At 53.9% G+C, this 68,616-nt stretch overlaps 4 protein-coding genes across 4 annotated transcripts; 2 read left to right on the top strand and 2 right to left on the bottom strand.

The window, feature by feature from the left end:
• The first annotated feature begins 15,195 nt into the window (after nt 1-15,195).
• NKX2-2 (NK2 homeobox 2) lies at nt 15,196-22,362 on the top strand. Its single transcript, XM_033056621.1, has 3 exons — nt 15,196-15,310; nt 20,414-21,222; nt 21,599-22,362. The coding sequence occupies exons 2-3, from the start codon at nt 20,967-20,969 to the stop codon at nt 22,159-22,161; spliced, it is 819 nt and encodes a 272-aa protein (XP_032912512.1). The 5' UTR covers nt 15,196-15,310; nt 20,414-20,966; the 3' UTR covers nt 22,162-22,362.
• Nucleotides 22,363-26,739: 4,377 nt separating this feature from the next.
• On the bottom strand, nt 26,740-36,734 carry LOC116993350. The gene is made up of 3 exons (XM_033053750.1): nt 36,668-36,734; nt 30,317-30,506; nt 26,740-28,488 (listed from the first exon to the last, which is right to left on the bottom strand). The coding sequence occupies exons 2-3, from the start codon at nt 30,382-30,384 to the stop codon at nt 27,792-27,794; spliced, it is 765 nt and encodes a 254-aa protein (XP_032909641.1). The 5' UTR covers nt 30,385-30,506; nt 36,668-36,734; the 3' UTR covers nt 26,740-27,791.
• Nucleotides 36,735-36,917: 183 nt separating this feature from the next.
• NKX2-4 (NK2 homeobox 4) lies at nt 36,918-38,803 on the top strand. Its single transcript, XM_033055334.1, has 2 exons — nt 36,918-37,332; nt 37,462-38,803. The coding sequence occupies exons 1-2, from the start codon at nt 36,966-36,968 to the stop codon at nt 38,109-38,111; spliced, it is 1,017 nt and encodes a 338-aa protein (XP_032911225.1). The 5' UTR covers nt 36,918-36,965; the 3' UTR covers nt 38,112-38,803.
• A 642-nt stretch (nt 38,804-39,445) lies between these two features.
• On the bottom strand, nt 39,446-66,814 carry XRN2 (5'-3' exoribonuclease 2). Its single transcript, XM_033055333.1, has 30 exons — nt 66,679-66,814; nt 62,937-63,064; nt 62,730-62,841; nt 62,499-62,610; nt 61,748-61,806; nt 61,581-61,670; nt 60,568-60,640; nt 60,425-60,475; nt 60,121-60,278; nt 59,666-59,740; nt 59,445-59,578; nt 59,300-59,357; nt 59,102-59,209; nt 58,675-58,719; nt 58,268-58,390; nt 57,210-57,328; nt 55,077-55,212; nt 53,724-53,831; nt 53,527-53,616; nt 53,048-53,120; nt 52,215-52,298; nt 51,678-51,775; nt 51,522-51,601; nt 50,390-50,446; nt 49,803-49,871; nt 49,570-49,704; nt 48,656-48,783; nt 46,004-46,064; nt 42,829-42,967; nt 39,446-40,043 (listed from the first exon to the last, which is right to left on the bottom strand). Exons 1-30 carry the CDS (start codon nt 66,751-66,753, stop codon nt 39,981-39,983), a joined length of 2,841 nt encoding a protein of 946 aa, XP_032911224.1. The 5' UTR covers nt 66,754-66,814; the 3' UTR covers nt 39,446-39,980.
• Nucleotides 66,815-68,616: the final 1,802 nt, after the last annotated feature.

Here is a 68,616-nt window from a genome sequence, read left to right as displayed (position 1 = left end):
CCTCCACACTATCCCTAATTTTGGCTGTTTGAGCCCCAAATATCGTCTGGCAGAGCCTCCAAGGCCGTTTTCCAGCACGGATCTGCTCCCTGAGGGCCCTGGCCCTGCTCCATCCCGGGTGGATTTTGTGGAGATGGAGCCACCACATCCCTGCCTCCAACTCGTCCTGGAAAATCCCGGCGAGCTGGGGCCTGCCAGGCAGGAAAAGGCACCCTGAAGGGGATATCTTTCACCTCTTGGTGACTTCTTCCACAAATAGCCCGTCCTTCAACACCTTCTTGTTGACAGAATCTCTGTCAATAGCGCCTGAACTTCAAACTTGATCCCAATCTCCGTGCGGGGGGAACCGGTTGTGCCAGAGGTGGCTGGGTGGGAACCCGGCCCTTTCCGTGCAGAAATTCCTGCTGGATTCTCTGTGTGGAAGGGAATCTCGCTGCAAATTCCTGGCTGCAGGACTCCCGAGCTCCTCAGGGGCGGCAGGAGAGGTGGAGCTGCTCCCTAGAGGTGTTCCTGATGTAAAATGCGTTTAAATTCCCAAAACGCTTCTTGGATTCAGCAGGACATGGAGAATAATCCACAAAAAAAACCAGAATTTTTTGGGTGGGAAGGGATTTTAAAGCTCATCTCATTCCAAGGGCAGGGACAGCTTCCACGATCCCAGGCTGCTCCAAGTCCTGCTTTTCCAAGCAGGAAAAGTTGTTTATTACTTTAAAAGCCTCCCTGAAAAATCCTTGGGAAAAAAAACAAAAAAAAAACCCAACCAAAATTAAGTTACATTTAAACATCACTATGTATTTATATACAATATTTTTGATATAGATATCAATATTTGTACAGGTGTAAAAACGCAGATTTTTTACCTTAAAGTGTTTTTATAAAGTGTTACTGGATTTAAGGAAAAAATGGACCAGCAGAAGTGCAAGAGGCACCTTTATCCTGTCAGCTGTTATTACTGGAAATGTGAGGATCTGAAATTTGGGAATGAAGGTAAAGTCCACCAGGGTTTCTTAGGAAAAATTAGAAATATTTATGGATTGTCAGCACTACTCCCCAGCCGTGCATTTTCAGCAAAGAATTACATTTTTTAAATAAGAGGGGAAAGGAAATTTTCCTTTAGAAATGGTTTTGGAGGGGAAAAGAAGCTCAGGGCTTTTTTTGGGAAGAAGTTTCAGGATGGCTCCAATGGAAGGCAGGATGTGCCTCATGCACAGCTCCGGACCAGCCAGTTGTCAGAATCCTTGACAGGGAGGTTCCTGGAGTCGGAAAAAAACCGGGAAAAGAGGCAGGAATGAGCTGCCAGCCTGGAGGCTCCCTCTAGTGCCGCTTCCCAGAGCTGCTTAGGATAATCTGATCCCAGTAGGAAAAGTTCTGGAGGGGAGAGCAAGCAAAACTGACCCCAGGGGAGCAGCCATTCCTTATCTGTGATTCCTTATCCAGTGATTCCTTATCCGTGATTCCTTATCCGTGATTCCTTAGACAGTGATTCCTTACCCAGTGATTCCTTACCCAGTGATTCCTTACCCAGTGATTCCTTATCAGTGATTCCTTACCCAGTGATTATTATTCAGTGATTCCTTATCTGTGATTCCTTATCCAGCGATTCCTTAACCAGCCATTTCTTAGCCAGTAACTCCCTAGCCAACCATTCCTTACCCAGTGATTCCTTAGCCAGTGATTCCCTGTTCCATCTATTCCCTGTTCCATCCATTCCTTCCCCATCCATTCCTTCCCCATCCATTCCTTACCCACCCATTCCTCACCCACCTATTCCCTGTTCCATCCATTCCTTGCCCACCCATTCCTTCCCCATCCATTTTTCTGCCCCTTTTCCATCCTGTGCCCCCAAATCCCGGGGCAGGGACCCTCCCTGCCCAGATCCCAGCGTGGTAAATCCCAGGAAGCGCTGAGAGCTCTGGGAAGTGCCGTGTCCCAGTCCTGGGGACATTCCCGGCTCTGTCCCCGTGTCCCTGCCAGCTCACCCGCAGGGCAAACATTTGCCCGGCCCGAGCTTTGGGCAGTGCCCAAAGCCAGAGCTCGGCATTCCTGGATCCACCTGGAGGCTCAGCTCTGTCCCACACGCGTCCCCTTCTGTCCCATCCCTGTTCCCGAGGAGGGACTGGGACAGGGACAGCCGTGGGGACGGTCACTGTGGAGCAAGGAACAACCAGAGCATTTTCCAGCAGCTCAGGGACTGCCCCAAATTCCCAAAACCCCAAATCCCCAAATTCCTGTCCCATGAGGAGCAGTCTCATCCCGCCGTGCCCTGAAGGATGCTCCCACTCCCGGCTTTCCCAGATCCCCATTCCATGGAATCCTTGTCCCCACCCATCCCCATCTCCTCCCTCTCCCTGCTCAGCATCCCCCAGGACCGCAGCCGGTGGAGGGGAAAATAAACCCGGGAGAAGGGATTGGGTTTCCCGGAGCGCGGAGGTTGGGATGAGGCTGCTCCCATGGGATCAGGCCGCTCCCAGCAGCGCTGCAGCATCTGCAGGCGCCGGGAGATGGCAATCTCCATCTTCCCACGGCATTCCCGGCGCGGGGAAGGAGCCTGGTGGAGCTCCCAGCAGGGAATCCCTTCCCGAGGAGCGGGATTTCTTCCCGTGCTGGAGGCGGTGAGGGGTGTTTACCCTGAGCCGCTTTATCTGCCTCCCTCTTCCCGAATAAACCGGGGGAAATTGGAGCGTCCCCGTTATCTGTTTGCCATCTGCCCCGGGATTAGCGGCTCCCTGGACTAAGCTTTGGATCAACACGGGTTTATTGGTTCCTGTCAGCGCCGGGCTAAATGAGACATCAAACCTCCTTCCCTCCTTCCCTCCTTCCCTCCTTCCCTCCTTCCCTCCTTCCCTCCTTCCCTCCTTCCTCCCTTCCCTCCTTCCCTCCTTCCCTGCTTCCCTCCTTCCCTCCTCCCCCAGGCAGCTCTTTTTTGGGGGAAAGGGAGAGGAAAATGGGGATTTGGCTCCGATTTCCATCACTCCCTCCCTTCCATGGGAAAGGATGGAGGAGGAGATGGAGACAGCACGCTCCTTATTTAATCCCAATGCCGCTTCTAGGAGTGAAAATGGGATTGAACAGCAGCCTGGAGATCCAAAACCTGCTTTCCCGAGGTGTCCATCACTCCTCTCACCTCTGTGGGAGGGTGGGATCCCTGCAGGCACATCCACAAGGGATGGACTTGGCACCTCTGGAGCTCTCCTCATGGATGGGCAGGAAATCCTCCCCACCATGCCCAATGCTGAGCAAATTTGGGGTGGTTTAAAAAAAAAAAAAAAAGATGAAAGGGTCACCGCTGTGTGGTTTGTCACCACAAACCCAGTGGTGACAGCCACGTTTGGGTTCAATGACCCCAAAAAGGGAAGTGAGGGCTGAAATCCCGATTTTCCATCGTTATAAAGGGGAAAAAACCAAGTTTTTAAACAGGAAACAGCGTCTCTGTGGGAGATCCCACGTGGAACAGGTGAGCATCTCCCTTACCTGCCTGTGAGGTGGAAGGGGATGCTCATTCCCAAAAAAACACTTGGAAACACATCTATGGCGTGTGGAAACATATCCATGGCACGTGGGAACACATCTCCTCCTTCTCACTCCTTTTTTTCCCCTTTTTAACACATCCATGGCACATGGGAACACATTTCCTCCTTCCCACTCCTTTTTTCCCTTTTTAACACCTCCATGGCTCGTGGAATCACATCCATGGCAAGTGGAAACACATCTCCTCCTTCTCACTGCTTTTTTCCTCTTTTTAATGGGACAAACACCAAAAATTCACCCGAGGGGTGACAGCCAAACCCTGGGAGCTCGAGCCAGGCGAATTTCAACCTTAAAGAACCTCTGGATGTGCGAATCCAGGGGCTGAGGTGTCCTGGCAGGGTTTTCCTGCCCCTGCTATCGGCAGGATCTCGGCAGACAGGCGCGTTTACCCGAAGATCATGAAAAGAAGCAGTTTATAAAATCAGATTAGGGGGCTGGAAAAATTGCCTAATGATTATAATTCCGAATAATGATGCGTTCGAGGGCTGTCAGCGCGTGATGAAAGGGCCTCATATGAGAGGCTGCGGGTGAATTGCAGCGAGATACAATCCCGAGATAAGGGACAATGGGAGCCTCGAGAACACTTCAGAACGGAGCCAGAGCCGCAATAAAAACCCGTGGATTTTTTTTTTCTTTTAATAAAAATAAAAATTAAAAAAATTGAAAGTTTCCGAACGATTTCTGATAAAAGGTGGAAGAGGAAGGCGGGAGAATCCCGCACTGGGGAGCGGGAAATGCGCTCCAAAGGATGGATTGGAAAGGGAATGTTGTGGTTTTTCATTGGAAAATCTGTCCTGGAGGGCAAGTGGGGATGTGTGTTTGGCTGCTCCCAAGGGCAAAGGATGGATCCATGGCTTGGGTGGCTTGGGTACCTTCCAACTCCTTCCCAGGCCAGGAATCACTCAGCTCCAACCCGCCCCAAATCCCTGAATCCCAGCAGGGATCACAGAGTTCCCCAAGGCCTTTCCAGAAGCATCAGTTGGGCATGGAAAACCCCCCGGAGCAGCCCAGGGATGTGTCCCAGCAAGGTGGGAAAGCCGGGAGGATGGAATTGGAGCCACCTTCCCTCGGGAGGAAGGGAAGAGATGGATTTTCCAGGCTCTCCTGGGAAATGCAGATGTCTGCACCCACAGCAGCCGTGGCACCGGGAACGGCGATGATTTATGGGAAGCTGCACCAGCATTCATTATTCATGTGGGAAGCGATGGAGGGGCTCTGATAGGGATCGGGAAAAGCCTCCAATCCGTCGGGAAGATAATCTGGGATGGATGGAGCTCTGGGGCACATCCTGGCGTCCCCCAGGACAAGGTGGGCTCTAATCCCGCTTTAGTGGGGGCTGTATCCCAAAATCCCTGCTGGAATTGCTGCTCCGCGTGATGCCAAGGCTTTGTTTGCTGCCCACAAACCTTGCTCAGGGCGCATTTCCCTCTAAAATCCGCCCAGTTCAGCTCCAGATTCCATAAATCACCCTAAATTCCAGGATCTGGCATGAGTGATCCCTCTGGAATTGGCGGCTCCCAATTCTCTGTTAATTGCGCTCATTAACCTGCACAACTGCAGGAGAAGCAGCTCCAGGGCTGGCAGCCCTGGATTGTCCCGCTGGCATCCAGGACAATCCCAGGATTGCACTGGCGTCACCCCAGGATGGTCCCAGATCCCAAAAAGGCTGGAAGTGGATTTGGGGCCCATTAACATCAAAGCCTTTCCCATTGCTGATGCCCTCCGGATAAAAGCAGTTGTTTGTGGGATCAAACCCAGGCCTGCAACACCCAAAACTGGGCCGGGATCCTGAAAAATCCCAATCCCACAGGAAGCAGAGCCAGCGGCACATCCCAACCCAGCACATCTCCCCCCTCTCCCCTCCCAGCGCTGCCCTCGCTCAATTTTGGTTTGGCTGATCGGGTGTTTGTGTTTATTCCTCTGGCATTATTTCTATTTTTAGCTTCCCAAACAAAGCCCTTTAACTTTCCTGTGGGCTCTCCAAGTCTCGCAGCTCGTTCCAGGAGCCCCAGCACCTCTCAGCCCCTGCTGTGCTGCCAGGCCTGGAATTCGGCAGGAAGCAATCTTCGCCTCGTTCCCCCTGCTCCCGGTGGGAATTTGTCCTTCTGTCACCTCGTTACAGCTCCCGCTACCGAATCCCAGCTGGGCTGGAGGCAGAACACAGAGAGGGAACACCCCGCAGCTCTTCCAGCCCAAACCTTCTGCCCTTCCAGCCTTTCTCCACAGGGCTGCTCCAGAGGGACACTCCCAATCCCCAGGGCACAGCCCTGGGCACAGATTTCTGCTTCCCAACCCTACCACGTCTCCTGGAAACCCCGAATTCCCTGGAAAAGGAGCTTGCCCAGCTCTCCAGCCTTGCCAGGAGAGGTTCAGTCCCTTTCTCCATCGGAATATTCGTATTTTCCCATCTGCGCCTTATTTTAAAGCACTTTCTCTCCCGTGTTTATTTATTTATTTGTTTTAATTGTGCTGCTTTTGTTCCTGCTGTTTCTCTGGCCCTGATCCTGTGACCAGAAAAAAAAAAGAAAAAAAAAAATCCTCAGTGGGGGCAAAGCCTGCCCGGAGAGCACAGCCCCCATTCATGCCCCGCGCTCACCCCGTGACTCCGGAGGGACAAACTCGCAGAAAGTTGTTTGTTGTCCCTGCAATGGCTCCATTGTCCATTGTTGGGGCTCTTTCCTGAGCTCTGCATCTTCCCCTGGCTCTGCTCCGTGCCTGTCCCTGGCTAGGGGACATCGATCCTAAAATTCTACCCCTCCTGGGAATGCTGGGTGAGGATGTCCCTGCCTCCATCACTGGGGTTTGTGCTGCAGAAATGGGGAATAATCTCATTTATTATCACGAATAACATCATATATTATCAGGAATCATCTCATTTATTTTCAGGAATAATCTCATTTATTATCAGGAATAATCTCACTTATTATCAGGAATAATCTCATTTATTATCAGGAATAACCTCATTTATTTTCAGGAATAATCTCATTTTGCACTCTGGCCCTGCCTGTCTCAGCCCCCAGCCCCACCCACCCTCACCCCAAAGCTGCGGCTTTGTTCCCAGACAAATCCCTGAGTGCTTTGGGATGGAAAGATCCTTAAAGATGATCTGGTTCCACCCCTCTGCTGTGGGAGGGACACCTCCCACTGCCCCAGGGGGGTGCTCCAACCTGGCCTTGGGCACTGCCAGGGATCCACAGCTTCTCTGGGCACCCTGTGCCAGGCCCTCACCAACTTCCCTGTAAAAATCCCTTCTGATCTTTTTGAATTGTTTTACTTCAAACCAAGTCGAGTTTAAAACCACAATTAAAAAAAAAAAAAATTGGTTTAAACCACTGTGTTTTGAAAAGCCTGAATCCAGCTCCTTTGGAAGCACCTAAGTGCCCAAATCCAGCCAGTTTGGAAACACATAAATTCCCAAATCCAGCCCATCTAGAATCACCTAAATTCCCAAATCCAGCCCATCTAGAATCACCTAAATTCCCAAATCCAGCCAGTTTAGAATCACCTAAATTCCCAAATCCATCCCGTTTTGAGGGTGCAGGGATGCAGGCACGCGGCTGGCAGGGCAGCGGGGCCAGGTCCATGTCCTGCCCTGCCGCGGGAGGTGACATTTCTGGGGACATCCCGGCGCTGTCGGGACTGAGATGCGGGGAGCGGCCACACGGTGTCAGCGCAGATCGCGACATGCGCGGCCCCGCTCGGAACACGGAGCGCTCTCCCGGAGCCCCCCAAGGGACACAGCCCCTCTCCCTGTCCCCTCTGTGCCTTTCCCTTCCAGGGGGTTTTCAGGGGATGCTGCAGGTCCCTCCTTCCCTGCGCACCGGCATTCCCGAGGTTTGGAAAACGCCAAATCCACCGGTGTGGAGGAGCAGCAGAGCCTTCAGCTTGGCTTTGAGGAGCAGCACGTTCCATGAGGTTTGGATTGAAGAAAAAAAACCTCCAAAATTCCACGAAGACTTCCTTTGCTCTGCACTGAAGCTTTGGGGATCTGGCGTTGACCAAAACTCTGTTTTCCCTGCCGAAGGAAAATTCTGCCCACACTTCCTCAGCCTGGGAATTAATGGCACTTAGGCTCCCTCTGCCATTCCCTGCCCTGGAGAATTCCACCACGGAATTCCACTGCACATAGGGGCGTCCTCGGAGCAGAGGAACAATTCTGCTTCCACACCATCCCGTGTTTGGGCTGGAAAGTTCTGCCAGCAGGAAAATCCAGGGGGATTTCTCACCTGGGAACCTTCCTGCCCATCCTTTGGGATTCTCCTCTCCACTTCCCACCGCCCCCAGCCGAGAGATTTCCCATGTGCTGGCAGGGCAGGGGACAGGCCGGGGACTGTCCCTCTGCAGCATTCCAGGGAACGCGTCCCAGCCCATTCCAGAGGGATGCGGCTGCCGAGCCGGAGCGCTGCTGCCGGCATTAAATTCTGCTCCAGCTCTCCGCGTCACCTCCAATTTCTCTCTAAGCCGCCGTGTTTATTTAACCGAATCTGCCTCCCGTCACTCGGAGCAGCAGCACTCAACCTTTAAACAGCCCAAGAGCCACTTCAGCCCGCGGCGGATGCCGAGAGCTCCCGAGCCAGCCAGGCACAAAGGAGCCGCCGCTTTGTGCCAGCCCCGGCTCATTCATCCCGCCCGAGCTGGAGCTCATCCCGAGTTTTCCAGCCCTCCACGGCAGCTCCAGGCCGCCCTGTGCCAGTTCCCACCCGTGGGCAGCTCCTGTGGCCACCATTCCGTGCCCAGCGCCGGGGACAACGCTTCCCGCTGGATCATTGGGGAGCATCCTCGCCTTCGGAACAAATCTCCTCTTCCCGAGCCTCTCCAAGCACCCAGAGGATCCCAAGGGACGCCTTGGGCTGTCCCCAGCACCCAGCAGCTCCCTCGTCCCCCCGGCACTTCCCTCTCAGAGATCCCGCAGGATCTCAGCCTTTTGCCACTTCAGAGGCCCCGAAAGCCAGGAAGGCGCTTCCCAAAGCTTTGGGCGCCGGGATTCTTTGGCAGGGGCTGGGGAGGGGACAGGAAACCGAGCTGTGACAAATCCATCTGCACACTTGTCACCCTGGGAACAAGCCCAGCTTCCCAGTGCCATTCTGGGGAGCTCCGGGCTCGCCGCGAGGCGTTCAGGAGCCCGAACGCGATTTGTAGGGAGGGAAAACCTTGGCCGACCTCGCTGTTTACTCTCGGCGAGCATAATGAAAATGTTAAACCGCCGAGTCACTTGACACCTGCCACCCCCGGTAATGCACTTGCTTCACTTTTTTTTTTTTTTCCTTTTCTTTCTTTTTTTTTTTTTTTTTTTTTTTTGGTGCTCACGGGTGTTGGGGAATTTATTTCAATTCCCTGATGCTGAGGAGGGACTCGCTGCATATTCAGCGAGTGCTGGCACGCCTCACGCCTCTGCATTGATGGCGTTTATTCTTTTACAGGCAGCCCCCAGAACTGGTGAATGAAATTACCTCGGGTGTCCTTCAGGGAAAAAAAAATAATGCAGGGCTTCTGGAGCGAGTGCGGGAAGTTCAAGGCGAATGCACCAGGTGGCCGGCACGTGAAGAGCGAGTCACTGAACCTCTCTGGTGGAGCTGTCAGCTCCCCCTGGGGCGGGCAGAGCCGCGGGCTGGGCTGGGAGAGCCCCGCGATGCTGGATCCCACAGGGTGCCCCGCTAGGCTAAAACACCTCCTGGGCATCCCCGATCTCGGGTCAGCCCTAAATCCCAGGAAAAGCTAGATTCCGCAGTGGAAACGCCCAGCAGCTCCATCCTGCTGGGAGCTGGAAGAGCAGGAATCAAAGAGCCTGATTTTAGAAACCCCAACCCCTTTTGGTGCTTCCCCCATCTCCCCTTTTCCCCGAGACCCTCTGCTCTACCCCTGCAGCCTCGAGTTTCGCACAGCTCCCGAGCCCCGGGGTGCTCTCCGTTGTTCAACCTCTGGCTTTTGTGCGAAGCCGGGCCCGAGCAGCCCGGGAGAAAGTTGATCCCGGTGTTAATTTGGATTAGGGATGCACACACGCAGCAGAATAAAGCCGGGGCTGCGGGCTCCTCTCCCCGTGTAATTTGTTCTCCATTGTCAGCGCCGTGGTTGATCCCGAAATTACAGAGCCCGAGGAGTTATTCAACACGAGGTGTCGGACATGAAAAGGGAGAGGCGCTCGGGAAATGACCGCCAGGAGAACATTTAAATCGAGCCCGAGATTACAGAGCACAAAAGGAGCTCCAGGCTCCTTCGGTTTCCTTCCACCGGCTTGGAGTGTTACCTGAGAGGGGAAAAATCCCAAACGGGGCGAGGAACAGCCCAGCAATCTCCTGCTGCAGCTCAGCCCAGTAATTACCTCAGAGCAGCGCAGGTCAGGCGTTCAGCACCCAGCTAATCCCCGGGCAGGAGCTGCACGGGCTCACCTGCATCCCTGGGAAAGCCAGGACTGGGGAGCAGCTCATGGAACCATCCCTGAATGGCTTGGGTTGGAAAATCTCACCCAGTGCCCTTCAGGTTCCTGCCAACCCCATCCAGCCCAGCCTGGGACATCCCCAGGGATGGGAGTGCACCCCTTGTGCAGCTCACGGTGCTGCTCCCTCTCTTTTCCCTTCTTTTCCACTTGTTCTCCTCCTTTTTGAGGCCTCCCCGCTGCTCGGCTCTGCCTGCACAGCAGCTGGATGCCACTCCCAGTTTTCCCCCAAAATTCACAGCAAATCCCTGGGGGATGGAGGCAAGGCCCTCTCAGCAAAGCCAAGGCCCCAAAATTCCTGGAAAACCCCAAATCCAGTAAATTTCTCCTCTGTGTCTCTCTCAAATCGGGGTTTTGTGAGCCACCAGCCTGCCAGGGAGAAGGAAACCAGACCTTGCTGTTGCTGTGAATAATATTTGGTGATAAGGAAATAAAATATTTTTGCTTTACTTCCAATTATCTTTTTTTTTTTTTTTTTTTTTTTTTTTTTTTCCAAACAGCGAGCTTTATCTCAAAAAGAATCAACTTTTCTCCGCCTTTGAAGAGCAGAACCCTCCTGATATTCATTACACGACTCAGGTCCTTCCCTTTGATGGAAAACTTTGGATTAGAGGCAGCATTCGGCATCCTGATTAGTGCGAATGTGACCTACTATTGCAACAACCGGAGTGTGCAGGCAAGAGAGATGTAAATGCTAAATTTATTAAAGGAAAAAAAAACAGGGGGGGGAAAAACCTGCCAAAATGGGCACATTTTTCTTTTAGAACTGAATCCCATCCCAACTTATCCCCTCGCTCCAATGGCTTCTCCTGCTTCTCCCCAGGCTTGAGCCCCAGAAATTTCTGTCTGAGTGGGTAAAAAAAAAGGTGCACGGCGCCAAAAGCCCGAGTTCCACCAGGGAGAAGAGTCAATCCAGGTTTTTTTCAGTTATTACTGTGTGGGGATGAGCAGCACCACCCCTCACCTCCAGCTGAGCATCCCGAGGGAGCAGCAGCTCCCACCATTCCCAGGAAAACGAGCAGGTTTTGGCACGTCGGGCTCGGTGTTTTTGTCCCTCTGCGCCCACAAGGAAGCGTTCAGAGGAAAACATTTCTCCATAAAACGCGAGAACATCAAACACCCTTCCCTGCGCAGCGCAGCTCCCCGAGCCAGCCTAGCTACTGGGACACGCTGCAGGGAAGGAGCAGCCAGGGCCGGGATTACACATTAGCCAGGGCAGCCCGGGGCCGGGGATGCTTCCCGGACAGGAGGAAAGAGCAGCCGCTGTCCCGGTTAATGTGTAACAGCTCCGCCACCTCTGCCTCGCCTTCTGCTCGCCAGCAGCTGCCAGGGGAGGCTCCAGAGCTGGGCCGGGTACCGAGCCTGAGCCGGGCTGCTGAGCCTGAGCTGAGCTGCTGAGCCTGAGCTGGGCTGCTGAGCCTGAGCCGGACTGCTGAGCCTGAGCCGGGCTGCTGAGCCTGAGCCGGGCTGCTGAGCCTGAGCCGGGCTGCTGAGCCTGAGCCGGGCTGCTGAGCCTGAGCCGGACTGCTGAGCCTGAGCCGGGCTGCTGAGCCTGAGCCGGACTGCTGAGCCTGAGCCGGGCTGCTGAGCCTGAGCCGGGTACTGAGCCTGAGCTGGGCTGCTGAGCCTGAGCCTGGCTGCTGAGCCTGAGCCGGACTGCTGAGCCTGAGCCTGGCTGCTGAGCCTGAGCCTGGCTGCTGAGCCTGAGCCTGGCTGCTGAGCCTGAGCTGAGCTGCTGAGCCTGAGCTGAGCTGCTGAGCCTGAGCCGGGCTGATGAGCCTGAGCCGGGCTGGGCAGCTTGGAGGAGCCCCTGAAGCGTCTCTGTCCCTTGGGATGTGGCAGGGTTTCCCAGGAGTGTCCCCAGAGCACATGGCACTGCCAACCTGCTCCCACTGCCTGTGGCAACGCTCCCACCGAAGTTTTCCATCAGTGATGGGCAGGCCCAGGTGGAAAACGGGCCAAGCACCCCCCTGATGTCCCAGAGCAGCAGACACTCATGAAATATCCCAAGCTGGAAGGACCCAGTCCAGCTCCTGGCCCTGCCAGACACCCCAACAACCCCACCCTGAGCTGGGTTGGAGCCACCACCATTCCCTGGCGAGGTGCCTGACCCCTCTCTGTCCGGAAAACCTTTCCCTTAGGATGGGTTTCCATCCTAAACATTCCCTGTGGGCCTGCATCCACCTGGGACAGCGCTGGCTCCACCCTGCCACCTTCCCTTCCCACCTGAGCCCCCCCCAGCAGTGTCCCTGGGGTGCAGCACTCCCACCCAGCCGGCTGCCAGCGATCCCAGCGAGCATTCCCAGCCCTACCAGGGTGGGGGTGCCGGGAGATGGACGCGTGATTGATGTGGCGGGCGCGATACCGAGAGCTCTCCTTATCTGCGCTGCTCCCAGGCTTTACCGCGTCACTGTCACTTCGCTTTCTGCTTTTTTTTTTAAATTTTTTTTTCCCACCTTGCTTGGTTTTTTCCCACCGGGGGGATGTGTTTCACCTGCAGGGTTGATAGAGTTGGGTGGGTTAAGGTTGTTCTCTGTAAGTGTGGGTGGGCATGGGGTAGGCAGGGTGCTGGGAGCTAAATCCATCCAGAGCAGTTTCCCGAGGGATTCTGAGCTCAGTTGTGGCGAATTCCATCCAAAAAAGTTGGGTGTGCACGGCAGGACCAGGATTGTGGAATCAGGGGAAGAGGGCAGGTGAAAGCCAGTCCAAGTGGGAATGTCGCTGGTGTCACCGGGACATCCTCCTGCTCCTCTGCTTCCCCAGGAACGTGGGGGAGAACCTGGAATCGCTGGGAAATGTCCCCTGCTCTGCCAGGCCAAGGCCACAGTGTCCCCATGGTGTCCCCAACATTGCTGTTGCCACAGGGCCCCACTGTGTCCCCACGGTGTCCCATCCTGGGGTTGCTGTATCTCCACCAGCTCCCACCAGCACCTGCTCCATCCCAGGGCAGCACCCAGGAAAGGGCAGAACAGCGTGAAATCAGGTGAAATTCAAACTGTTTTACAAACTGAGTGTCCCCTTCCAACCGAATCCTGGCTGGACGGGGCAGCCCCCACCCGCCCTGTGCACAGGATTCTGCATCCCTGCCCCGCTCCAGGTGCCGGGAGCAGGAGCTGCAGCAGATTGCGCTGTGTGCTCAGCCCGGGGACAGCCCGTGGCCATCTGTCACCCCCAGGTGTGAGCCCGGCCCGGGGCAGGGGCAGGGCTGGGGCTCCTCAAACACAGCGGGCTCGTAAAGCGGGGTGTGGGGGGCTCCCCCAGCCCCCTCCCGTCTCCTGCCTGCCGTTCCCTGCTCTGGGGGACTGGGCATGGTTGTAATTCCTTCTGTAATTCCTTGTGCAGGCCAGGCTGGGGTCAGGAGCTAAGCCCAGGGCTGAGCTTTTCCCTGCCCTGTCCCAGCGCTGCCTTCCCGGGCTCTGCTCGGGGCACTCTGCACTTTTGGGAAAGGGGAGTGGGGATGCAATTTTGGGGGTGTCCCACCAGAACCCCGAGCTCCCAAGCTGCTCCCAGTCCCGGGATTCCGCTCCAGAGGAGCTGAGTGGCTGCAATCCTTGGGAATAACCACCCCAGGCATCCCACCTCCACACCAACCCCTCCAGGAGGTCCCACAGGGGATGTCTGAGGGGCAGAAGGGACTGAATTCCCAAGGCTGAGGGAAACCCGCTCCACCCTCCTGTCCCCGGGCCTGCTGGTTTGGTTCCAGATCCCCAGGACACCCTCGAAGCAAAAATCACGAATTAAAACCGGGTTTATTAACAGAATGAGTTTTTATCCATGAAACAGGAGCTGGTTTACAGCACAGCCCAGGACACCTGAGGGGCCCCGAGTGCAGCTCCTGCCCCTTTGCCTTTTCCTGCCCTTTCCCTCCTTCCTGGAGCAGGGGAGGCAGGAGCTGGAGCTGCTTCATGACAAACTCCCAGAGCTCCATCCCTGCGTGCTGCATTCCCTAGGGATGGAGTGCTGGACACCCACCCTGCATCTCCTGCCGTCAGAGCCAAGACCCTGCGGATTTATGCAAATGAAGATTCTCTATGCAAATGAACACGTCTGCAAACCGCCATCGTTTGGTCGCGATTTTTATGTGGGCGACGTGAAATTACCGGATTATTTTCTCCCCCCCGGTTTGGCTCAGCAATCCTGGCGCTTTATCCAAACAAAACAAGCTTGGCAAAGTTATTAATTGCCTGCAACGAGATCTGTATTGATCGGTGCGGGGATCAATCACTTTATCTGCGGGCGGCTCTGCTGGAGCTGCCGGTGACCGGGGGATTTCGCCGAGCCCTATCTGGGACTTTCACAGGACTCCAAGGTCTTTCCAGGAGCGGGGCAGGTGCTGGGGAGGATCGGGGTCAGGTGGGATGGACAAGGGGCTCCGTCGCCTTCCCTCTGCCCCAGCAGCCAGCGGTGCCACCCACGGAGCCTGTGGAAGGGACGTGGGATGCCCAGGAAGCCCTCGTGGCCAGCCGGGAGCTCTCCATCCTCTCTGGAATTCCGGTGGGATCGTACCTTCGGCAAGAGCCTCCTGAAACCGGCAGCAGCCGCAGCACCCGGCTCAGGATATTTGGGAAACGCTCCGGGGCACGTGGGGTGCTTTTTTGGGGTGTCCGGGAGCCGGGCTCGGTGAGCCTCGGCTCAGGATTTTCCAGCATTCCATGACCGCTCCGCATCCTCCAGGGAAGCCGGGCGGCACCACCCTGCGTCACCAACTCCACCACCTCTCCTTCTCCTCCCTCCAAAATGATTAAAAAAAAAAAAAAAAAGACAAAGCTGCTAAAACCCAAAAAAGGACCCCAAGAAGGGGGGCGGGGGCGGGGGGAGGCAGCGCAGCTCTGATCTCCCGCACCCCGGCGCTATCAGCGGCCGGATCGGGCGCGTATCTAATGTAAACGAGCCTCCCCACATCAATAACGTGCCACATCTGGCTGTTTGGCTGCGCGGCGCCCTGGCTACCGAGCCATCCGCGCACGGCCAGCGGGGCCGGCCCGGGGGGTGCGCGGCCAGCGCGGCTGTGCCGGGGGGGGCGGCGGGGCCGCAGCCAGCGGCTCCTCTGGGGAAGGGGGGCCGGGGGGAGGGCTCTGCCCCCCGGGGGGAGAGAGGGGCCGGCTCAGCCTTAAAAGAGCCACCCAGGAACCGGCGTGTTTGCGCTTCTTCCCAATTTATGGCCGCGGAGCATATGGCCGGTGCTGCGGCCGGCGGCGGCCGCCGGGGAGGGCAGCGAGCGGCGCGGGGGAGGTGAGGCCGGACGGGCGAGGAGCGGCCCCGGAGCACGGCGGAGACAATGCGGGAGGCGGGGGGCCGCCGCCGGAGCCCCCCCTCCTAGGGACCCCCCGCCTCGGGACCCCCGGCCAGGTGAGTGCCCGAGGAGCCCTGCCCAGGTGACCGCCCGGGGACAGCGGGGGGACACGGCCGCCGAGGGACCCCCGGCCAGGTGAGCGCCGGGGAGCGGCCAGGGGCTCCCCCCGAGCGGGGACCCGCCCAGGTGAGCCCCGCCGGCAGCGGGGGGACAGCCGGACCCCGGCAGAGGGGTGCCAGGGGCGGGAGCAGCGGCTGGGAATGGGATTTGGGGCGCAGGTAGGAGCCCGTGCTGGGCAGCGCCGAGCGGGCGCGGCCCCGGCCCCGACGGCGCGGCCACGGCCACGGCCACGGGTGGGGGCTGGCCCCGGGGCGGCTCCCCCGGCCGCGGGACACTTCTCGGCTGCGACGGCAGAGTCCGCCAGAGGACCGGGAATGACCGGCCCCGGTCCTGGCCCCGGCGGTGCCCCCTCCTCTCCCAGCCCTTCCCTTCCCTGCCCGTGCCACGCGTGTGCCCCCGGCTCGGCCCCGGTTCTGGAGCCGGTCCCGCTCGCCCCCGCCCCGCCTCGGAGGCTCCCGCACCCCCCGCTCGCCACACGCGGCCGGCGGTGGCCGGGGCGAGCAGCGGAGTGGCGAGTGGATTCAGATAAGAGCGTAAATCCCGCCGCGCTGCCTTCGCCCCCGGGCCGGCGGGCCGGCGTTTCCCGGCCGAGGAGGAGAAAAATCATTTGTGACAAAGCTTAATCTCGTTGGGACACGTTTAATCATTAGAGACGGGCGCGGGCAGAGCCGGGGGGCTCCGGGGGGGCCACCCCGGTTTGTCCGGAGAATAAACCGGTTGGGAATAGACCGGGGAGGGGAAGGGAGCCGCGGGCCGGGCTTACGGCTCCCCCCGAGCGCAGCGGGGGAATTAAATAAGACAAAACGCGGGTCGGGGGGCTGCGGGCTCCCGGCTTTGTGCCCGTACCCCACTGCCTCCATCACTATGGGCAATAATTTCCAAAATCTCATTAAAGTGCACTTATCAAAGCCCTAACATGTGCCCTCCGGCTCTGCCATAACCCCGCCGGCCCCCAGGGAGCGGGGAGGGGGAAAATCCCAATTTCTGTGACAATTCGCCACCTCGGGAGCTTGGCTGAGGGGCAGATCCGCATCTACAGATTTATAAGGAATATCGGTGAATTGGAAGGATTTCTCCGCCTTTGAAGCTTCGGGGGGAAGGAGATAGAGCAATCGTGAGAATAGGGAAGCTCATTTAGATTCCTATGTCCTGGAGAAGAATTAATTGTCTGCTGGAGAAAGGCAGGCCGGCGCCGGGATTTTGGGGGGCGGAGGGGGTTTTCCCTGGAGCTTCCATAGGGAGTGCTGCTGCTGGCTCCCTTCCTGCGTGCTCCTTTTTTGCCCCCCTTTTCTTTTTTTAATTTTTTTTTTCATTTCCCCCTAAACATCCTTAACGCCTTTGCTAATGCCATTTTTTCCAGCCAGGAAGCGAGCCGGGAATTTCAGCCCCGCAGAAACTCCGTTACAATTAAGTTCCTGTAAGCGCCGCAGGATTCGGGAGGCTCCGGTTCCCGCTGATTTTAGCAAATAGGATTTTTAAATTTATTTGGTTTTTTTTGCTCCCCCTCGCTCCCTGGCCGGGCTGCCGGTGTGCGAGGCGATCCCGTGGCGTGGGCTCGGTGCCCACGGCCTGGTGTGGCCGGTCCCCTCGGAGCCAGAGCCGCTGCCGAGCAGCAGAATCTCCTCTGCAGCGCTGCAAAATGCGATTTAAAGCCCTCCGTGCGCGGCTCTGGGGGGCGGGTTCGCTGAGGTCGTTTTTACTCTGATTTTTTTAAATTTTGGTTTTTATATTTTCACGGCCGTGGAAGAGCTGTCCCCTCGGCGTGGCGGCTCCGCTTTCCCTCGGCCGCACTTTAAAACAAAGAGGGTGTTACTCACAGGGATGCTCCCGAGGTGAAGCTCCTCGCCACAATTACCAGGACACGGGCTGCTCTTCCCTGTCCCCATTCATTCCAAGTGGATCTCATTCTAGGAGATAAAATCAACCTGTCCCTTAACAAAGGCTTTGTGCGGGCTCCGCTAATCCGGGCCGAGCCGCAAGGTGCAGCCCCCGCTCCGCGTGTTTGTTTGCGGGCTGGAGCGAAGGGAAAACAATATCTCGCATCTTTGGCTCCATCAGACAATAAATTGATCCACTTGTCGGCCGCTCCCGGAGCCGCGGAGCGGGAATGGAGACGGGCAGGGAGGGGAGGGAGAGCTTCCCTTCATTTCTGCCTACCGTGTATATTGTTACACTCGGCTGTACCATATATATATTATATATATATATATATATATATATATTTATAATTTTTATGTGTGCTATGCCTGCGTGGGATCGCGCTGGGCGGAGAAGGGCACGGAGCTGGCTCAGAGCAGAGCGGGGCCCTGGGGAAAGGCGAGCCAAGCGCTTTAAAGCAGCCCCAAGGGGCAGAGCCCACGCGTGACTGCGGGCAGCCTCGCTGCCCCTCCTGTCCCCGCGGGATGCCCCTTCCCCGGTCCCAAAAAAGACAAAAATCAGCTTTAATCCCTTTCAAAAATCAGCTTTAAGCAGAGGGGAGGGAGCCACGCGTGGATCGCTGCCCGTGGGCAGAGCCGCTTGTCGCCAGGGCCACCACTCAGCCCGGCCTGCTGAAACCGGAGAAATTAAAATTAAATTTGAAATTAAATTTAAATGTGTCACGGCGGGCCGGGCCAGGAGGGCCCAGCGCCCCCGGCCTTGTCACCGCGTGTCCCAGCGCTGGAGCATCCCCAGCACGCGTGGGACCAGCCGGGCTGGGGGGACAAGGCACCGCGATATTCCCGGCTCTGTCGCGACAGCCGCGGCGCCGCCGTCGGGTTTTCACCCCGGAGTGGGCGCAGCGTCCCGGCCCCGCGACCCCTCCTGACGTCAGAGGGCGGCTCTGACGTCACACCCCATTCCCGCCGGTGACGTCACGGTGTCCCGGGCTCAGCGAGGCCCACGCGTGGGGAGGGAGGGAGGGAGGGAGGGGATCGCGATCCCCGGGGCTGTGTCGGGCCGCCAGGGCTCTGTGGGTGCGGGAGTGTTCATCACCATCACCATCATCATCATTATTACATTATTATTATTATTATTTTATTTTATTTTGTTATTACTGCTAAACGCCGCCCCGCGCGATGCTCTGCCCTTCCCTCCCCGGCCTTGGCAGTGCTGTCGGGGATCTCCGTCCCGCCGCTATCGCGATTATCGCCGCCCTCCCCGCTCCTTTTTTCCCCCTTTTTTTGGGGAATTAAACCCCACCCGAGCCGGGGGGCCGCCGAAATCCGCCGGGATTCAGTGGGAATTGGTGCGGGAGCGGGCGGGGGCCGGCCCGAAGGGGTTCCCTCGATATCGAGGAGGACTCCGCAATGGATGAAGAGATAGCCATTGAGCGCGCTTGAATACCATGACAACTAGGAACAACCTCAGATTTATTCCCAACAGTTAGGGCGCGCTGAAAGAGGGCGTCAATCACGTATTATTTCGCCACTGAAATAAATGCAAAAACTGCGCCGAGACAAAGGGTTCCAACAGGAGCCGGACATTTGTCTACATTGCGGACATTGTCCCCAGCTTAGCCGTCGGGTTGTATTTGTGTTTGCGCGGGGCCGACCACCCAGGATGCGCGCAGGGGCTCGCTTAAAAAAAAAAAAAAAAAAAAAAAAAAGAGGGGGAAGAAAAAAAAAAAAAATCCCTGTGCATTGTCAGCCACATCACATACTTTATGGGAGGCAGGCTGGGGGCTGGGGGCTGGGGGCTGGGGCAGGAAAAGTGGGGGGAGCGGCGAGGGAGAGGAGGGGAAGGTGCGGATCCATTGATGGGCACCGAGGAGGAGGAGGAAGGCCGAGGAGGAGGAAGGCTGAGGCGGCTCCTTCCTCCCCACCCCGGGAAGGGAAACTCGGGCAACTTTTCCTGCCCAGGAGTGAGGGGGTTGAGGGGGATCCCCTTCCCCGATTGTCCGAACCCCGCATCGCCCCGCTCATCTCCTCGGGGGAGCCGAGGGATGGGAAACAAGGGAATGGGAAAGAGGTGGAAAGGGATGGAAGGAGGAGAAGGGGAAAGGGAAGACGATCCGGCCCTGCCCCGCGAGGGAGCGCACGGCCAAGGCTCTTCGGAGAGCAGGGGGAAGGAAGAACGGAAATGAAAATAAAAGTTGGTGGCTGGCAGAGAGAAGTTGGGGGGGTCTCAGCATCCCGAGCCGAGCCCCCGAAAATCTGGGGTGCCGGTATTCCCTCGGGAAGGAACCCCCGATTTGCCCCTCTCCCTCCTTCCCTGAAAAGGAAAGAAAGGGAAAAAAATGGAAAAGAAAAAAAAAATAATTCAGTGGTGTGCGAGTCCATCGAGTGATCCCAACGGGCTGCGCTCATCCCGCTGGAAGGAGGTGGCAGAATCAATGAGACCTCTCCAAACAAGCGCCCGCCGCCCCCCTCCCCAATAATCACCGCCCGGATCTCGCCGGGTCGCGCCTGACGATCGCGTTTTGCCAGTTCGCTTAATTTCGGAGCAAACTAGAATCAATTACTCGCTGTTTAATTTCCAGCGCTCATCCCTAAGCCCCAACCAAAATATTGACCTAGGCGGGTTAGATAAGTTGGGCTCTTGCCATCTGAGCCGCCTCGGACCCGCGCCTGTGGGAACAGCTCCCCGCCGCAAATTATTAGCGTTATTATCATTATTAGTATTTCATTTTGGTTTCCTCCCCTCGCTGGGGGGAAAACACGGGTGGAAAAACGCACTTGGGAGCGCGGGGAGCGCGTCGGGCTGGTGCGGAGCTCTTTGTATGTAAATAGTGCCCTTAAAAAAAAAAAAAAAAAAAAAAAAAGCAAAAAAAAAAAAAAAGCTGGGAAGTCGCCCCCTCCCTCCCTCTCTGCCTCCCTCGTTCCCTCCTTCCCTCGCCCCCTCCCTCCCTCCCCCCCCGCGCCGAGGGCCCTCCCCGCGCCGGTAATTAACTGACACGTTATACCACTCATCACCAATGGTGGAAGCTCGGAGCTCGCCCAAAACCCGCAATTTCACATCTGCAAACACTGTCTTCATCCACTTGACTTCCAAGACCCGCCCACACGTGGCCAACCTTTCCTGGGTTTAATGTAGGTTTTTTTTCTCCCTCCTCTCGGCAGGTTCATGTGTGGGGACCAGCCTTATATGGACTCCTCGCTCCAGCAATGGCTCGGGATTTTCCAGCGGCAGGCGCGGGTTCGGCGCGGCTGAACGAGATCCAGAAGTGATCTTTTTTTTTTTTTTTTCCCTTTTTTTTTTTTTTTTTTTTTTTTTGGCGTCTCTCCCAACCGTCTTTTTTTTTTTTTTTTTCCTAAATTTCTTTCCCTGGAGTTACAAACTATTCCCGAAACCAGCTGCTGCTCCCGCTCCCGGAATTTTCCCCCGTGGCAGAACAACCAGCACCACCGCAGAGAGACCCCGGCGCTGCGGCCGCTTCTTCTCCCTCACACCCCCCCACCGCCTGCACCGCCGCTAATTTTTCTATCGACCCGCGTTATTATTGTCATTATTCTATTTTTTCCGCCCTTCCCCACGCGTGCCGAGCCCCCCCCGTCCCTCCCCGTGTCCCTGCGCAGTGTGGCTGTCGCCGCTCGGCGTGTGCGTGCCCAGCCGTGACCCGGCGGCTCGGCCGAGCCGCGGCTCCAACTTTCCCAGGCGGAATTTGGCCGGAACATGTCTCTGACCAACACAAAGACGGGCTTCTCGGTGAAGGACATTTTGGACCTCCCCGACACCAACGATGAGGACGGCTCGGCGGAGGGCGGCGAGGAGGAGAGCGAGGCGCCCGAGCCGCCGCGGAAAGCGGGAGTTTTGGGACAAACCCCCTTGGACACTGTTCCGACGCTGCCTTTGAAGAGCCCTTTCTATGATAACAGCGATAATCCCTACACGCGCTGGCTGGCGAGCGCCGAGGGCATCCAGTACTCCCGTGAGTGCCGGGGGGACGGGGCAGCGGCGAGCGGGGCGGAAAGGATGCGGAGGGGAGGGCGGGAGGAATCGCGGACGGGATGGATGGATGGATGGATGGATGGGTGATGGATGGATGGATGGATGGATGGATGGATGGATGGATGGATGGATGGATGGATGGACGGATGGAGGGAAGGATGGAGGGAAGGATGGACTGATGGATGGATGAATGAGTGGATGGATGGAGGGGTGGATGGATGATGGATGGATGATGGAAGGATGGACGGACGGATGGAGGGGGGTTGCTCTGGCCTCCGTCCCGCCACGGGAGGGACGCGGGGGTGGCCGAGGGGCTCCCCCCCGCTCCCCGCTGACCGGGCACGGCTTGTCCGCAGTGCACGGGCTGGCGGCCGGCGGCGGCGGCCAGGACCCCTCGGCCAAATCGCCGGAGCCGTCGGCAGACGAGTCGCCCGACAACGAGAAGGAAGCGGCGGGCGGCGGGGACGCGGGCAAGAAGAGGAAGAGGAGGGTGCTGTTCTCCAAGGCGCAGACCTACGAGCTGGAGCGGAGGTTCCGGCAGCAGCGGTACCTGTCGGCGCCGGAGCGGGAGCACCTGGCCAGCCTGATCCGCCTGACCCCCACGCAGGTGAAGATCTGGTTCCAGAACCACCGCTACAAGATGAAGCGGGCGCGGGCCGAGAAAGGTATGGAAGTGACTCCTCTCCCCTCGCCGCGGCGGGTGGCCGTGCCGGTGCTAGTGAGGGACGGCAAGCCCTGCCACACGCTCAAGGCTCAGGACTTGGCAGCCGCCACGTTCCAGGCGGGCATCCCGTTCTCGGCGTACAGCGCGCAGTCCCTGCAGCAGCACATGCAGTACAACGCGCAGTACAGCGCGGCCGGCAGCCCCCAGTACCCCACGGCGCACCACTTGGTGCAGGCGCAGCAATGGACCTGGTGAGGCCCCCGAGCCGAGGGAGAGCGGGCGCAGAGCGAGAGAGAGAGACGGAGACAGACTGATGCTCCAAAAATTAAAAAAAAAAACAAACAAACGTCGAAACTGCGGGGGAAGGAATGGCGAGGGAAACGCTATTATTATTATTATTATTGCTATTATTATTATTATTGCTATTATTATTATTATTATTATGGGTTTTTTTCCCTCTGCCGTTTCTTTTCCCCTCCATTTTTTTTGGGGGGGTGTTCGGTTTAATTTCGGGGGGGAGGCGGGGGTAAGGGAGGGGAGGTGTTTTTTGTGCGTCATTGTTTACAGAAAATTTTTTGCGCCATCCAGAGTGGTCCTGTCTACCTACAACTAAAATAAAAGAGGAAAAAGGGGAGGGGGGGAGATCGTCAGAATTACAAAAAAAAAAAAAAAAAAAGGAAAAAAAAATAAAGAATAAAACCCCTCCCCCGCTGCTCCTGTGATTTTGTGAGGAACGGGGGTGCGGGCACCCCCAAAGGGGAGCTCGGGCGCTGCCCCTCGACAGCTGCTGCCGGGGGTGTTTTTACACCTTGTCGCGGTCGCTGTCGCTGCCGTGAGCCTCGGCCGGGGCGCTCCGCTCGCTCTCTCCGATTTGGGATCTCCCCAACCATTCCCGAGCGGAGGAAAAAGCCCCGCGGCCGCCCAAGCCCCTTGCGCACCCCCGGCCTCCCCGCCATTTAACACCGGCTTTCTTATTTATTTTTATTTTTAAATTTTTTTTAAAATCTGCGTTTCGAGGAGTATTAGCAGAGAAGGAGCCGCTAACAACGACGGAAAGGTTTTGTGCGACTTCTGGTCGCGGCCGCATCCCCGCGGGGTGACCCGGCCGAGCGGGGCCCCCGCAGCCCCCTCCGCCCACCGGGATTCTTTTTTTTCGGGGAAAATCCGGCTCGTTTTGGTGGGGCCAGTCGGCTTCGTCCCGGCCGCAAAAAAAAAAAAAAAAAAGTGAGCGGGGAGAATTGATATTTTTCCTGTTTTCCATCCGGGAGTGCGCTTTTCTATTCCTCAGCGCTGCTGGGGAGCGAAACTTCGGGTCAGCCCTCGGGGAAGCGCCGGCAGGGCAGGGGAAAGGGTTAACACCGAAAGAACCCCCCAGAAAATCGGAGGAGGAGGGAGAGGGGATAAGAGAGAGGCGAGGCGGGGCCGGGCGGCTCTGCCGGGCTGGAACGGGACAGACCCGGGCTCCCTCGCCCGCCCCGGCGGCTTCCAGGCGGCTGAAGATGCTTCGGAAAACGAAAACAAATCCAAACAGGCTTTTGTCCGGAGCCTCGGGGCCGGGACGTCAAAGGCACCATCGGTGCGGCCCCGCAGCATCCCAATCCTGCAGCATCCCATTCCTGCAAAATCCCTAATCCTGCAGCATCCCAATCCCGCAGCATCCCATTCCTGCAAAATCCCTAATCCTGCAGCATCCCAATCCCGCAGCATCCCAATCCTGCAAAATCCCAATCCCGCAAAATCCCGGCCCCGCCGCTCCCGGCACAGCCCCCGCTCCGCCGCAGGATTTTTCATCTTTTCCGCACTTTTTCCTTCCCATCCCTGCTTCCCCGAGCTCCTCGGGCTCTGCAGCCGCTCCCAAAGGCCGGGAAGCTCCGCTGCTGTCCCGGACCCGAGGGGGACATGGGGGCGAGCGCCGCTTTTCCCTTCTCCCAGCCCGGCGTGCGAGCCGGGAGCGGAGAGAAGGAAAACCATCACTTTGGATTTCTTACTTTTTTTTTTTTAATTAAAAAAAAAAAAAAAACAAAACAAAACAACAAACCCTCATTTTTTTTCTTCTTTTTTTTTTTTTCTTTTTTTTTTTTTCCCTCGGGCTCTGTGCCGAGTCCATCAAACCAGTTGTGTGGCCCTAACCTCCGTGGCCTTATATCTGCCGTGCTGCCGGGCCAGTCTATCTTCGCACAATATACAGTAGACTTCAGAGAGCTGCACAATGGGGGAGGCAGGGAGGTGAGCATGTTAGAGGCGTGCATATTAACGAGGGAGCCAAAGGAGGCAGGAAAAGCGGGAGAGGCGCTGCGGGAAGGGGGGGACGCCTCGGCCTCGGCTGTTTTTTGGGGCTCGGCATTGATGCGGAGCGCGGAGTCAGGGAGCGGTGTCCTCCGCGTTTTGTTCGGGCTGTCACTCGCGCTCATTGTTCGGCATGTTCTACATGTTGTATCCCATATGGCCAGCTGGGCCGGGGACCCCTGACAAAACCCAAATTGTGCCCAGCTTTCAAACCCAGCATTGTTGTCTGTGAAAGGCAGGCGAATTAAAAATTCGTGCTATATCTATTCTGGAAAAAAAAAAAAAAAAAAAAAAAAAAGAAAAGGAAAAAAAGAGCGAGAAAAAAAAAAAAAAAAAAAAGAAAGAGGGGGCGCAAGGAAAAAGAATCCCGCTCTCTTCCCTTTGAAGGCCAACAGAGACTCTCCTCTTCTCTGACAAGTTTCTCTCTCATTTCACAGGAAATCCTCCCCCACCAAAAGCCCCGAGCGCGTCCCCCCGGCCGGGCCCGCGGAGCTGCTCTGCGCGGCCGCGCTGCGGCGCGGAGCCGGGGCAGAACAAGGCAGCGATTGAGGCCGGGCCGGGCTGCAGCTGCCGCCTCCCGGCGCGGTACCGCCAGCCCGGCTGGCACGTCCCGCTGCCTCCCGGAGAAACGGCCCTTTCTTGTCCGCGCTCCTGGTTGTGCAAGGCGGGCCGGCCCGGGGAGGGAGGGAGGGAAATTAAAAAGGGAAAAAAAAAAAAAAAAGCGGGGGGAGATAAATGAGAGATCAATGAATTAATTAAAAAAAAATAGGAAGGAAAAGGGGGGAAGAAAATAACGAAAATGAAGAAGGAAAGAAGAAATTTAAAAACGGAAAATCGGCTAATAGGAAGAAAAATTAAAAGGGAGGGAAATGAAATAGGAAAATGAAAGGGAAGAGGGAAAAGAAACGACGAGAAGGAAAATTTTGAAAAGGAAGAGGCAAGGGGAAAAGATAACAAAACAAAAGAAGAAAAAGCGAAGGGAGGAAAAATAACCCGAGCAAGCAGGAAAAGGGGAAATAACGGATGGGGAGGAAAGCAGTGGAGCGGCCCCCAGCCCGAGCATCCCCACACCCCGGGCGGGGCTGGCTCGGCTCCGGGCTCGGCCCGGGTCAGCTTTGGGAGCTCCAGCCCCCCGCGTTTCCTCTCCCCCCGCTTTTCCCGGCCGTGCCCCCGGCCCCTATTGACTGTAGGGCTTAGGCGGGCGCGCTGTGGGTTTTTCGGGGCTGCTCCAGGGGAAGCTAAGCCAATATTTACCCAGCGCCGGGGCAATTCCCGGCGGCTCCATTAAGGAGCCGGGGGGCTGCGAGCATGGCGGGGGGAGCCCAGAGCTCCCCCCCGAGCTCCCCGGAAAGCCCCCGGGGGATCTGGGGGCGCTTTCCCTGCCCTGATTCCCTGCGGAGGCAGCAGGACGGGTCGGGGCCACCCCGGGCACGGCGGAGAGAGGCACCCCGAGGAGCCGCGTCCCTGTGGCTGTCCCCAGAGCCACCCCCGAGGGCGGGATGGCCGCGCGGCGGCGCTGCTGGATAAGGGACGGGAGCGGAGCCGGGTGACACGGAGGGGAGGGACGGGCTCGGCAGGGATGCGGGGACAGGGGACAGGGAACAGGGACAGCCCGCCACCACCCCCGGCCTCGCCCCCTGCGGAGGTCAGCCTAAACCGCGGGGACATCGCTTTGGGACCGGGGCGGGACCCCAGCCCCAAAACGCCACCTCTGGGGCGAGCAGGGTGTCCCCAATCCCCCGGGAGGGTTGGGTGCCCAGCGCTCGCCCTTCCCCAGGCAGGGAGAACAGACGGACCAAGGAATTCCAGCAGGAATTCCGGAGAGCTGGGGATGATGAGGCGGCGCTGCCGCGGCTTCCTCCCGGCTCCCACAGGGAGCCATAGGCACGGCGACAGCTCCCTCACTGCGTTGGGGACACCGGGGGACACTGGGGACAGTGGGGCACTGGGGATATTGGGGACACTGGGGACACTGGAGACAGTGGGGACACTGGGGACAGTGGGGACGCCGAGGGCACTGGGGACACTGGTGGTACTGGGGGCACTGGGGACACTGGGAGCACTACTGAGAGCACTGGGGACACTGGGAGCACTGGGGACACTGGGAGCACTGAGAGCACTGGGGACACTGGGAGCACTGGGGACACTGGGAGCACTGAGAGCACTGGGGACACTGGGAGCACTGGGGACAGTGGGACACTGGGGACATTGGGACACTGGGAGCACTGGGGACACTGGGGTCAATGGGAACATTGAGGACACTGGGAGCACTGGGGACACTGGGAGCACTGGGGACACTGGAGACAGTGGGGACACTGGGAGCACTGGGGACACTGGGGTCAATGGGAACATTGAGGACACTGGAGCACTGGGGACACTGGGAGCACTGAAAGCACTGGGGATATTTGGGACACTGGGGGCAATAAAAAAGGAGGATTTAAGGCTGCAGAGTGGTTGGGCGCAGCACCCTCCCCTCCCACGGGCCCCACAGGTCTCACCAGGCACAGAAATCCAAGTTTGAGCATTTTTTATTGGGTCATCCAGAGGTTTGGGGTCCATGCATTGCCCCCACCGAGTTCCACGGACAGATCTGGGGTTAAACCACCAGGAGCCACGTCCGTGCTTGATGTGATGGGAAAACCCAGACAAACCTGCCTGGAATGGTTCCAGGTTCACTCTGACAGCGTGCCTCGGTCCTGCCTAAATTCCCTGGGATTTACCCTCAGTTCAGTGAGACAGAAACGGTAAATAAAAAATAATAGAGATAATTTTGTGTCAAATCAGGCTGTCACTGCCTGGCCGAGCAGGCTCAGCTATTCCAGGCCAAAACCCAGGTTTAAGAGGTGGGTGTGTCTCTGGATGTGCAGGGATGGAGCCGCTCCTCCCCACCACCTGCGGGATGCGTCACTCCGAGCTCCCACACACACCCTGCAGGAAAAGAGTTCAGCTCTGCTTGTCCAAGAGTCTGGGGAAAAAAAAAAAAAATATATCCCTGGAGGATTTCCCCCATGGTGGAACTTCCCAGACATTATTTCCCCTCTCTGCAGTCCCACAAAAAGTCACTGACTCCTCCAAGAGATGAAAGCACCACACAGAAATTCGGGTTTTATTAACCCCAAACCCGGCCAAAGTGATCCAGCCTCAATAAACTTTTGGTATAAATGGCCATAAATCCTTTCCTTCCTCTTGAACCCAGGGTTTGCAAATAATCACCAGATGATGGAAGAGCAGCCCCAGCGCTGCGGGGTCCTGCCTTGACAGCAACCTGCCCAAAATCTGGCCTGTCCAAAGTCCCTCTGGGGCACATCAGACACAAAACCAAAATATTGGGGTATCAAAACATCCCTGTTTAGCTCCAGCCCGTTGTCCCAAAGTCAGGTTCAGCTCACAGGGGAGGGCAGGGAGCAGCACCTACCTGGGTTTGGGGTTTTCCTGGAGAGCTTTGCTGTTCCTGCTCCCTAATTGATGATAACCCCTGACTGCTGGCTGGGCTGTGTGTGAGCCCAGAGAGATTTATTCCATCCCATCTGGGGTCCAGTTGAGGACCAACCCACAGTGGAGCAGCCAAAAATGCCCCATCACCTGCTGGGACACGCTGTTCATCCCCACTGAGGGTTTTTAAGGAATAACTCACACCACTCCAGGCTTCTTCCACCTCCTGAGATGCCCACGCAGCTCTCGGGGGGGAAATTGCACCCAGAGCAATCCCAGCTTTGTCTGTGCCCCTCCAGAGCCCCCGAAATAAGGACAAGGGTTTCATCTGCATTTATTGGGGATGGTTTCAGCCTCACTGAGAGGAACAAGGAGCCCATTGTGCCTCGTGTGCCACACTCGAAGCCCATCAAAGCCAGCGCCAGCCTGGAGGAGCCTTGGCTTGAGACGCACTGGAAAAAACTCCCAGTGACTTCAGGAGGCTGAATCAGGTGCTCCAAGCAGGATAAACCGCGCTCGTTGCCGTCTGGAGATGGAACAAGGAGTTCTGGGAAGCCACGGGGAGAAAACGCCAACAATGAACCTCGGCAGCACCGTCTGAGATGGAGTGGGGAATGAGCAGAGAGCGCCAGGTGCTTCCCAGATCGGGAAACTTTGGGATTAGGGAGGGTGAGAGCAGATGGTTCCCACAGGGGGTGCCCAAGGAGAAGTGGGAGCAGGGAGAGCACCAGGCACGGGGCAGGAACCAGCCCCCAAAAAAGCAGCAGGGCAGGAGCCCCAGGGCATCCTCCGGAGGGACCAGCGCCTTCCTGCTGGCATCCAGAAACCGTCCTTGGAATGCTGCGAGGGGTCTCCAGCCAGCGCCTGGGGGGAAAAGAGACAATTCCAGCTGTTATTCCAGAGGTGGGGAAGAGAGACAATTCCAGCTGTTATTCCAGAGGTGAGGAAGAGAGACAATTCCAGCTGTTATTCCATAGGTAGGGAAGAGAGACAATTCCAGCTGTTATTCCATAGGTAGGGAAGAGAGACAGTTCCAGCTGTTATTATACCAAGGTCTGCGCTCCCAAAAATTCCTGGCACCCACCGTGCAACAGAAGCCACCCCACGGGCCCATTCCCAGGCAGGAATGGGATCTGGATTCCCACAGGGATGCTTTTTCCTCCCACCTCCGGATCCACACTCGGGAAATTGCCGCTCTCTCCAGATTGAGTGCTTAATTGCGGCCAGAGCTTCCCCAGGTGTCTCCAGCCTGAAGTCCCACTCCAAGCACGCACTGTTATTGACTTCCCTTTCCCTTTCCACCCCGGGAATTCCTCCCAGAGGGGGCCTGGGGAGCCCTGGGTGTGTCCCTGTTCCACAGGGATGGAGAGCTGGGAAGTGGGAGCTGAGTTTTCCTCCAAGGAAAACCCAGATGAAACCAAAAGGAATTTAACCATGATTTTAGCAGGTGTCCACCCCAAGGCCACCTTCATTCTACTTGAGGCAGCTCCCACCCGTGAACTCTCCAGGATCACCCACAGCTCTCCCAAAAAAGTTTCTGGCCATGGGGAAAAGCTGAGGTTAAAATCCACGGAGGCCTCGCAACGGTGACACCAGCCCCCGCTCAGAGCTGCTTAATGGTTAATGGAATAATATTTCCATCCGTTGCAGATGAGAAAAGATAATTACTTTCGGGGTTTAAGAACCAAATGTGTTGATCCAAATGTAATCTCGGTGTTTTAGCATCTGATTATTACATCAGAAACACAAATGTCAGCGGAGAGGGGGGAAAGGGAGACGTGTGGCTTCAATCACACACCAGGGGAAAACGCCACCAAGCGCCTTTTAGCTGGAGTTAATTAAAGATGCTCTTCTTGCCCGGAGCGTTTGGGGAGCTGGGGGTCCGTGTGTGCCCTCAGTGATGCTCCTGCTGCCCCCAGAGCAGGTGACAGGACCAGAGGGGACAAGCGTGGGCCATTCCCACAAATCCCTAAAGGGAGGAGCAGCTGCAGGGAGCTCCGGTGCTCCCATCCCAGATCCCTTTTCTGGAATCCAGCCAGCTCCTGGCTCTGGAATCTTCTGTCACCTCCCGTCACCAGCTGGGCTGTTTGTCCCTGCTGTCCCAAACCTGCCCTGAGGAAGAACGCGGGAGAGGTTTCCTTTCCAGCCCAGACCACCTGGGGCAGTTCAGAGAGGAGATGGCAGGAGTCCTTGTTCTCCAGGAACCCCTTCTCCCCAGGAACCCCTGCTCCCCAGGAAGGGCTCCCCATCCCAAAAGCATCCATCCACCCTCCCCAGGAGCGGTAACTCCAGCGCGCTGCCGAGAACCGGCTGGAGCCGAGGAGCTTTGCTGCTGAACAAAGCCCTTGCCTTGATTTCTCTCCAAGTTCAAGTTCCCAGCAGGCTGCCTGTCCCCCCTCCCCGTCCCTGAAGCACCCACTGCAGTATGGAATTTTATTAAATTGCCAGCACGGGCGGCCGCTCAAAGTTTGTGCGGCTCGCCGTGATCGATGGCAGCGAAACACGGGAAGAAAAGGAAGGGGGAGGGGGGCACCCCTGTTTGTTAAAGCTTTTTCTTTTCCCTTTTGAATAAAATGTCAACTCCATTATATAGATGTCAACTCCATTACTGCACCGCTCCCGTGGCAGCCTCGACATGGAACTGTCTGCTAATAAAACAACTTCCTCGCAGGGGGAGCAGAGGGCAGGTTACCTGCTGCAGGTTCCAATCTGGTTAAGAAAATTCCTGTTTATCCCTGCAGGCACAAACACCATTTCCATTATCCCGGTTTCCTCCTCGTCTTTGTCGGCCCTAAAGTGAAAACCTGCTCTTGTATCCCGACGAGGCACGGAGCTGTCCTCGTTAGAGAAGGCAGGGAATGGGGAGAGTGCTGCCTGGTGCGCTGGGGGAAAAAAATATCGGGGTTAGAACCGTGGAATGGTCTGGGAGTGACGGCCCCTGAAAGATCCCCTTGCTCCAGCAGCAGCCAAGGCGGGAGAAGCAGAGGAGTAGCTCCAGGGGGATGTGCTGCCAAAAATCTGAGGGGGGTTTGGGGACAGGTGCCCCCCAAAAGCACCACTGGCACCACCCCAAAAGCACTTCCCGAGAAGCCCCTGGAGGGGTTTGTGCCCCTGGGGGGTGTGGAACTGGGGGCTCCCATCCCTCTGCAGCTCCCTGGGAACACAAATCCTGTTTTTAAGCAGCTGGGGAGGCAGGGGAGCCCCTGGGCCCCGCCAGGCAGGGCTGTGAGAGGCCAGGGCTCCTCCCCACGCACACAAAGATGAGCACATATTTAGAGAGGAATAAAGAAACCCATTCCACCACCGCGGCCCTTTGGGTAATTGATTTCCCTCGGACTCAGGAGCGCTAAATAACAGCCAGAGAGCCACATCTCCCCCATCACCTTTTCCTTCAAGCCTCTCTTCCCAAGGATTGGCCTTTGACAGAGCTGCTCCGGGAGCACGGCTCCGACAAGGCTCCCAGGTAGGACCTTGCTGGGAGAAGGCCGCCACCATTCCTCAAGCAATTATTTTTCCCCCGGTATCCTTAGCATAGAGAGAGCTAATTAACTGCCTGCCAGGCCCTGCAGATGCTGGAGCAGAGTGGAGCAGCACAAATGTCATGGTTAATTAGCGGTTTAACGCCGCAGAGAACGCCGTGTCCGTGTTCGATGTTTGGTACCGGGCACTGGGGTATCCAGTTCCAGATTCCAGTATCCGGTTCTAGATTCTCCCTGGAAAAGGCTGACAGAGCAGGGTTAGAGCTCTGCCCAGCATCAGACCTGCCACACCAATTAAAACCAATTAAAACCCATTAGACTCATCAAGGCTGATGATTCTAATTGAGTTTGGCATGAGCCAAAACCCCAAGAACTCCCTGAGAAAACTCCCAGTCCTACCCTTGCTCCCTGAGCAGATGTTCCTGGTGCTGGGAATGGATCCCACGTACCTGGAACCCAGCAGGGGACAGCTCCCCGTGGGACACCTCAAATTCTGTCCTTGGGACACCCCAAATCCTGCCCTGCGAGCTCCACAGGCCCAAAAACAGAAATCCCAGGTGTCAGGAGTGATTCCCAAGGGTTCTGGAGCAGGGCAGATTCCTGCAGGAAAACAAGAGTGAGGACATCTTCCATCCTTGTCTCCCTGAGCTCCATCCCTTCCCCATGGCTGGGGGAGATCTCCAGAGGGAAAGAACAAAGTGAGGGATGAGCCCCGCATCCATTCGGGAGCATCCCGGCGGCGGGCGGTGCCGGGTTACTGGAGGTTGGGCGATCGGGATTTGGGTGGTCGGGATTTGGGTGATTGGGAATTTGGGTGATTGGAATGGCACTCCCGGCTGGCAGGGCCAACGCCATGGTGACAAGCAGCGCCGGGAGCGGTGACAGCGGCGGGTCAGAGCCGGCTCGGCAGCACGGGCAGGGAACAATGAGGCGGAGCAGGGAAAAAGGATGGCCTTGAGGAGGAGAAACCGCACGGCACGCAGGAGAAGGTCCTTCAGAAGTTTCCTCTTTTTTTAACCTAATGGAGTCGCTTATTAACCCCATCTGGAGGAGGCCAGCACCTCCCCAGCATCTGCTCGGGGGCTTTGTTCAAGTGGGAAACTTCAGCTTGGGAATTCCCCAGGCGGGATCTGGATCAGCTCCAAACCAGGCTGTCCCACCAGCCACGGGGTGCTCCCAGCTTTAAATCAGTTGGATTTCAGGGAGAATCCAGCAGCACCAGTCCCGAGGTGATCCCACAGCAGGACACGGTATCTAAACCTAACCCAAATGGAGGATTTCCCGTGTTTTATTTTCCCCTTTCCCAAGAAAACCCATGTGCCTGTCTGGGGGTTTGTGTGGATCCAGTTCTGCCAGGAAATGGATCCCAGCTGGACACAGGCAGCCCCTGGCTCCTCCAGCCTCCCTGCCAGCTCAAGACTCTCTCCTGGGGTAAAGCTCAGCCTAAGCCCCCAGCAGCAGCAGCACAGTGCCCTGGACCAGCACCGAACCCTTGGAGCATGGGAATGCTGGAAAAGCCTGGAAGTGCTCCAGGCCAGGCTGCATGGGGCCCTGGAAAATTTAGGCAAAATGGCAAGAATTCAGGTGATTTTTTTGCTGTTGTAAATTGGAGCTGGCAAATTTCCATCTGGAGCTGGCATCCCTGTCCATGGTGGGGAGCTTGGAATGGGATGGTCCTTTGGGGCCCTCCCAGCCCAAACCAGAGTTCTGTGGTGATCCCACAGCCCAGGCTGGGTGAAACCCATGGGAAAACACCCACGAGTCCTGTGGAAGGGCTCCCATTCCAAGGGCAGGAGCAGCACGAGCAGCACAAACCAGGAGGGGATTTACACCTGGGAGTAACTCAGGAGCCTGGATTTTCCTGGGATTCCCACACCCACACTGCAGTCACAGGGAAAAGGAAAGCCAGCCTCGTCATTCCCACTAATTCAACTGGGAAAAAGCAATATGGAATGAAAAACACAACCTCAACAAAGGGAGAGAGGCCGTGGGACCAGCACAAAGGGAGCCAGCGGCACACGCTGCTGCCAGGTGGGAATGGGATCAGGGATGGGATTGGGGATGGGGGATCAGGGATTTGGGATCAGGAATTGGGGATCCAGGATCAAGGATCAGGACTTGGGGATGAGGGATTGGGGATCAGGAATTGGGGATCCAGGATCAAGGATCAGGAACTGGGGATCAAGAATTGGGGATCCAGGATCAAGGATCAAGGATGAGGGATTGGGGATCAAGGATCAGTGACTGAGGATGTGAGATTGGGGATCAGGGATTGGGGATCAGGGATTGGGGACCAGAGATCAGGAATTGGGGGTCAGGAATCAGGGTCAGGAATCAGAGTACTTCATATCCACATTCTGTTATCTGAGGAAAAGCTGGTGGAGATACCCCAGGAATATCAGGCAGCACTGGGGTGTTTTCTGCTGCCTCAATAATCAGGAAAACCATGAATGCAGCTCTGGGATATTTCACTTTCCTGCTGTGCCCACACTGGAACTCACTCTGCTCCCATCCACTTTTCCCTTCCCAGAAACTTTTCCCAGCTGGATCTGGGAGCTCAGCAGCTGGAAACATCCCCTTCCATGGGTAGGAGCAAAGCTGGTTTGTCCCCACTGTGCTACCCGAGCCCCAGGGGAAAACACAAGCAGCAATTCCAGGGAAGTGCCTGTGAGACCAGCGTATTTGGGGAGAGCTGTTTATCCCAAAAAAAGTGGCATGAGGAAAACCTTCCACCACAAGGATAAAGATTGTGCCAAGACTTCATGGTGTGAAGAGGGGCAGGGAACCTTAAACCTGACTTTAACCCCTCAAACCTGACCTTAGGGTAAGCAACACCCCAGACCTGCCACAGGGTCTCCTGGTGCGTCCGTGCCACCGCCGGGCATTCCAGCCGGGCATTCCAGCCGGGCATCCCAGCCCGCAGCTGCTGGAGCAGGGCTCGCTGTCCCCAGGCAGGGGAGGTGTCCCTGTGCCGGGTTTCTTGCCTCGCCTGCCAACAGCCCATTTAGCGCCACTTCAAACTCCTAATTCCGGGCTTTGCGTGGAAATGGTTTCAGAGCGCGCTGGAAAGCCCGGCTTCCTTTTCCAATCTCGCCGCGTCTTTAGAAAGCAATTCCTTGAGCCTCCGCTCCCGAGACCCTTTTAATCTCTGCAAATTATCGGTGAGAGCTGAATGGAGGCGAGCTGCCTCCACGGCGCGGGGAGGAACCGCTGATTGTTCGGAGGAAACCACCGCTTTCGGGGCGAGAAGCGAATTAGCATTTATACTGGATTATTGAAAAACGCCCCCCCAAAAACCAGCCTCCGTCTCCGTGTCAATTGTGGCTGGCCGGGGTCGGCACCTCCGCCGTGCCAGGCACGGGCTCGCACCGCCAAGGACAACTCGACGTGTGGAAATGAGCCCCGAGCGTGTCATTATTATCAGGGAGCTGGGAAATAACATCTGCACTCCTGGAAATAACATCTGCACGGCCCGGGATCCGGGCGACCTTCTGGGCAATGGGGGTAATCAGGGAGCGGGGGAAATCACCCCCAAAAATTAAATCCCAAGAGTTTGGCTGCTTGGCTCTTAGCTGTTGCATTTCCTCTTTTTTTTCTTGTGAGACATTTGCCACATCAAAAGGATTTCTTCGCACCCACCAACGAAAGGATGTGATGCTTTTTATCCCAACCACCACTTTTCCCCAGCTCCCCCTTCCCTGTGCTGGGGCACCCGGGCTGGATTTGACTCCCTGTGCCCCAGGAGCCCAGCCCAGGGTCCTGTGTGCGAGCAGAGCCTGGCACCACACCTGTCCCGAGTCCCTACAAACCACCTGGCTTGTGCCACGTCCCAAAATCCCGGCTGACAGGGCCAGGTTGACACAAACAGGCCCCGTCCCTCTCAGCCCTGCCCCTTTGGTTTGTCCCCAAAGCGGCGCCGAGGCCTCGCTGAGATCCCAAAGTGTCCCAGTGAGCTGCAGGGAATCATCCCCAGGGCACCAGGAGCAGCCTGTCCCTTCCCAGAGGGAAGCAGGGACACCTCACCCTGCCCTCCATCCATCCATCCATCCATCCATCCATCCATCCGTCTGTCCATCCATCCATGGATTCATCCATCTCTCCATCCATCCATCTGTTCATGGATTCATCATCCATCATCCATCCATCCATCATCCATCCATCCATGGGTCCCTCCTTCCATCCCTCCATCCATTCCCAGGGCAGGATTCCCACTTTTCCAAGCTGCAGGTTCCTGCTCTCCCTGCAGGGCTGGGGGGTTCCAGCCCGATCCCCTCTGCCCCAGCAGCAGCAAAACAAAACAAAACAATAAAATAAAAATACATAAAAATACAACAAAATAAAAATATGCCAAAATACAATAAAATAAATAATAAGTGCAAATAAATAAAAACGCACCAAAATGAAACAAAATAAAATAAACACAGTAAAATGAAATAATATAAAATAAAACAGTGAGCCTTCGGAGGAAGACTCTGGTGAAGGAAGGGTTGGGCTTAGACCCAGCTCAGCAGTTCACTGGTGACACTGGTGCAGCCCCTCGGGGATGTAAAAAAGCTTTTTCCTTTTTTTTTTTTTTTTTTTTTTTTTTTTTTTTTTTTTAGCCAGGGAGGAAAAAAGAGGTGCAGGGATAAAAAAAAGGGATGGAGGTGCCAGGAATTGTCCCGAACGGAGGGAAGGCTGCAGCTGATCAGAACCGTGGGATTTGGATGGCAGCGAGATTTGGAGATCCGGGACCCTCCTGCGCAGCTCCTGAGCCTCGCCGGGCTCTCAGAGTTCCAGCGGGGAACTTCAAAACGCCAAACCGTGCTCGCTCTGATTTGTTTTATTGCTAACCATCACCACAGAGCGGCAGGTGCCTCGCCCCAAAAAGATCGGGGGAAAGACGGGATTTGGGAAGGGAAGGGTGCGGGCTGGAGGGTGTGGGACACCCCAGCTCCCCAAACGGGGAAGTCCGGGAGCGGCAGCGCGGGGAGCGGTGCCCGCTCGGGAGGGAGGTGCGGGCTCTGCTCCCCGAACGCTCCGAGTTCCATCAATTTGCAGGGAAGGCGCGGCCCCGCGGGTCCCCCCGCCCGGCCCGGCACCCAGCGCATCTCCCCGCGTACACAGCGCCCGCCCCGTCGCGGCTGCCTGTCCCGGGCAGCGGGCACAGCTTTGGCCGCGGGCTCCGAGCGCTGCCCGGCCCCTGAGCCCCGCAGAGACCCCGCAGAGCCCCGCGGAGCCGCCCCCGACGGGCGCGGGGTGCCGGGGCAGGAGCCCCGCAGCCGCCTCCGCGTCCCGCCCGCGGGCTCGGGCTGCCCCGGGGGATCCTTTCGTTGTGCCAAAACCACGAACGAACGAAGAACGACCGAGAGAGCCCCAAAGCAGCGCGGCAAACCGAGCGGCGGCCCTAAAGGAGCCCCGGTGCGGCAGGGAACCCCGGCGGGCCCGCACCCCGCGGCAGCGGCTCCGAGGGCCGGGAGAGGGGACGGCGCTGCCCGGTTCCTGCCGTCGGGGCGGCGCGGGAGCCGTGCCCGGGGGTGGCCGCGCACCGCGGGGAGGGATCGGGGGAGCGGGCAGGTACTTACGGGGCCGGGGCCGCTCGGAGCCGCTCCGGCGCTGCCCCGGGGTGGCCGGGCTTAAGAGCCGTCGGGCGGGCGCAGGACAATGGCCGGGAGGAGGGGGCCGGGGCCGGGGGCCGGCGGGAGGCGGGGAGGGGCCGGGGCCGCCCGCCGCCGCTCCGCCCCCCCGCGTCTGGCGTAAACCCGGCGCCGGGCTAAAAGAACCGGCGAGCTACCGGCGCCCGGGGCTGGTGGCCGCCGCCGCGGACGGCTCGCCGGTGCCGGCGGCATCGCCCGGCCCGGCCCGGCCCCGGCCCGTCCCGTCATGTCGCTGAGCCCCAAGCACACGACGCCCTTCTCGGTCACCGACATCCTGAGCCCGATGGAGGAGAGCTACAAGAAGTTCGGCGGCATGGACGGGGCGGGCGGGCTGGGCGCGCCGCTCGGGCCGTACCGCCAGGCGCCCGTGCCCGCCTCGGCCGCCGCCGTCCCGCAGCACGTCCCGGCGGGCGCGGCCGCCTACCACATGCCCCACGGCGTCTCGCAGTTCCCGCACGGCGCCGTCGGGGGCTACTGCAACGGCGGGCTGGGCAACGTGGGCGAGCTGCCCGCCTACCCCGAGGGGATGCGGGGCGGCGCGGCGGCGGGCGGCGGCTGGTACGGGCCCGGCGGCGACCCCCGCTACTCCAGCAGTAAGTGCGGGCGCGGGGGCGCGGCGGAGGAGGAGGAGGAGGAGGAGAAGGAGGAAGGGGCGGCCGGGAGCGGGGGGGAAGCCGCGGCCCCGACGGGGCGGCCGGCGCTGAGCCGCCGGTGCCGCTCAGTCTCCAGGTTCATGGGGCCGTCGGCGGGGATGAACGTGGCCGGCATGGGCGGCCTGAGCGGCATCGCCGAGGGCGCCAAGGCCATCGTGCCGCTGCACGCCGCGCCGCGGAGGAAGAGGAGGGTGCTCTTCTCCCAGGCGCAGGTCTACGAGCTGGAGCGGCGCTTCAAGCAGCAGAAGTACCTGTCGGCGCCGGAGCGGGAGCACCTGGCCAGCCTGATCCACCTGACCCCCACGCAGGTGAAGATCTGGTTCCAGAACCACCGCTACAAGATGAAGCGCCAGGCCAAGGACAAGGCGGCCGCACAGCAGCTGCACCCCGACGGCGGCGGCGGCGGCGGTGGCGGCGGCGGCGGCCTGTGCCAGCAGCCCTCTCCGCGCCGCGTGGCCGTGCCGGTGCTGGTGAAGGACGGCAAACCGTGCCCGCCGCCGGGCAGCGGCACCCCGGGCCCCGGCCCCGCCGTCCCCGCGGCCCCCGCCGCGCACCCGCACCCCGGCTCGCTGGGGCAGGCGGCCGACCTGGAGGAGCTGTCGCCCAGCCCGCCGGCGCTGCACGGCCCCGTGGCCCCCCTGGCCCCCCTGGACTCGGCCGGCGTCGACTACAACGGCGGCATGGTCAGCCCCACCCTGCTCTACGGCAGGACGTGGTAATCGGTGCGCCCCGCGTGTGTCCCCCCCGAGAGCCCCGCTCCTCCGCCCGCTGCCCGCGGGCACCGCCGGCGGCCGCCCCCGCCCCGCTCCCCTCCCGGCCTCCCTTCGGGTTTTTTTTAAGTCTCTGCGGTTTTTCGGACGAGCGGCCCCGACGGCAGCGCTGGCTGTGAGGGTGAGTGAGCGTCGATGCGTGCGAGGCTCGGTGTCCGCGTCCCGGCCCCGAGGGCTCCTCCCGACGGGGCGGGGGCAGCCGGGGCAGCTCGGGGCGAGGCTCGGGCACGGCCACAATCCGCCCTGCGAGCCCCGTCTCCTCCCGGAGCATCTCCGAATTCATCCGGCGGGGGTGGCCGCAGCGCCGCTCCGCTCCCATCCCCGCCCGAGGTGAATCGAGCCGCGGCTCGGCTGCGGCGGGAGAGAGAGGTTTCAGGGGAAAGCCCCGTTTTTTTCCTCGTCGTTGTTATTCCAAATCGTGGAGGGGGCGGAGGAGAGCCCGGGGATTCCCGGGGCTGGACCCCGCTTCCCGCCGGGATCGGGCCCCGCCGCCGCCGGAGCGGGGCTCGTTCATCCCGAGGAAATCCCTCCCGCACGTCGGGAAACGCGCCTCGGGACGCTCCGGCGATTTTTTTTCTTTCCTTTCTTTTATTTTTAATTTTAATTTTATTTGGAAACAATAAAAGGAAGCCTTGTTCTCACGAGTCGGCTGCTTCGTTCTCGGTGTGCGGACTGAAGGACAGCCTCAAAACCCCCTTTTTCCTGCCGCCCTCTCGGCTGCCAAGGATTTATTTCCAGGCTTCCCCCCATCCTTGGGGGTCCCGCTGAACCCCGGGGCTGCTCCACTCCCGGTCATGCCATGAAGGAACGATTCTGAGGTGGAAAATTTGGAATTTGGGCTCTAGGACTGAGCCCGGCCTGCTCAGTGCTTTCCCCCTCAAATCTGTTAAATCCAAGGGGATATGTCTAGCTCGGCTCCAGCTCAAAAAAAAAATATTCCAGCCCGAGGAACTGCACAGGGATGCTGTCCCAGGCCCCCAGCAGCCAGAGCAGAGCCCCAGGAGAGCTGAGGCCCCCAAAAAACAGGGGTGAGGGACAAAGGAACGGGCAGTGGGTCCCTCTGCCTCTGGAACAGCAGGGAAACCACCCCACTCCTTCCTCCTGCCCCTTCCCGTGAAAACGGGATGCTCTTTTTTTTTTTTATTTTATTTTTTTAAATTAATTAAACAAAGATTTAAAATGCTAGAGGGTGGGTGGAATTATTTTCCAATAAATCAACAGGAGAGTGTGCAGGCAGGTAGAAGATACAAAGCTCTGGAGGGAAATCAACCACACACCAGCGCTCAGAATTTCAAAAGCCACTTTATAAAGCAAATAAAAATATTCACTGATTTGGTACACTCACAGAGAAAAGACCCCTACAAAGAGAGCTAAAAACGAATGGAATCTCTATTTTAAATTAGGTATCAAACGGACAAAACCCACAGCTCCCCCCACGACAAAACCCATGGCGTAAAAGTTGAAATGTTTTCACTGCAGAGTCCGAAAATCCCCTTCTGTGCGAGGAGCAGCCTTGTCAGAATCCCAGTTCTGGGCATTCTCTCCAGCTCTGTGTCCGGCCTCAGGCTCGGGCGCGTGTCCGGAGCTCCCGCTCTTCCCACTCCCTCCCAAAATTCCTCCTCAGCTCCGTAAGAAACGTGCACATTTCAAACAGGCATCACTTAGAAAACTGCAGGGATGGGCGCTTAACAACTTCGTTTTCTTTTTTTTTTTTTTTCAATTTCCCTCCCCCCACAAATAATAAAAAGGACAAAAAAAGCGAGAAAACCCGCGGCCGTTTTCTGCGTGTTGTACAAAAAACAGCGAGGGAGGCAGGAGCTAATTCCAGCTGTACCTTCCTGCGGGAGGGGGGAGATGGAAGGGCCTCCCGGGGCCGTACGCCTGCAAACAAACAAACAAAAGCAAAGCGTTGGTTTTTGGGATTAGCAGCACGGGTAAACAAGCGGGGCGAGCTCCGGGCGCCAAACGGAACGGGGACAAAACATCCTCTGCGTCCAGGCTGAGCATCCCTCCCAAAAGCACTGGGGATGGAGCCCCTGGTGCAGAATCCCAAATAAAGCCAGCCCCAGGCGGGGACTCCCCTCCTGTGGCACCTCTGCAGGGACAAATGTTGGTTATGTGCACGCAGCATTTTCATGTTTTCTTTTCATGTTTTAAAGAAAAAAAACCCTGGAGCTGTGCGTTTCCCAGCAGTCCTTCCAGCTTTAACAAGAGGTCAAAGAGACCCAAATCCCAGTTTGGAAATGACTCCAAATTAGAGGTGTATTCGTACTTAAATCCAGGCATTTGGTACCTCGAGTATCCGGGGGAAAAATCCATTGGAAAAATCTCATTTGAAGTGATTTCCAAACCTGGTGCACTGCAAGTTATTTCAGGGTGATGCACCAACACCAGCTACAGGCTCGGTTTGCTCTTTACCTGGGGATTTTTGGTGTGGAGGGAAACAAAAATCTTCCTTTAAAAGAGAAATCCCTCCCCATCCCAGCCCACGGCGGCCGGGATAACCACGGAAACCTGGGAGCAGAGCTGCTAGGGACGCTCCTGCAGCCAGGGAGGCTCCTGCAGCCAGGCAAGGTTTGTTCCCAGGCTGGAGGAGCTCAGTTAAAAAAGGAAAACGAGCTGCATCCCTCAAAAATGCCTCCCAAAGGCTGAGCAGGGACGGACAAAGCGGAGGTGCGGGACCCGCCGCGGATGCTCCGGGCTGGAATGGAGCTCCAGCCCAACACCTGCAGCAGCCCAGCTCCTTCTCTGCTGCTCTGGGAGAGCTGGAAGGCAGCGAAGCCCCACTCCCAGGGAGCCCCCCAGATCCATGGCAGCTGCATTAATTTTGTTAGCACTCTGCGGCAGCGCGTTTATTAACCTCTTCAGACCATGTTCTGTACGCTGTAAAAAAAGAATTCAGAGGTGAAAGGGCCCAAAGATAATTATTTATGCTGCTACGTGTCACCACTTCCACTTGAATCCCTTTTCAAGGCTTTAAAGCTTTGAAATTTTCAGGCAGCAAGGCCGGATTCAATGATTAGGCTGGCACCCTAAACCCTTTCAGGTACCTTCTCATTTCACTCAGCCCCGAGGAAATAATGACATCTGAAAGTTCATTTAAAAACAACAAGAACAGGGGGGGGAAAAGCAGCAAAACACTGAAATGAAAAGCAGACAAACAGTTGCAGCACAACTGCAAAAGGGAATTTCTTCAGGAAGCAAATCCAGTGGAGCTGCAAGATTTAATCATGAACTCGTCATGTATGTGAATAAAAGCAGAAGGGTTGTCACTGCTGGGTTTCAGTGTTTCCTGCAGCCACAGGTGGGTCTGTGCCAGCACCAGGGCAATGCTGCTCTGCCCAAGACCACACCAGACCCGGCTGTGGCTGCCCACAGGGCTCCAAGGGCTTTCCAGGTGGGAATTAACACTGCAAACCCCGCTGGGGAACCATTCCTGCTCCCCCTCGGGATCCCAGCTGCTGGGCACCACGGTTTAAGGCTGGGAGTGAAGAGCTCCAAGCACAGATTCCTTCAGCAAGTGTGTCCTGCCTGGGATGAAGGGCAGAGCAGACTTTTCCAAGTGTCCTTTCCCAGACTAATTAAAGCCTGCCCAGACTCCAGCAGCACAAAGATCCTCCCCCAATTTTCCCCCGGGAGCACAGCAGCCCCTGCTATGGATTAGTGCAAGCAGGCACTCATTCCTCTGGCTCTGGGCTTTTGGGTAAACCACAGAAGGAAAGATTTCTGAGATCTGATGCTATCAATGCACCTCATCCTGAGTTAAAACGTATTTTAGAGCTCCACTGGTTGGGTCAAAGCTCAGGCCCCATTATTTCCCTGTGATTATAACCCACCTTGTTGAGTTCTGCCTCCAGTGGAGCTCTAAAATACATTTTAACTCAGGATGAGGTGCCTTGATAGGATGCACACCTGGGTGCTGGGCAGGTGGGCAGGCTGGGAGGAAGGAAATTAAAACTAGGAGTGACTGAAAAAAGGGACCTGTCCTGAGCCAAATCAGGCCCCAGCAGAAGGCACACTGCCAACAGTTTGTGCTTTAATTTGCACGTAAAGGATGGGCAGTGGGGCTGTCACCTCCTCCTCCTCCTCCCTGGGACTGGTCACTAACCTTCCCACAGCAGCAGAACTGGGAGTTCCACCTAGATATCCGAACTGTATTTAAAATGAGTGCTCAGCAGTGCAAACACCCCCAGGTCTGGTACAACAGCGTATGCAGATCATGTTTTACTGGGATCACACCCCCAAGAAAATTCCCTGAGCACAGTCACCTGCAGCATTTTCACTCTGTGGCATTTTCAGGAACTGCTGACCCAGCCACCTGTAATTTTGGATTTGCTTGTTCCCTTTTACCCACCCAGAGCTGCTTCCCCACGTTCATCCCTCTGGCTACGAGACCCCAACATTTGCATTAAGTACTTTTCCAGCTCAGAGAAATAACTCGATAAACACTCGAGGGGAGAATAACTGGGCAAAGCTGCAAGAATCTCCAGGGAGAGAGCCCAGGAGGAGGGGAGGGGTGGGGTGGGGTGGGCAGATTTGCTCATGGCAGTCAGGCTGCAGGAGGGTGAGGGGTGTCAGTGGGCACTGCTGGGCAGGGGTTTGGTGCCAGGGGTGCAGCAGTGCAGCACAGCAGTGCCAGGAGAGGGGAAAGCCCCTCGTGTCCTACCTGCCTGCCCCTGTCCAGGCGGTCCTCGGGTCTCTGTGGGTACGCCATGGGCCCCAGCCCCTGGTACTGGGCGGGCTGGAACTGCCCGGGGGACTGCAGCATGCGGTTCCAGGCGAGCAGAGGAGCGGCTCCGGCAGTCCTGCGCGAGGAGAGAGCGCCGTGCTGGGCACCAGGAGCCCCCAGGGCACACCCAGCTCCGTGCCCCAGCTCAGCACACACAGCTGGGGAGCACCAGGAGCAGGGAATGTCCCCCCAGACCTCGCCAAAGGCTGCGCTGCCGCTGCTGCTCCCCGCGGCGGGCTCTGCCCGTTCCCTGGAAGGTTTCCCTGCAGGGGAGGGCTTGCCCATCCCAAGGGCTCCCCTGCACCCCAGGAGCAAACATGTGCCACATGTGCTTTCTTCTCTGAACGCCCAGGCTCCTTCTGGGAGCCCATTCTTCCCAGTTAATTGCAGGTTGCAAATGAATTCTTACGGCGAGCGTTCGGAATCTAGGGTAGGGGCCTTGGCTGCTTTTTCCCATCCATTATTCTGCTCAATATGTCAGGAGGTCTGATCGGGAAGAAACCTTTTCAAGTTCTATTGATGCTGTTTTCAATTGACCACGGTGACCTAGCAACATAAGCACTAATTGGCACGGGCTGAGTGACATTTGGTGTACAGTTTATATGGGAACGCGGGCCCGACATCCATTATGGCCCAGTTTGCCATCCCGGATTACCCACTGCAAGAAATGTTTTCATTTCCCTCAAGTGCCCATTCCAAAGTGACAATTAGACAGCAACAGGTAGAGCACGGCCAATATTGTTTGATTCAAAATATTTAGGGAAACGCTCTGGGAAATGACCCGGTTGTTACAGCTGAGCGCGGCCGAGGGATAATTCCCTAAAGGATTCAGAGCAGGTGGGTCCTGCGGGATGTTGGGGGGGAAAAACATGGACAGGGGAGACAGTTAATCCTTCCTGACCTCTGCTGAAGAGGGGCTTGGCTGAGCAGGGCAGACTGGAGGGGAGCAGAGAGCAGAGACTGCACCCCAGGTTTGGGATGGGGACAGCAGAGAGCAGAGGCTCTGCACAGATTTGGGACAGAGGGACAGGAATTCTACATCCCAGGTTCACCTGCTGCACTACACATCACTCCTCAGGAGAAAAAAAAATAAAAAATCTAAGAGCACTTTATGTTTGTGGGGACTAAACTCTCAAAACCAACATTCTAAGTTCATACTCACTTCTTTTGATTAAGTATTTTGAGCACTAACTTTTTTCCCCTCGTGATTCCCAGAAAACAGCAGATTCTCCAGGACAAACACACTGCTCAGCCATAAGGAAAATGACTGGGAATTACCTGTATTGCATTAACAATCATTCTGCCTCTACAACAAGTGCTGGTGATAAACATGACTGAGGCCCACAGGCCAGCATTGCTCCATGCCTGGAATGGGGAAGTTTGACACAAATTCCTTTTGACATTAATATTTACTTGGCAGGGAGTTTAAACTTTTTAAACTGTTTAGAGGTGTTAACTGTGAGAAGTTGGGACATTTAACAAATCAAACACACCACCACTAACATCAATGCTCTGTTGGGGCATCGATTGATGATTTAAATCAGTGAGGGTAGAGATCTGTACTCAGCAAGGCTGTAACCAAAAAAAGAACTGTGCCACTTGGAGCACACTGGCAGCTACCCACAGAGTTACATCAACTCAAACACTTTCAGCCAGGCCTGCTAAATTCGGGAGAATTTACACAGGAAAACATTCCCGGCTTTGGAAATTATTTCTATGAATAGGCTAAGTGAAAAAAACAGGTGACACATTTCCATCAGCCCTGTCTCTCTCTATGAACTCTGGACTGGCTCAAGAGCACAAAAAGGATCTCTGCAGTGCCCAGGAATGTCAGGACAGAGGGGAGGGGACCCCAAAATTCAGCCTCCCTGCAGCACACCAAGTTTTCATAAACCCTGCACAGTGCAACAAAGGGAAGGGCAGGGACTGGAGACAGACCTGCAGCAGTCCCTCACAAATAAGAGTATATAAACTGGATTTAATTAAGGGGTGGGAGTGGCAACTCCCATGGCCCAGGCAGCATTAAAGTTTGCATTATGAATGAATCTTGCCTTGCAATATTCCACACAGATGAGGCACAGGGCAAGGGAGCCAGGCTTACTTCAGTGGGGATCAAAATGGTTGCCATGGAAAGTGACTGTGGAGAGCTCAGTAAATTCCCCCAAAGCCCATATTTTCAATGGTGAAACATTTGCAAATAAACCCAAGGGCGGGGGGAAATAAAATTTAAAAAAAAAGCAGCAGAAACTTCTTTCCCTTCCTGCATGAACATAAATAAATGTCATTATTCATAGCTGCCACAGGTAGCCAGGCTTTATTGAGCCCACCCCACCGGAGGACACACAAGCCATCAATGAGGGATGCATGTAAGACATCCCTGATTATCAAACCATGTCACATTCCTTCCATTCGATGGCACTTATTGGGCTGTGGATTCCATAATCCTTCCCTGAGTCCCTTCTGCATTTAATTCAGTTCAGCCTTAAGTAGTTAAAGAAACTGTTTTCAGTGGCAACTAATAACTACTGACCTACAGTGACACTGCCCTACAATGGGCTTGTCAGGCCTGAAAAACTTGTACCAAAGAAGCTGATTAGGACTTCAAGAGGTTTGTAGCAAGAATCAATGGCTGGTCTGTGCTAATGCTGCGGCTGCGGCGCAGGAATGATAAAAGTGGAACACCATTAGTTATGCCTCATTAAGCTCCACAGCCCTCCTAAAAAGAAATTTGTTTAGCCTGTCCAAAATCTAATGCAGTTTTAAGCTCTCTGTGTCCAATTTCATAGTACCTCAAAAGCTTCAATAAGATAAAGGCCAAAGAACCAAGAAAGGTACCAAAGCACCAACAGTAAAGTTAATTTTGAAGCCCGAGTTTTAATGGAAAGTGTTTTTCCCTCCTTTTTTTTTAATACAAAGTCCTCGAGCCTCTTAGAGGATGAACACCACGTAGTGGTGGGCTCTCAAAACATCAATAAACCACGGGCATTAATTAACTCAGAAAACCTGCAGCACAGCAGCACTCGCACCGTTTCCAAGCGCGATGCTGCACACGGAGAGGGGAGCAGAGCCCAGCCCGCCCTCCTGGGCACACCCCACACCCCTGCAGCCTTACCTCTGTGGGGTCTGCTGGAACAAGGGCGTGGGGCCTCGCCAGGACTCCTGGGGCCGGAGATCTGCGGGGCAGAACGAGGGGGCAGAGTGAGGGAGAGCTGGGCTGGCCAAGCTGCAGAGCCAGGCTGCGTGTGCCACAAACACGCTCCAAGTCATGGCTCCCTGCTGCTGCCTGGGCACAGTCCTGCTGCCAGCTCACAACAGGCGACTTTGCTGGCTGCAGCACGCCCAGTGAGCCTCACCAGAGGGAATTATGAATTTTAATTGCTGGAGCTGGCGTTGGTTAGAGCTCAGATGCTTTGCAGGTGTCTCCTCTTGAATTTTTGAGGATGCAAAACCTTGTCTTGTCACCCTAACAACTCAGTTTAATATTTGTGTCTCTTGCCAGGACATTCATCACTGTATAAAAAATACAGGCACTATACACTATAAAAAATACACACCCACCACTGTGTTACCACTACACACCATGTCTGTGGCCAACAAAGATGTCAAAGCCACAATATGGGCCAGCTTCCCTCTGACTGGGCTAAGTTATTCCATAAAACAATGGCCAGGACATGGAGCAAAGTGGATGAATCTGTGTCATTTAAGTAAACACAGCTATATTTAGGATGCAAAGCACATTAAAATAAAATATAAATATTTTATCGCTAGAGACAGCAAAGGTGCATTCAGAAGCTGCCGTGGGCAGTGATAACACACTAATAAAACCTATTAAGCATGTCTCAGCTAATGGGATCAGCCTGAATTCAGCCTTTTTGGGTAAAACCTTGGCCAGAGCCCCAGAGCAGGCGTGCAGGAGACCACCCACCCGCCCATTGTGTGTGCCACCCAAACCAGCCCTGCACAAAGGGCAGGCAGGAGCAAGGCTGCTCTAACGGGGCCCGCAATTAAACGCTTGTTGTCCTTCCAAACAACCTGGTCAGCAAACAGGATAAAAGCAGCAGCTCCTCAATAGCACCCAGGCAGCCCCCAGCACTCGGGGCCAGCGTCAATCAAAAGCTCCAGTTTCACTGACACCTTTGATGGCTTTCAATGGCCTTCAAGTGTGACCTAATTCCAACAGCTGGTTCCAGCAGCTGGATAATGGCCGGCACACGGACACCCTGCCACGCTGCCAGCACATGGAGGAAAACACAAAATAAATCAGTCTGTGCCTCTCTCCTAGCTCTGGCTAGCACTTCCCTGCTGAGCAGCCTGGGAGTCTCAAGGGCTTTTCCATGCCTGAACAGGCTGCACCCACACAAAGCCATGTTTATTTTGGAATACAAGGGGAGGGCAACAGAACCCACAACACTCCTGCAGGGGAGAATGTGCAGCTTTCCAACTGGAGCTTAAAATATCTCAAAAAGTTGGGGACAGCCCCCTGAGTGTCACAACTTTCAGTCAAAAATATCCTGAAGTGACTCTCTGTTTCTGATCATGCCCAAGTTTCCCAGAAACATCTTGTTTCCAGACCCTTCCTCTCCATGGGAGCTCTGCTGTAACCACACCTTTCTGCAGCTCAGTTTGAGCAGGACTTCCGTGAAATCATCATCAAAACATTTAACCCCCCCTCCTCCCATTCATTTGTATGGCTGACAGAACAACCTTGGAAGGAGAGAGTCTGGAGCAGTGAATTGCACTTCAGGAAGGTACAAAACAGGAGAAGCAATGACAATTAATATTTTCCTTAGGCTGCAAAACTTAGGCATTTCCCAGAGCTATAAGGCCAAAGAAACTGCCTTCTCTAGCAGCTCCTTGAGTAACAATTTATCTAATCAGGGTGGCAATCAAAGAGAAGATTTTGTGTTTACTGATTGCACTAATCAAAATCACTTTTCCAAGGCAGCTAATTGACAAGTTTACTGCCTGCCACGCCAGTCATAAATCAGATGTCCTGTGCTGCAGGAGCCAAACCTGCCATTCCCAGAGCTGCCACCCTGCACTTGACTCCCCAAGTTATCAGCACAGACAATTATTCATCAGCTGAAAATTGGCACGTCCAAGGCAAATCAGGGAGCAGTGGTGAGGAACACCCCCAGCCCTGAGGCTCTTGAGGAGGAGATGGCTCCTGGCTTGACCACCCTGCCCTTCAGGGGCTGATTTTACTGCAGTGCTTGTATGAAAACACCACAAGCCAAGTGGAAAGCTGCTCTGCACTGAATGGGGGGGTTTGACACTCCTCACCTGTAATTTGTGCTCAAAACCCCAGATTTCTGGGATCCAACACTCACCTTCACAGCTCTGCTCAAAACCAGACCCAAACAGCCCCTAATCCAGGATGGGTTATGATCTTTGGGCAGGTGAACACCCCAGAGGCTGAGCCCAGCAGAAATCTGGGGTTATTTATTTCTTTTTTTGTTAGAAAACAAGTGTTTAAGCAAGCCTGACTCTGCCTGGCAGAAGAGGAGTTGAGGCACATGTGGCTCACTCAGATGGGCTGGGGTCTGACTCTCCAGCCAGGCAGCAGGATGGATTTTGGGAAAGGTGTTTGTAACACCCCTCCTGATGGGACTAATTTGAAATTGCAATGCCTGTCTGGTAGTTCCCCCTTCCCATTCCCCATGATTTTCCTTCCAGATCATATTCCAGCACGGACAAGCAAGCAAAACAGACGAAGAGAGCTGTGTGGAGCAGCCCAGAGGGGCAGGGAGCAGAGGGCACTTACTTGGGAGCAGTTTGGGGATCTGCTGCTGGCTGCCCATGAGGGGCCGGGCGTAGGGGCTGCCGTAGGCTGCGAGCGGCACGGCGTTGGGGTACAGCCCTGGCATGGCCCTGTCCCTGGGCATGGTGTGCCTGCCAGGGGGACAAACAGACAGGGAGCAGCTCAGGAGGCTGTGCTCAACTCCCTCTCCCAGCCCAGCCCACCCCTCTCTCCATCACATCCCAACACACACACACATTTCCTGGGGAGCTGCTCGGCTCTCCAATGGCACAGCTCTGCTTTTCACTGTGAGTCTGACATGCCAGAGGGGTCTCAGTGCAGCCCTGCTTCTCCTTCCTAAAAGGGGGTGCTCCTCCTTCTTGCAGCTCCCCCAGAGCTGTAGGATGGAGAAGGTTTGCCAGTCTTCATTTGCCAGACTTTATTTGCCAGACTTTACTTATCTATATTTATATATCTCCTTTAAAACACTCTCTTCTCTGGCTCTGACAAATGCACGGCTCCTTGCACTCCCCAATATGGAAACCCATTTAATTTTTAAAGTTGTTTTGTTTATAAAAGCATAAAAGCCATTCCTGTCTTCATTAGCAGTCACAACTATCACTCATGCACAATATTCTCATTGTACCTTCTGCACTACAAGCAAGCCTCTGCCAAACAGGTTTTTAAAAAACCCCAAACAACAGGAAAGTTACTTAGAACTATCTAGGAGGGCGAAAAAAATTTGAAAAAGCAAATTAGGCATTACTGCAAAATCGATGTAGTGTTCAGCTTTCAGCAATATTGAATTTATATATCCCAGGCTGAGGTGTCCAACGTGGAAAATCAACAGCACAGCTTGGACACTCCATGCCCATCCCTTTTTTTTTTTTTTTTTCAATTTAAAAAGGAGGGCAGTCACCCCAGCAAGGCAGCCTTACCCCAAGGTTCTGAATGCTGACTGGTCCAAATGCACTGGTTTCCTGTCCCTGTTGAAGCCCAGCTGGGGTCTCCAAGGCCTGCCATCATTGTTGGTTTTTTCCCAGTCTCCTGGCTTCAGAACTGGAGCAGGCTTCCTGAACAACGAGAACAGTTCCATAAGTACTTAACAGAGCCAATACTCAGGTGGATAAATCAGAATGGAATGATTTGAAAGCTGGCAGCTGACACTTACTTTGCCCCAGGTAACACCGTAGCCTTGAAAACAAAGTCTTCAGCAAATTGAGGATCTTTGAATGAGATGCTGGAAGAAAGTATTTGAGGATTAGGCTCATAATGGAGACAAAGTGAAACAGCAATCACTGCTTTATTACCAAGAAAGCTAAAAGCAAACAGATGAGCAGAATAATCCCACTCTTCCAGCTGGAATTCATGTTTTCCAGGACCAAGAAAGAAGGAAGACACAAGGAAAGGGAATAATGGCTCCCTGGAAAATTCAGCCTGAGGAGCAGCACCCTGACTGCTCATAGCACCTCCAAAGACAGGAGGAAAAATCCTTGTGACAGAGCAATGGGAGGAGCACAGAACAATTCCAGCCTCCTGACAGGGGCAGATGGAACAGCCAGACCTTTCCTCTTTAACTCATCCCACACAGAAACTACATCCCCACTCAGGACATCCCTCCTGCTCCAACTTCTCTGCACAGCTGCTCTGGTTGAACCAAGCTGTGCCTCTCTGCAGATAAAAGTGACACAGACCACAAGTGATTTTCAGTGTTTGGAGTGCTGCACAGCCTGGCAGGAGAGCCCAGAGTTTACTGACCTGACTGCAGAGTTCTGTGTCAGATCCCTCAGCATGGGAACAGGAGACTCCACCACCCTGGTGAGGAGAAAAACCTCTGTCAGAACACCACAGAACACACTGCTCACCATCTGCTGCTCTGCCAACTAAGCCTGCAAAACATTTATTTCAAAATGCCTTTCCCCTAAACCAAGTGCTCCTATAGGCACTGGAGAGACTGCATCCTTATTTCTGAGTGCCACCTCTCCTGCAGCTGGTGTGTGGGGATTCTCCAGGCTCTGTCTGCAGGAGGCAAGGCCACAAGAGGTTTTTCCTTCCTGCTCCCTCAAAAAAAACTCTGATTTGGTACTCCTCACAACCACAAGAATGGAGAAATGTCTGTTAGAGTGACCTGGGGTGCATTTGCCGTCCAACCAAGCCAGTTTTGTGCATTTAAAGCAAAAGAGGTGCTCAGCACCTGCTTGTATCTCTGAGCACAGTCAGAGAAGTGAGTGTGTGTGCTACAAGGTGAAGATTACACTGACCATTCCTCAAACTGGATGTTTCTCCACTAAACTAAAACCATGAGTACTGTTAGCACGTGTAGCTGGGACCAGCCCTGATTTTAGTGCTGCAGACTAAATGGACAAAGCCAAAACACAACTAAGCTGGATTTTTCTCTGATGCAATGCAGCTCAGCACATAAAAAGCAGAGTTGTGGGGTTTTTAGGCAGGGTGCACTAATGGGAAGTCACATCTGCCCACATTAACATGCACATAAAAGCAGAGGAGCCAAAACGTGACTCCACTGAACAAGGCCACTGAGCACTACCACTGTCATTACCCAGGCCTTGTTTACCTCATAGAACAATGCCTAAAGGCATACAAACCAGCCTGCCACAGGTGAAATGACAAACAAACAGACTCCTCAGTGAACAAACAAATGCATTAGAGTGCTTTAAAGATATCTGAGGTTAAAAAAACGGGATTGCAGAAAGCAAATTCCACTTGCTGGGGATCTCCCCCGCGCTGGAGGTAACCCGTGCTGAATCTGAACACTCTGACACACTTGGCCTTGTCGGGAGTTTCAATTTATTCCTTGTGGGCACAAAACCCATTTCTGCTGCCCTAAGTGCAGGAGAGGCCCTTCAGCAGCAAGAGGGACCACACTCACTGATCCGGGAGGACGGCGTTGTCGTTCAGGGTGAGCTTTCCCTGGATGCCATGGCACAGCTCTGGAGGGATGTCCACTGCCTGTGGGGGGAGAGGAGCTTTCAGCTGCAGCACTGCAGGCCTGCCCTTTGCCCCTGAAGCACCCAGTGCAGCCCACCTCGGTGTTCTTGCTCTTGTACTGCTCCACGATGAAGTCACAGAGCGGATGGTGCTTCCCCACGAAGAGAACGTCACCGCCCAGGCTGTTCCTCCTGGCTGGAGGAAAGATGGCAGTGGGGCATGAGTTCAGGGGAAGGCAGCTGGATAGCCCTGCTGACACCTCCACAAAAGCCCAGCTCCACCCTGATTTAGGAGAAAGCTTTGAGCACAGCAAAGACAATGCCTGCCCAGAGCAGGACGTGGCTGGTGCCAAGGACAGCTGGCAGGCAGTGAAAGAATGGCAATCTTGTGTTCAGTGCAGGAATGCTGAATTCAGAATGGAGAGACACTGCAGATACAGGCAGAATTGATGAAATAACAACCCCAAATCCCCCACACCTCCACAGTTCACCCACAAGAGCCAAACTCACAAACTCAACCCAACCAAACACTGAGGACACCTTGTTAACTTACAATTAAATTCATAGGTGGCAATGAAACACCCCAATTCTTAAAAAAACTCCCCAATTCTCCAACAAAACCCCCCAGTTCTTACTCTCTTCAGGAGTCAGGTCAGGGTACACTTCCTCCAGGGCAGCTCTGAGGCGTCGCTCATCCACAAAGGGCAATAAAGCAACACCTGGCAAAACCAAAGCAGCAATTCCTCACTGAAAAAACCCCAGAGCCTCCCCAAAAACAGACACCAGCATGGCAAGCTCTGATGGGATTCCTCAGCCAAGGAAAAGAGCAGTGGCATTCTGAAGGAATCACACCTGTGCTTCAGAAGTCAGATCTTTGTGGCTTTATTCAAACAAAACCTGTTGCACTCCAGCTGCAAACCTAAAACTTTACCTGCAGTGTAAATTACACCCAGCAGAACTGGCAGACCTTGGGAATTAATATTCTCTAAAGAAAGGAAAAAGCTGCATAAATGCTGCAGCTCTTTTTCCATTCTTTGTGTGCTACAAAATATTTCTGTATTTCCCCAAAGTATTTTTGGCACAGTACTAATGAGCCACTGATTGAGCAGAACGAGATCCATTAATTAAATGCAAAGGAGACAAAAGACAATTACACACTGAGGTTGATAAAAACAGAAGAATGATTAATCTAGTTCAGGACAAATGAACAAATCTAGAATGACTGCTGAAATTGCCAATAATCATTGCCAATCCAAAACCAGTTACTGAACCATAATTTGCTCTTCATACTAATTTCTTTTCAAAAATACACCTGCTGCAAAATACCTGTCTCAACAACAAGCTATCTCTGTGACTCGGTGCAGTGTTTTCTCACTAAGATGATTTTTCAATTTGTCCTTATTTTTACAGGTTTTTAAGACTAATGTCTAAAAATTAAAAAAAAAAAAAATCAAAGTTGAAGTTTCACCTTGCCAAGCATACTTCTTCCCATTCAAATCAATAGCAAAATCTTCAGGGTAGAAGTCAATGATGCTTGATTCCTGGAATTGAGAAAACAGAAATCACCCTTGAGGCCAGCTGTGACACGGGTTCAGAATGCCAAACACAGAGGTCTCTGCTAACAGAAACAGCTTCCACTAAAAGCCATTTAAACCCAAAGAGGGGATGGGCACTTGCAGTGCTCAGAGATCCAAAGTAAGAAATTGAGGAGGAGAGAAAAATTAGGATAAGGAGGAGAAGTTTTGGAGGAGTAAGAAACTGAACCATGTGAAATATGAGAGAGCTGGGCAATGCCATCTAGATTGCAATAAAATCACTTTTAATGACTTTGAGGACCCACTGCAATCCACCACCACCTTTCCCTCCTGCACTCTGCCTGAAGTGAGCAGCAGCACATGCTGCCAGGTGAGCTGAGCCTCCAGGCAGGAATCCAGCAGGGATGCTCACCGGGTCTGTCATGAGTTTCCTCCAGGTGGGCGGCAGGAAATTCCCGCTGGCGGCCGGGAACACCCCCATGAGCTGCTCCAGAGGCTTGAACTGCGGAGAACAGACAGGCAGGGGTGGGACAGGTGGCAGGAGAGGGCAGGGCAGCAGTGGGGGGTGGATAAAGCAGCATGGGGGGGTGGATAAAGCAGCAGCCCTACCGGTTTGGAGCCCTTCTCAAAGTCTGACGGCATGTCCGCGATGCCCTCGAAGTCCGAGGCGAAGGGGGCGTAGTGGAAAGGGTAATACCAGTTCCAGGATGCACAGCCCTGGGGCAGGGAGGTGAGAGGCACAAAATCAGACACATCAGCAGATGGAAATGGTGCAGCACAGCCACCAGCATGGCAGAGAGCAGTTACACTCCTGTTTTCCACATCTGCTGAATTGGGGAGGTGTGGGAGCACAGACCCCCGAGAACAGCACTTGCTGAAGATTTGCTGAGATTTTCTGGTTTTGCAGATTTTCTGGTTTGCACTGGTGCTTCTCCCTGCAGTACCAGCCCTCTGCACACTTGGAGCAGCACTTTGCTCTTCCCCTCTCGTTCTCCTGCCTCCAACACAGCAGGATGCTGTGCACCTCGCCAAGGAAACGCGGCTCCACAGGGTCTAAGTCAAGCTTCCACCTCCTCAGCTATTTTCCTTAGCAGCCCCACTTGAAACAAAAGCTCACTACTATTTTGACTTCCAGTTCTGAACAATTAAATGTCAACGAGGCTCCTCCAGTGGTATTTTTGGTACCAAATTACAGCACCTATAATTATTCGCTGCGGTCCTTCAGACAGAACGTTTCAAAAGCCAGGTGGATTGCTTTCATCCTTTTTTCTTTTTTTTTCCCCCTCTCCAGACAGATGTTCCTCTAGTAGGACATGCCCTGAGTTATTAGCTTTCTGGAGGAATAGAAAGGCATGCTGTATTTATGGACAGCCAGCAGTAGTTACTGAAGTAATTTTTTTATTTTTTATTTTTTATTTTTTTTTTTATTATGGGGAAAGGAAAAAAAGCCAAGCAAAGATCCTCAGGTAAACCTACTCTGAGATCAGCCCTGCCTGTGCTGCCAGCTGGACAGGTGGCAGCCACTGAGGAAAACCAGGAAGTTTTCAGACGACAGCCCAGTGTGGAAGCTCCAAATTGACACAGCCAGGCTGACTTTGCCTTCAGGGCACGGAGCTCCTCATTAACCAGAGCGCAACAAACCCTGCCATGGCTCACTGATCTCCTGCCAATCTGACATCTCAATTATCAACACATTTAAATCTGATACAGATTACTGCAATCACAACACACTGCATGGAGCAGCATGACAATCTGCTGAGGAGACTGACAACTCTGTCCCTTGCAAATTCTTTCACACGGTGTCCTTTGTTCTCCCATCCAGTCACCTGCAACGCCATCGTTTGTGGGAGAGGGAAAACAGCACAGCTCTTGCTGCACCAAGTGCTGCTGCCAGGTGCGAGAACCAGAACCCCAAAATGAGCAACACACTGAAACAGAGCCAGCCAGGAAACTTTGGGGTACCTGATAATAATATCTGAGGACCCAGCAAAGCCCTTCCACGTAGGACTGCACAACCTTGCGGCGGAATTTCTCGTCGGAGGCGTCCACGTCGAATTTGTTTTTGTAGTAGCGCTGCTTCCAGCCCGTCTCCCACAGCCTGCAACACAACCAGGCACAGGTGACACGTCACCAAGGGTGGGCACCTGCACAGATGCACATCTGCAGGTCTGAATTACAGGGCAGGACAAAACCACTTGGTATTTGTATATTTAAACGAAAGCAGAAAAAGCGAGGCTCGGCAGCAACAGAATAAAATGTGACTCTTGGCAGAACAGAGTTTTCCTGTTACCCCAAATATAAAGGCAAGCAAATGCAGAACAATTTCTGTGTTCTGCTGCTGTTCAGACAAACTGTGATTACCAGAGGCCCTTGTGCAGCTCAGCACCCTGTGCTCACTGCCTCACATCAGATGAGCTCCCTCCCACGCAGCATTTCCAGTTCTCAGGCCAGAGGTGCACACTGGGATCACAGGAGCCACCCTGGCCACAGCTCATCCTTCCTTCACACAGCTCCCCCTCATGTCTGTCCACAGATGGGGCAGGGAAAGCAAACACTGGCTCCTCTTTCACACACAGGCAGCTGCACCCTTCAGCTCTGCTGTATCATGTCAGCAAAGAACCAAACTGGTTAAACCCCATAATCCCTTAATAATGATTTGTTTTCTTACACAGAACTTTATTCCAAACCACTCCAAGAGGTCACCTCGAGCTGACCCTGGTCAGACTCTCCCAGAGCCCTAAATCCTGTATGTGGAGATTCAGGAGAGAGCCACGATCCATTCCTTACAGCATGCACATCCCTTTGGCTCTGCAAAGAGGATCTTCCCTTGCTTCTGTTTTGAGACAGCTGCTCGGGACACTTCCTGAATCCTTCCACACTGGTGAGCAGGCAGAGAAGCCAAGGGATGCTCCCAGGACTTGCAGAAAAGCAGGTGAGCAAGGACAGAGCTGCTGGCACTGAAGGCTTGAGGGATGGAGTCAAGAACATCTGCAGGCTCTGAGCTGCCTGGCAGGCAGGCACTTGCACAAATTCAAAAAACCTTTCTGTGAGATAAAACCCATCTGTGGCCAGCTGCAACAATTTGTTCTGGTTTCAAAGTCACTGGAAGTACAGAATGTATTTCCACAAACAGCGTGGTCGTGTCATAGGACATCAATGCAGTTCTTTTTATTTACAATGGCAAGCAGAGAATTAATTTCCACCCAGAAAAGGACATGAAAAAATATTCTGAGCTACAAAAGGTTTAAAAACCTGTGGTTGAATGTAGCACATCCTTCTCCTTGGCAATAGCAACCCTGCCAGAACCACTGCTGCTAGTGAATCACCACAGTTTGTTCAAGCTTCTTTGAGCAGCTCTGCTAACACTCAGATGGAAATGAGATGGAATCATTTATCCTTAAAACTCCTGATTTTATATAAAAGTTCTGCTTGCTTGATTAAAAAAAATAAATAAAATCAGGAAAGAAACACAGGAAAGAAAATAAGAATGAGAGCAAGAATTGTGATATTGGAAGAGCTGATGGGCCCCATGTCACAAATCCACGGTGATGACTGCGAGCAGAATTCCACAAGGAAAGAGCCCCGAGTGTTTTCCCACATCCACCCATGGCCTGACCCCACAGAAAACAAACCCCTGAGGCTGCACTGAAAGCCTTGGCCAACGCAGACTCACTGCTGGTAAATTCCCACAAAATTCCTGCCTCCAGCATCCCAGGCTCAGCCTCCCTGTGACAATGCAAGGACTCAGAGAAACCAGAGCTGCTGCACAGCAGAGATGGAGAAGTGAGGGAGGGCTGCAGGGCTCCAGGATTCCAGGAGCAGCCTGGAATTCTGCTCACATCTCAGGGAATGTCTCAGAGGGAGCCCTGGCTGGGAGGCTGCAGAGCTGCACGCATACTAATCTGGATACTTAGGCTGAGCAGGCAGAGCTCACCCATCTCGCTGGAATTTACTGGATATCCTCACCCTCCACGTTAATTACAGCTGGATAAAAAGATCACAGCAAAGGCACTGCTGCACCGAGCTAAATGGCATTAATTAGGCTGCATCTATCTCAGCAATTTGCTAACAAAGTGCTACCAAAAATGGCTTCACCTGATATTATCCTCGGGCTCAGGTTCACTGTCACTGTCCTCAGATTTGCGCTTAATTCCTCCTCCCAGGGACGGGCTGCCATCAGGAGTCAGGCTGGTGTTGGGAGATGCTGAAGTTGTCTAGGGTCAGAATGATTACAGATAAATAGGGGAAGGGGAGGGGGGAAGAGCAGGATTTATTAGGCTTTTAAAACTCAAGTTAAAATTAACAGCTCTGTGATAATCACAGGCCTTCTCTTCACTCCCAAAAAAAAAAAAGCTGCACAACCCTTAACCCAGTAAAGTCAAGGGGCAAAAGGGAAAACCACATCCCTGTTAAAAGGCAGGCACTGATGCACAGAGGCAAAGATCTCACTGGCTGTGAGAAAGAAAAGGATGCAATAAACAGCACAGTCTGAATTGATTCAGAAACGCCACCCTGGAAATATTCCAATTTGGAACACCGCTGCAGCTTCTGTTACAACTTCCTTTGGAGTGAAAAAATGTGCTTCCAACTCAGGACTGCCAGAAACACTCCGAGTTCCTTCACAGCTGGTCTCTTAAACTCCTCTCAAATTTATCTATTTTAATATTAGAGCCTAAAAGAAATGTCTCCTGTTCCATAAAGGAACTAATTTACTTAAGTCAGGTGCAAAAAAGTTTTGAGATTAAAAGGGAAGAGCAGCAGAAATTACACCTTGAAAAAGCAGATTGTATTTAGACTTCAGAGACAAAACACATCTCTGTGATAAAAACAACTTTTAATATGCTTGCTGTTTGGATGAAGATTTATACCCAGAAAGAAAGTATTTGTCGTAATTGTTATTTGAAATTAACAGGACTTCTAACAGAGCATTTCTTTTCAGTTTTCCCTAACATCTTGCCCAAAATTTCATCCAAGTTTCTCCCTTCCTCAGCAGAAATAAAGAAGATGATTTTATTCAAGCAGGCTTAGAAAAACCAGTCATTAAAAGCCACTTCCCTGCAGAATAAAGTTTGAGGTGTCAGCTTTTCAGGAAAACTCGATGGGGCAGAGCAAAAGGTGTCTGGAGTAACAGGGGCCTCTGAACATCTACTCACAGAGTTGTGCATCCTCATCTCAAAGGCAGCTTGTCGAGGGTTACAGATTGCCTGAGGGCTGGATCGATTGCCCAGGGCTTGAGGGGAAAACTGGCCACCAGGAATAAAGGAAGGATGATCCCTCTGCAAGATAAACACACACAAGGCTGCTGAAAGAGCTGTGTGATCTCCACGCTCTCTCACAATTTTCAGATTCACATTAAGGGGAAATGAATGTACAAAGGCACATTTCTTAAATAAGGAACAGAAAAAAACACAAACAATCTCATGTAAATTTATTAAGCTTTGAAATAGTTCACACACAGGCCAGCAAACATCATGATTATACCTGCAGTTTCAACCTCCAAAAACTAAAGTAGACTTTTAAATTCTTGCTAGTTTTTGCACTGGCTAAGGAATTCACTTACCTTCAATCTCTTCCTTTTTTCTTTTTGCCTTCTTTTAAAGTTATCCTAAACAAAGAACAAAGAGAAATCAAGTCAGTCAGATTCCTTGGCAAATTATTTCAGTATAATCCTCAACTGACCATGTCACAAGGATTTTAGGGAATGTTCTGAATAAAACATGAGTCAATTCTTGTGTCTGTAAATCCGACAGAAATGGGATGGAATTTTCTACCCTACCCCAAAAATCTATGGGGAAAAAAACAGTGGGGTAGTCAAAGCCCCAAAACTCCAGTAATGAGTCTTTTTGGAGCCTGGAAGAATTCACTAGAGATTATAATGAAGAAAACACCAATTTTGGGGTTTTTCCTTTTTCTTATCCTCTAAAAGGAGTGTCTCTGGCTAACAGTAAGTGAGCAAAACCAAACCCCAAGAACAACAAAACAATTACATCGTCGTCTTTCCTCTTTTTGAAAATACTGTCTTCAACTTCCCCAACAGCCAGCATGATCATCTGCACCCGCTGCAGGTTCACAAACCCACTTTCAGTCAGGTAGCCCTGCAGGTCAGAGAACAGCAGAGTTGAAAAGCAAGCCCCTTTTGTGGCAAAGACCAGGAGGTTTTGAAAGGAAAAGGGAAAAACTCTCACCCCGGTTTTGTGCACCACGTTTTTATAGATGTTAACCAAGCGATCGATGGCTCCCTCCCTAAACACAAACCACAGGGTGAGACTCCTGGGAATGACAAGCACAGGAGCTGCTCTTGCAGGGAAAGGAAACAAGATTCTCATCTACCTGATCTCCAGAGATGGCAGGTGAGGGAGGAAGTCATTCCCCACAAAGAAACACATGAAGACCCAGTCATCGATGCTCCTTTCAAAATCAAAAGTGAAAGGCAAGCTGGCCATGGTGAGCTCCCTCTCCAAGTACTGCAACACACAGAGCAGAAAAAGGAGCTCAGGGAACGCTGCACGGGGTTGGGATGGCATTTACAGCCAGCAGCTGCTGCACCTCACCTCTCTCAGGACACACAGGCGGATGAAGATGAACTCTTGCTCCGAGACCGGCATGGTGTCGGCAAACTGATCGTGCTGAAACCACAGGGGACTCACATCACACACAGGAAGCAGCGTCTGGAGAAGCACCCCACAGCTTCTCCAGCCCCACTGCCTCAACAGGAGTTGAGGGAGACCCCAAAGCAGGTTCCCAAGCCCTTGTGCCAGGTCTGCATTCTGCTGCTTTGCACATCTGTTCTGTACTGATTGTTTGTTCTTGTTCAGTGGGAGAAACCCCGAACGACAGAACACCACAAGTGTGCACATCAGGTTTGGCATGGCACTTTTCACATTTCTAAATATAAAAAGGCATTCCCAGCAACAATTTGCACTGTGCTTCAGCTAAAACCAACAGCAAGAACGATCTGAGAATCTCCTACAGATGGAAAAAATCCTAGCAATAGCAAAATTCTTACCTTTCCTTGTTTCTCTCTGGGCAGACCTTGGCAGTCCTTAACCTCGTGCCCCATCTGGTTACAGAGAGCACACGGCTTGGGTTTGTTTGGTTTGAACTCTTCCCTAATGATGGTGAAGTTTGGCTCGTGTGTAGCTAAGCCAAGCATGATCAGATCAGCTACCAAGCAAGGGAGAAGAATAAAATGTGATTAAGGATAAACACTGTCAAGTTTTGGTTTGTTTGTTTGTCTGTTTTTTAAAGTTTAGAAGCAAAGCAAGATGCTGGTGTGATTGCCCAGGAACCACCAGCAAGAGAGAACTCACCATCAGCCCCACACAGACAGTGGTGAGTGTTTGGGTCGTGGTTCGGCTGAGCTGCACAAAAGAAAAACACATTTTGTCAAAATCATGCAAAGTAAGTTATTACTGAGCATATCTTAAAATGTCCACATTCATTGGAATTTTACCTCTTTGTCTCCTGATGTAATCCATGATTTTATGCTCCCCTTCACCAGGAGCACTGGCATCTGACAAAATAACCTGAAAAAAAAAATCAAATCACGGCAACAATTAATGCTGCCACAGGAAAAAAAAAAAAAAAAAACAGTAACTTGTATACTGCACACAGCATCTGACTTCTGAATACTTGAAATGATAATTTATGGTTTGAGCTCAAATATTGTGATTGAAGATGAAATGATTTACAAGCAAGGAGCAAGTAGCTCCAGGCTGAAGCTGACACTGATTCGAACCCCACTGAAACGACGGCGTCACGTTTGACGTGTCCTGGTAAATTGTCAGGGCAATGAGATGGGCACTAGAGAACTCCCAGCCTGAGCTCATTGATGCACTGAAACACGATCTCATCGCCCCCTCCTCGCCCTGAGCAGAATTAGTGTTTATAAAACCCCTGTCTGATGGGGGGGAATCAAGCAGAGCCAACTGCCCTCTAATTGGAGCACTTGAACAGTCTGCAAATTCAGCTGCATTGCCTGCCTGCACTGCCCCTTGTGTGCAGCCAACACAGGGCTGTCACACACACAGCTGGAGTGCCTGGGCAAGGCCAGGGCAGCATCTCCAAGCCCACAGGGCTGGCACCTCTTATTTTCACTGCCTGCCATTAGAGCAGCAGCGAAAACGCAGCCCACGGAGGGAGCAATTACCAGAAAGGAACAGTGCAGAAGATACAATACAATGCATCTTCACACTTCCCCCCAGGCAGAAAAAGCATTCCTGAAGCCCTCTATTCCATTAGGTGAAATGGTGGCTTCCAGCAGCAAAGCTGCTCCTTGCCCTTCAATGAAATCACAGCAAATGGTGCAGGCAGATGGAGTTATCAGCTCGGGATGGATTTCTGGAGCCTTAGCAGGACATGTTAACAGCAGCTCACAGCCAGGCCAAGAACCAAATCTGTCAAATTCCTGCTCTTCAGCCCAGCCCAAAGCCCTCCATGCCCCTCAGGTGTGGAGGGGGAACTCACAGTCAGGTTCTTCCAGCCCGGGTCGCTGTTCAGGCGGTCAGCGATGTAATAGCGCAGGCATTTAGCAAGGTTGTCCATGAACTCAGTTCCCTGCAGGGGGTGGAAGGGAAGGAATTAAACCAACATTCAGCCCCTGGCATGGCTGGCTGCAGGGCCAGGCCACTCACCGGGGTGATACAGTTGCTGTCAAACCTCTCCTTCACCTCCTCCGGAGGCAGGAAGCCACCTGGAGCAACAGAGACAGGGAGCACAGTTACATCCACCAACATTACCACAGGGAGAAACCCAGACAGCTCCCCTGGGAATGATCAACTCTCTGAAACCAGTTTGGTTAATAAAACTCCCACAAAACCAAGCCAGCTCCTACCATTGTCTCCATCCTACAGGTGTTAGCACATTTTCAAACGCTGTTACTTCAGTAAGGCGATTTCAAAGCCCCCCTCTCACTCCAGCTGTGTCACCACCACCCTCAAAGTTGCTCTGACTTTTGTTTCCTCATTGAATTTAGAGTTTCCACTGTCAAGTGACTCCCCTTGCTGGCAGCTTATTATCCCTGTGCAAGAGTATTTCCATCTGATCCCTGCTTTTAAGCCTCAATCCTCCTTTCATCAAGCCCTACAAACGTCCACTTCCTTCCAGAAGGGTTTTGGTTGTTTCTCACTGCATTTATCCCTGCTCTTCTCTTCAATTTATTTTCAAAAGGAATTAAGAGCACTCAACACAAACTCATTTTCAGGCAGGAGGCTGAAGAAGAAAAGATGACATTTTGTTTTTGTCTCAGTTTCTTTGGAAAACACAGACCCAGCCTTGCTCTCCCCTTCTCCCAGCAATGCACACACAGCCCTTCTCTGAACCTCACTGAGGTCATCAAACAAGGTGATTCTCGTGGAAAAACCTCTGACAGGGCCACTGCCCTACCTTTGGCCAGAATTTCTTGTCGGATTTTCTGCTTCTCCTCAGCAGCTTCCATGCCCTCCTTGGAGGCTCGGAATCTCCTGGACCGCTGTTGATTCATTTTGGCACGCGGGGCCTAAAAACAGGAGCAGGAGAGCTTGGGTCACCTTCTGCATCTGGACAGTCCCAAGAACCATTCTGTGGCTGTGGGTGCTGAGGATTTTCCAGCTGGAAACCAAACGTGCCAACACTCACCACCCCATCTATGGCCATGTAGAGGAGCCTCCTCGGCCTCACAATGTTGAAGATCCTGTCGATGTACTCAAAAATCGCCACCATCATCTCATCTTCGTTTTTGGGCGCTGGCCTGAAACACAGAGCACACAGAGCACTCAGTGTGACACCCAAAATGCTGCCAGTGAAGAGGCCCTCGAGTGCAAGGAGCCAAGCCAGGAGCCTTACTTGTCCTCTGGGTGCGTGCAGGGGTGAATGATGCCGTTCATGTCCAGGTAGAGGTTGTCGAACTCCACCTCGTTGGGGTTGGGTTTGCTGGTGTCGATGGGGACCTTGACACCATTGCACTCCTTGGCCTGGGGATGCACAGGGGACAAGGATTTCAGCACAAAAATCCAGCAGCCTTCAATGCACACAGTCACAAAAGTCTGCTGTGGTTTTAAAGGCAGCAGAAGAAAAACAGAATGTTAAGTACCCACATCACCTGCAACTGCACTTTTCACTGTTACACAGCACTTCCTCCTACGGATGTTTTTAACACAACACAAAAATGGGTTATGGGAGAGCACTCATTGCCGCTGAGAAATCCCCTTATCTCATTATTCCTTCATCCTAAATCACCTAGAGCCAGCTGTACTCCTGGACTGCTCCAGCAGCGGATTCTTCAACATCCTCAACAACCACGGTCACTTCTGTTCCCTCACCATAATTTGCGGTTTGTTTTGTTTGAGGCTTTGCTGCTGTGGGGTTTGTGGTTTGGTTTTGTGGTTAGTTTGGTCAAAAGGCAGTAATTAGCAACACTGATTCTCCCTCCCACCAGCCACAGGTGTAACCCACACAGATAAAACCCCAAGGAGCATGAAAAAGAGAGGAGCTGAGCAAGGAAAATCCTGATGATTTTCAGAGGAGTTCTGGGTTGTAACTCAGCGTGCTCTTGGACAGCTGGGCACAAAGCCAAGTTTAAAAATGAATGGCATGTTCTGAGGGTCACAGCAGTGCCTGGGATTCCCTGGGAATCCCATCACATGGAGTTGAGCCAACACCAAGCACTGCCTGCCCCTCACTGAGGGAGCTCCCTGCATCTCTGGTGGAGATTCAGAAGGAAAAAACCCCAAAATTTACAATCACACCGTCACCTCTGGACAATTTTCCTGCCTAAAGCAGCAGCAGCAGGACTGGCTGACTTCTCACCCCCAAAATTAAGCCCTCTAAATACTCAGTTTGGAATTCACACTCAGCACAGCTTTCCTGGCAGATGCCACCCCCTAGTCTGCCTCCCTTACTGAGCTCTCCAGACACACTCAAATGAGGTGGTGCTAGCAGAAAATAAGTGTTGGTGCGAACCCTGCACAAAAACTGGACTCTCCCTGATCCCCAGCCACCCTCTGTGCCCAGCTGAGCGGGGCTCAGAAGGAATCCCAGCTCTGTGAGGCAGAACACGAGCTCCCCTCACAGCCCCAGCCCTGTGGAAGGCAGGCTGAAGTAGTGGCAGCGATATCTCCTGTGATAAAACTAAACTGCTCACTCCTCATCTACAGCCTCTTTTGAAACCATTGAAAACAGATCTTCAAACATGATACTTTAGCTGCAGCTTTATTAATTCCAAGCCATTTGATTAAGAATATTCTCTCCTGGATTTTTTTTTATTATCTTCAAGATCTCCCTCTCATTCTTCCTGCTCAGCTTAAGAAGAAGATTATTTCCCTTTCTTAAATCTGATTAATCTAGCAAGGTAAGAGAACAAGGATCAACTTTTCAATATTTCAAAGAGACAAGCTACGGGGAGATACAAAATTTCTGATTAGAGAGATTTACAGCAATCCTAAAACACACACGGAGCTGATGACATCGTGAGAGAAGCTTGAATTCATCGACAGGAAGACAAACTACAGCTTCTCCCTGCAGTCCTGGTCCACTCTCAGATTTATGACCAGGTTTGAATATAAAAAAAAAATGATAATGCATGTGATTTATCCGTCTGCTGTCCTGGCTGTAATTGCAATGTGCTCTTGAGCTGGAGCAATGTGGATGAGGACAGCAGGAGCTGCCTCTTCACTTATGGCAAATCCACCTCGAGGAATTTGTTGTTTTTTTCCACTCATTTTAATAAAGAACTTTGGCTGGTACAAGCCAAAAAGAAAGGGACACACAGCCAGTAAAACCAGGGCTATGCAAACCTTTGTTTAGCCTAAATGTGAGAGCAGCTTTGATTACACAGAGATTAATGCAAACACTTACACATGTGCTGAAAAAGGCAAATCTGCTCTGAGAGACAACTGCCCCGAGCTGTTACAGATGCAACTGCTGTTTAAACTGTGGTTGCTTTTCAATGACAGATTTAAGGCCCTTTAATCTTAAAGGGTTATCCAGGATTGCCCCTAAACTGAGGGTTCCCAGAGCCTCAGGACCAGAAGAGCCAGTGCTGCTGGAGCTCAGCATTAAGGGAAACTGTTAAGCCCACACAACCCCCCTTCTTCTCTATAAAAAACACCCAGACAGATTCTTAGACCTTAATTATCCCCCATTAAAAACTCACTTCTTGCAGCGACAGGCGAAATAAACTTCCCACCTCGCTGAGAGGGCCTGAAATCACAGCTGCAATAAAACCACAGCAGCACCTCGCAGTTTTAACCAACCTGTGCTGCACTGCCCGAGGCTGAAACGCGGGAACAGCCTGGAAAAGCAGAGCTGAACACCCTGCTGCAGGCGGGGCACACGGAATTCCACCACCTCACCCTCTCTTCCCTGACCTCCTCCACCCTGCTCACACACCTCATCCCCTTCCAGGTGAAAAGAGGAGCAGAGAGGCACGAGCCCTGGACTTTCCAAACCAACAAGAGAACGCAGGCAGCACAATCCAACAGAACACAACACAAGTTATTTGGAAAAGCCTGTGGGAAAAGCAGTTTGGGAAGCAGGAACTCCAGCCCTGAGGAGGAGAATGTGCCATGCTCAGGGCACAGTAAATCCCTCCCACCGTGTCCCACACAATGGCACAACCCTCTTCTGGCTGCAGGGATGTGCCTGAAGGAACCAGCACAAAAAAAAAATTAAATAAAAATAACCAAACATCGTTTCAGCTGCAATACTGCCTGGAAAGGCACCTGTGGAATCCTGTGTGAGAGCCTCCACTGAAACCTGCTGCTGCCACGGAAAGGCAGGTTTTAGAGGATATCTTTGTCCCTGTTTGGGCAGGAGATGTTTATCCTGAACTAGAAAACACCAGCAATGAGACAAAACCCCCTGAGGCTGCTCGAGCTTGAAGAGCACAAGCACAGGCTTGGTGCAAGTCCTGGCTGCAGCGTGACACCCTGGGGCTCTCCCAAAAAATAAAGCCCCAGGATAAAGCAGGAAGCTGAACGACTAATGAAATAGGAGACTGACAGAATAATGAGCACGGCCTGAAAATCGCACAGCTGGAATCAGTGAAACACTGCGAGCTGAAGGAGGGAGGTGAGCACATCCCTGCACTCCAAGGACAGCTCAGCTAGCCCCTCTCAATCCTGCCCTGCCTGCTTTGAGCATTTCCTTGGCGTTTCCTGTCTCTTTCCAAGTCAGGCAGCTGCACGTGTGCTCCCAGCAAGCCCCCATGCTTGCTGCGACTCCTAATTCCCCCCAAAAAATTAAAAACAAAATTAAAAAAAAAATAAAATTGGAAAAGCCGCTTCCTCCACGTGCCCATTCCTCCTCCCGCACCACCGGGGCCGCTTCAAAGCCCGGAAAAAAATCCAAACTCCTCCCCGAAAAAAATCAAGACCAAAGCCAAACAAAGCCAGCCCACAGGGGCACAGCGGGGGCTCAGCACCGGGGGGCTCAGCACCGAGGATTTGCTCAGCACTGAGGATTTAATCCAGCACCGGGGAGGGCTCAGCACCGGTGCGGCCCCACGGGCCGCGACCCCTCCCGCCCGCCCCGCGGAGCACCGGGGCGGCCGCCAGCGGTGCCGAGCGGTGCCGTGCGGCCGGCTCACCTTCTCCTCGACGCAGTTGACGATGATGGAGGGGTACTTGCGGCTGAGCCAGCGGAAGAAGGCCGGGACTCCCATGGCGGGAGCGGGACGCGCCGAGCGGGACCGGCGGCACCGGCGGCACTTCCGGGGTCGGGGGTTGGCGCGGGGCACGCCGGGAAGGGAGGGCGGGCGCGGTCACGTGGAGGAGCGCACGCCGCCGCCATCTTGGGTGCGGGCTGAGGGCGCAGCAATGGCGGACTGAGGGGAAGCGGGGAGCGTGAGGGGTTAGCTCCTCTAAAAACGTGTCTGGGCAGCTCCTGCGGCACGAAAGGGATGCCCAGAGGGGAAAAGCAAAGCCTGAGGGCACCAAGTGATAGCCAGGAGGAAAAGCGATGCCTGAGGGAAGGCTAACTCCTGAGAGCTCCACTGGTGCCCTCATGCTTGGCCGGGACACAAAGTGTGACAACTTCCCTTCAAAAACAGTCTCAAACGAGCAGCTTAACAAGAAAATCACCTTCTCTTGGCACTTTGTTGAAAAACAAGCATGAGGTGCTGCTGCACGGTGCTTTAGGCTGCACACACACAAGGCAGTGTTGCCCAACAAGTCAATAATTAAGAGAGACATTGATGATTTATTTCAGCGCTGCGTGAGCTGCGTGCTCAGTGTATTCCCTAAATCCAGCACAACTAGCAGACTTTGACACTGTCGTTTATACTCAGAAATCCAGAGTGGGATGCTTCCCGAGCACAGCCCCTCTTGTAGGATGGATCAGTAATTTATTTCCACATGAGTTACATAACCCCACATGCTATAGGGAAAGCTCTGCACCTCTTTTTGTCCTGCTAGAGTTTTAGTGTTACAACAAACACGGTTCAGCTGTAGGACACACGGAATTTTGGTGTTTTGCCACGTTAGGAATGTACACATAGGCATCAACTGGATTTACTACATCCTTAAAGTTTCAGGGTGTCCTTGAGGAAGGGATGCGCTAATTACTTCTCTGCCTGAAAGTGTGCAAAGATCTCACATTAAAGACCATCCCGGCTTCAGACAGTTCTGAATTATCCCGCATTTGGCAACAACAGGAGCGATTCAGGGCACGGCCGCTCCGTGCCCTCTGAGGGGACATTTCCAGCGGGAAATGGCTCCACATTTTTTCCTGAGAGCGGCACGAGGCAAAGAGCCCCTGTCCCCTCGCTCTGCCCGTGGCATAAGCAAATACTGTTAATGTGCGACGCCGAAATGGAATTAAACGGTCGGGAATTAAACGGGATTAACACGAGGCGGGTTTTGCTCCACCATGTCCTGTTGCCACACACCAGCTCCGTCAGCGGGGCAGGCACGGGGCCGAGGACAGGGAACAGCGGCCCGGGAGTCATTAACAAAAATGACAAAATCTCAGCAGTGCTTGCTGAGTCAACGCCGCCGATTTGGGGAGCGGAGGGGAACCTTGGTGCCTGGCTAATTGTCTGTAGAACAAATTAACCCAATATTGTGTCTCTCATTATTCTTATCCTCACTTGGCTGTTGTTAAGCCGTTTTCTGTTGTCGTTCCTCTCGAATAAAATCTGTGACTTGAATAAATTTCCCCTGCAACTTTGTAGTGGCGCCACACCTGTGGTATCAGCTGAAGATTGTCCTTTATCTGTTCCTTACAAAACGGGCCCTGATTGAAGCTTCCTATTGTAGTGCTTCTCCTCCTGGAATTTTTTGTGGGAGCACAGCAGCTTAGCATGAACATTTTGTTTGCAATCAGTTGTTTTTCTGATAATGCTGAAGAAAACAGAAGGCTGCCAGACGCAAATGAAGCATGATTGTCTTATCTTATAATTACTTGGGTAAACAAACGCTGGAAAAATTAATACTGCAGCAAATTCCTTGAGAAGTTGGTGTGAGCACCAGCAGCCGGGCTGGGCCGGGTCTCTCCTGTGCATCCCTGAGCACAGCAGGAGCAGGGA

Source organism: Catharus ustulatus, chromosome 3 (assembly GCF_009819885.2).
Source record: "Catharus ustulatus isolate bCatUst1 chromosome 3, bCatUst1.pri.v2, whole genome shotgun sequence".
NCBI classification, from domain to species: domain Eukaryota; kingdom Metazoa; phylum Chordata; class Aves; order Passeriformes; family Turdidae; genus Catharus; species Catharus ustulatus.
This window is presented reverse-complemented; position numbering and strand designations above follow the sequence as displayed.

Excerpts from the sequence above, each read along its gene's own strand:
- NKX2-2 (XM_033056621.1), top strand. The coding sequence starts at position 20,967 with ATGTCTCTGACCAACACAAAGACGGGCTTCTCGGTGAAGGACATTTTG. Across the intron at positions 21,223-21,598 it reads CGAGGGCATCCAGTACTCCC|TGCACGGGCTGGCGGCCGGC; the intron begins GTGAGTGCCGGG and ends GCTTGTCCGCAG.
- NKX2-4 (XM_033055334.1), top strand. The coding sequence starts at position 36,966 with ATGTCGCTGAGCCCCAAGCACACGACGCCCTTCTCGGTCACCGACATC. Across the intron at positions 37,333-37,461 it reads CGACCCCCGCTACTCCAGCA|TCTCCAGGTTCATGGGGCCG; the intron begins GTAAGTGCGGGC and ends GGTGCCGCTCAG.
- XRN2 (XM_033055333.1), bottom strand. The coding sequence starts at position 66,753 with ATGGGAGTCCCGGCCTTCTTCCGCTGGCTCAGCCGCAAGTACCCCTCC. Across the intron at positions 59,741-60,120 it reads CCAGAGAGAAACAAGGAAAG|CACGATCAGTTTGCCGACAC; the intron begins GTAAGAATTTTG and ends CTGTGGTTTCAG. Across the intron at positions 53,121-53,526 it reads GGAAACTCATGACAGACCCG|GAATCAAGCATCATTGACTT; the intron begins GTGAGCATCCCT and ends TCTCAATTCCAG.
- LOC116993350 (XM_033053750.1), bottom strand. The coding sequence starts at position 30,384 with ATGGAAATGGTGTTTGTGCCTGCAGGGATAAACAGGAATTTTCTTAAC. Across the intron at positions 28,489-30,316 it reads CAGATTGGAACCTGCAGCAG|GCGCTGGCTGGAGACCCCTC; the intron begins GTAACCTGCCCT and ends TTTTCCCCCCAG.